Source organism: Aythya marila (assembly GCF_965140915.1).
Source record: "Aythya marila genome assembly, chromosome: 1".
In the NCBI taxonomy this organism is placed as follows: Eukaryota; Metazoa; Chordata; class Aves; order Anseriformes; family Anatidae; genus Aythya; species Aythya marila.
This window is the reverse complement of record NC_139042.1, coordinates 92,055,897-92,120,398: the sequence shown is the minus strand read 5'-3', so window position 1 is coordinate 92,120,398 and position 64,502 is coordinate 92,055,897. Positions and strand designations below refer to the sequence as shown.

The 64,502-nt window shown below is 42.9% G+C and overlaps 1 protein-coding gene across 7 annotated transcripts; it reads left to right on the top strand.

Moving 5' to 3' along the window:
* Positions 1–11,505: 11,505 nt before the first annotated feature.
* On the top strand, positions 11,506–55,797 carry PKNOX1 (PBX/knotted 1 homeobox 1). 7 transcript variants are annotated; one of them, XR_014317677.1, is made up of 13 exons: positions 11,506–11,618; positions 20,818–20,905; positions 25,455–25,556; positions 28,790–28,917; positions 30,091–30,262; positions 43,417–43,587; positions 45,067–45,166; positions 45,656–45,753; positions 48,149–48,277; positions 49,317–49,393; positions 51,072–51,244; positions 52,220–53,840; positions 54,833–55,797. XR_014317677.1 is itself a non-coding variant. In XM_082762542.1 (12 exons), exons 3-12 carry the CDS (start codon positions 25,506–25,508, stop codon positions 52,429–52,431), a joined length of 1,311 nt encoding a protein of 436 aa, XP_082618668.1. In that variant the 5' UTR covers positions 11,506–11,618; positions 20,818–20,905; positions 25,460–25,505; the 3' UTR covers positions 52,432–55,797. The 7 variants fall into 7 exon arrangements, 5 of the variants coding, with proteins under 5 accessions (XP_082618668.1, XP_082618667.1, XP_082618670.1 ...); XR_014317678.1 differs by having other exon boundaries at positions 52,220–54,991; positions 55,629–55,797; XM_082762542.1 differs by having other exon boundaries at positions 25,460–25,556; positions 52,220–55,797.
* The last annotated feature ends 8,705 nt before the right edge of the window (positions 55,798–64,502 follow it).

Genomic DNA, 64,502 nt, shown 5'->3' with positions numbered 1-64,502 from the left:
TCCGGGTTCGTTTGCGAGACCCCTGGCTGCCTGCGTAACCTTTGGCAAGTCGCATCAGCTCTTGGGTTCTCGGCGTCGTTTTATAGATGAGGAGTTAGTGGTCCCAGCTTTCTCTTTGTTCCTCATGTCTATTTACAGAGCAACTCGGACTGAAAACTCGTAAGAAAATAAAGTGGTTTTTTTTGTTTTTTTTTGTTTTTTTTCCTGCGTCTTCTATGTCGAGCACGCATATTGTTTAGAAACTCTGAGCTAATTCAGGTTCTCCCAGGAGACGTGGTGCTTGTTAAAACGTTGACAAAAATATGCTACAGATAGCCTACACAGAAATGCCAGCGATTCTGAAATTGCATTTCAGGCAATGGCAAGGCCGTTTAGATACAAAAAAAAAAAAAAAAAAAAGCTTTATGACTGTTCCAAATACAACTTCCAAATAGTGGAAGACTGTTAACAGACGGGAAAAATTGGGGAGGTATCCAAAACCAGCAATCCACCCTGGTGAGAAATCCAGCTGCTGGGAAGTGGAATGGTGCTGGAATTCATACCAGGTTGTTGTCTCTGGACACCAGTCAATGGCCTCCATCTTTTATATCGCCCTCCCATTAGCAATACGGATCCGGTGGTTTTAAACTCTTTTTCTCTTGGTGGCTGGGCAAGCAGAAGGAGCTTTTTCTCTCGGGTCCTGAGGAAGCTTTCCAAAGCTGTTGTCCAGAGGAGGGACACCACGGCTCTGCCCTGCTTCTGAAGGTGGCTGTGGGGCAGAGACAAACCCACGAGCCTGCCCTTCCTCCAGCTGGTTTCCTCCTGCTGGGCCTGCTCACCTTCACAGCCTCTCTCTGCTCTGAGCATCCTTAGGACTCTTCCCCCAGTGTGCTTTCTTTGGCACAACGCTGGGGAAGCAGCCTGTCCGAAAACCTCAAGACACCCCGTCCCCTCCCTGCAAATTTGAGGCGACTATAAGAAAAAAAAAAAAAAAAGAGAACTAAAGAAAAAAAAAATAATAGAGAGCTCTTTTCCTTGATGTTAGTAGTACGTTTACGATTGTGGGGTGGTTTTTGGTTGTTGTGTTTTTTTTGGTTTTTTTTTTTTGAGATTTTCCACATAGCCTTGAGGAACGGGGGAAGCGCTTTTCCTGGATGTTAAGACTTCAGGTAACAACTGCACGGCTCCAGCTGCCCAGTGTCCGCGGGCAAGCGTTCAGAGACCTGGCAGCACTTCAAGCGACCGAGTGCAAGCACCGTGCTCGCTCCGGGCGTCCCCCTTGCCCTTTGGCTCCCAGCAGCCGTGCTGCTGACCCCTCTGCTCCTCTTCCCCCTGCCGCGGCACGGGACGGGCCCCAGCAGCAGCGAGGAGGCGGCCGGCCGGAGGCTGACTTCGAAAGGCATCATTGCGTCTCCTCACGTCACGCCGGGTAAGTGATCTTTGCCGTCCGACGGGCCAGGATTTTCCTTTTTTTTTTTCTTCTTGGCCAGGGATGTAGGTGCCGTGCAAACTGACCGCAGAGATTCTGCTGTATCAGCAAGCAAATCTTCCCCTCCATCAGTGGCGAGGTAGCTTTTCAGCCCTGAAACGTAACGCACGCTAAGAAAGATCTCTGCTGGACGCCTTTCAAATCCCCTTTAAATGAACTGTTTGTAACCTTGTTAGGATTTTTTTTTTCCCTCATTTTTAATGTTTATATCATTCAAATGGAAATATTAAAACCAGCACTAGCAATAAAGACGGTTGCCAGTAAAATAAACAGTTTGGCCTCTGACTGCACAGAGGAAGCAGACCGACTCAAGGAAACATTTTCTAAAAGTCACTTTTCTAACCGTGAGGCTACCCAAATATAGCTATTTCTTATTTAAAACCTGCACTATTTTGTAGCTTAAACTAATCCACACATCTAACTTAATGTAGAAGAGCATGTTAATTGACACTCCTCTTCCTCAGCAACACTGAGTAAGGACGCTAGACTGATATATGAACTACAAAGCAAAAGTGAATAGGAAGCAATAGAGAGGTATTTCTGAGGCTCCAAAAAGAGTTTGCAAGCAATAAATAACAAACTAACATGAAATAACAGTTAGATGTATGTGGGATGCTGGTAACATTCTGGCTCTGGTTGAATCACGTGGAAAAATTAGGATAGGCTTCTCTAATGCCAGACTTTTGCCTTGTCTCTTTAAAACTCTTTTGGTGAAACTCATAGGGAGGTATGTCTTGCCCAGTTTGCATTTACTGTTGTAAAAGTATACGTATGTAGAAGACTCACTGGTAGGGGATCACATATGGGACTCTATCCTTGAAGTCACTAAGCCGGTGAGTGTATTTTACACCTATTTATGTTGAGCGTGCTCAGCAACTTGCATGAGGAATGCCATGTCCTGAAGGGCTGACTTCCTAATTTGTGGCTCTGTATATTATTTCCTTAATGAACACACACTTGTGTTTCTTTATTATCATTATTACTTTAAAGGTTTCAAAACTCCTCACAGCTCCCGTTCCTTTTTCCGTAAGCCCCGCTACCCCTTCTTCGACACTCTGACTTTCTAGATTTCAGATCTTGGCTACGGTGTTGAGGATCAGGTTGCCGGCTGGGGACATCTGGATAGGTTTGAGATCCGTGCATATCATAATCAAATCTCCTAGCTATACGTTTTGAGTCCATGTTTTCTTTCCTCCTCTCTATTTCTTGTTGTCTTGTGTCTTCTGTGTTTGTTTGAGTGAATCCAGTCTCACGCTATTATTATAGAAATGCTTTCCTCACGCACGGTATGATTTTTTATAGCTTTAAATTTGTTTTCTTTCTTTCTTTCCATCACATATTTAAATAGGTAGAATAAGTTAGGTAATACGTACACAGGGACTGCTCCACCACGGAACGGAGCTTTAAGTATCTCTGTTAACACATGCTGCAGCCAAAGAAGTTTACAGCATGCAGAGGGAAAAGGTTATTGTTAGTGTAACTGAATAAGTATTAGGGTTAATATATAATGTATAGGTCTATGTAATGGATAGTTTTTATTCATCATAAAATGTTCAAATGACTTGCAGATGTATGACTGCTGCAGCTGTTGCAGACCTTGTAATGGCATTAGGCTGTGACTCAGAGCGCAGCCCCTTTGCCAAGAGATTCTGGCAGCGGCCGCAGTTGTGATATTCCCATTGAAAAAAGTATTGTCAGCTGTGGAGACAGTGATACAAAACCAAACTGGTGTACGAGAAAGGGGCAAGGCTGGGTCTGGGTACGACGGGAAAGCGAGGACTCTAAACGTTTCTGTTGTTTTGACGTTTTATTGTACCAGCAGCGTCCCGCTGCTACGTGGGGAGCAGCTGGAATTTATAGTCGCTACAGGTTGTGGCTACAGGCAGCTTCTGTTACACTAATTGGGGGAAAACATAGAAAATACCAAACCTTTGATAATACGAAATGCTGTTCCTGGGTTTTAAAAAGAAAAGCTACTGTTCCTAGGAGTAGGTAGAATTGCATCTCACTGTGCGAATGCGGTCTGTTGCACCAGCTTTGCAGGACGAAAGCTAGACTGCTTTCTGTCTTTGGAGATTGTATGGTCAGGGAATACGCTTACTAGCTGTCAAAAGAATGCCATCGTCCTGTGGATGCACGCAGTACTGTGAAATAGTACTGAGAAAAAAAAAAAAAAAAAAAAAAAAAACATGTTTTGTGTTTGTTTTTGTGGGTCTGATTGAAATAAGAAGAATAAGGAAGACTAACCTCTGAAATAGGCACACATTTTATACATGGGATGTCATACTGAAATAAGTATACTGGTCTGATCCAGCTTTTTGGTTCCTGCACAACTGGAAAAGCAGAAGCACGATCACTTTTAGAAGGCAGTGCCAGGGTGCAGTGACAATACCCCAAAACTGGAACGAGAGAAGCAGGTCCTAGGGACAAAGCTGAACTCTAAGTCTCTGAAATGGTGAGGGAACATAACCTGTCCATTCAGAGCTTATTTTATTGCTGCCTTTTCTGATGCTTTAAACTACTGATGGAGTGTGTTGGTTAGATATGGAATGGACTGCGGTGCTGACTCCTGCTTTCCACCGACAGGTACAAAGTCATAAGCAGTAATGTTTCTGGCAGTTTTCAAAGGCCTCTGCAGTGCCGTATCTTTGAAGCTAAAGCCACCAAAATATATAGAATATTATAAAAGTGATGCAATGTGTATGAACTTCACTAACTACATTTCACAAAAGAAAATCCATCCCCTATGCCTTAAACGTTAGTAAAAGAGAATGAGTTGCTAATGCTTCTTCTCCAGGGCCTGAAATTCCCTGGAGAGGACAGAAAACACTAGGCAGCACGACTGTGTTGGGGCTAGGAGCTGAGAGCTAGCTCTCCCCTATCCAGGGTAACTCATTTGGTCCTCACCAAGGTCTTCTGGAGAACTTTGCTGGAGTCAGGTCATTGGAAAGCGGTGCATGGCAGCAGCAGGTTACTGGGCATGCCAAAAAATTCACCTTGCCTTAGGGGCTGGGGACTGTAACAGAGAACAGTTTGGAGGTTTTAAGTCTCTCACTGCAAATCTGCACCTGCTCTGGGGGATAAAAGTCGCTGCCCTGAAGCCTCCAGGTGAGACCCTGCATGGATCATGGAGGTGGGCCAGTGTCCTGGGGCAGCGCAGAGCTTTGGGAGCAGGCCTCTTGGGACATGCCCATGTGGCACAAAGCAGCTTGGCACTGTAGATGCCCAGCTCAGGTCTGAACAGGCCAGTATGTCTCAGGGGAAGGAGCAGAGCTTGGCGGGGGTACAGCATGGATCCCACAAGCAGCACTGCTGGGCTCACGTAGTGCTCGGTCTCCAGCTGACTCGCCTTGCTGCTCAGCCCACCCGCTGACCCGGGCACAGCATGGGCTTGGTATTACTCCTGCTGCTTCCAGAGCCAAAGCTATGTCATGCAGAGCCTGGGTAGGGATCTCTGTACCCTAATGCTCCACAAGCTGTTGATTTGTCCCTTCTTTCCTGGAACGCCTTCTTGCTAATAAACCTTGGTGAAAATGTCTGGGAAGTCTCCTGTACCTCCTCTTCCTTGTGAGGAGGGGCAGGCTTAGGGGTCTCAACTCCTGGCTGGCCAAAGGACATTATAGAAATGCAGTCTGTAAGGGGGTTCAGAAAAGGGAAGGGAGGAGTTAATGGTGGAGAAGACTGTCAGTAGCTATCGGATGTGATGGCCTGATTGCAGCTTAGGTTTCAAAAAGGTGCTGATCCCCAGGAGCAACAAAGAGACACAAGGGGAAGGCTGATCCCATTGTTTCCATGTTTCTTGCACTCTTTCACCAAGTGTTTACTGTTGGGACTCAAGGCACTTTGGCCCACATGGTTGTTGTGATGTGAAGTTGGCACGAAGCACTGCCCTGCAGTTGAGAATTAGTTGCCAACAAGGTCCCCCGGGTTGGTCACGCACCCATGTGTCAGCCTCGTACCCTGGTGACAACAGCCCTCTGTGTGGAGGAAGAGCCTGAAAGCTCTCCGTTAGTGGGAATGCTGCCCCAAACATCGACAGCCGGCTGATCCAGAGCCTGGTCCAGGTGTGTGACCCCTCCAGAGGGAGGATTTTGTCTCCATGTGGTGGTAGGACCGCGTGTCACACCTGGACTGGCGGTGTGGGCCTGCAGGTGGTGTAAGTCCCACAGCAGGGACCATGGCAGGGGGCTCGTCTGCTTTCAGCCCAGGCATGGCAAGGAGGATGGGGAGCATTTGTGGATCGCTTCTGCCCTTGGCATTTCCTATTTGCCTTTAGCTCAGTGCAGACGTGTGTGTGGAGCTCAGCTTTTCTTTCGCCTTGTGCTAGGAGCTAAGGTATCTGGCTAGACGGTCACATTAGGCAGCGAGGCACCTAATCCTCACCAAAGGCCGCCTAATCCTCTCAGCTTAATGGCCTTCTACTCCTTCAGATACTCCCGTCTTTCTTTTTTTTCTCTGTTTGCTAAGCAATTGCTTCCTTTCCTCTTCCACTTGTTGGGAGCAGGCTGGCCGGCCGGCCATTCTCCCTCCCCGCTACCAATGCCTCTCAGTTCTGCTGGCCTCCAAAATGCAGAAAGCCATAAAAGCAGCTGGAAGTAAATGAGTAATGGAGAGGAAAGCCGGGTCTCAATGGACTGGAGAAAGTGCTCTGTAGACCACTGTTTGAGAACCTCTCATTAATGCTTCCCGATTATTTTTTTCTGCATTTCAATTTGCCGAATCCAACTCCTGCTCCAGCCAGTGGGAATTGTTCCACTGACTTCTGTGAGAGTTGGATCTAGCCCCTGGTCTGGAAGGTAAAACTAGTCTCACTGGTCTTCTTTTATTTCAGCTGGTTTCACTCTCTGCTTCTCAACTCCCAGAATAATGTGAATGCATTCATAGTCCTCCATGGTGGGATTCATGTAACGTGTCCTTTTTACATTTTTCTTAAAAATAAAGCAAACAAGATGTGTATCAGCAATTCCACCCCATTCCACCTCTGTCCTTCTGCTTTTCTGCTCCTCAGTCCTTTTTTTTTTTTTTTTTTTTTGCCCTCCCTACCCCTTCCACAGTGACGTCAATGAGAATATATCTTCCTAAGCATAACACATATTTTGGAAGAAACTTTGCAGTCCAACGACAAGATGCTCTCAACTTTTGGCATCACTAAAAGCAGAGGGTTTGCCCTCAGAAGGTAATCTGTTCATAGTATCTCAAGTGGAAAAAAGGCACATGGAGTTGTGAAAGATGTTTGTTCCATCACCATGGAACCCCCGGTGCAACTCCCAGGGCAAGGCATCGCACGAGGGGAGGCAATAGCGTTTTCCTACATCACAGTTCAGTCTTCAGCTTTTAAGCATACTCTGTGCTTCAGTGATAAGCTTTTTTTTTCTCCTTAAAATAGAAGTTTGTTCAAATTAACATCTCTGGTAGCCAAAAGTGAGCGGTGAAGAGCGTGGCACTCCAGAACGTACAGAAGGGAGCTTTATCTTAGAGAGCTTTGGGGTTTTATCCTCCAGATCTCCTAAAATTCTTTCCAAGCAACGTGTTAGATATTGGTAATGCAGTGACTCAACCATATAAACAGATGGAGTGAGTAGTATGCAGCCAGTGATTCAGCTAATGTACAGCTCTGGAAATCGCAATCTGATTTAACGAGAGGAGAAATGTTGAATAAGATATAGGATTTATCATTTTTCCTTTCCTGAAGGAGGCTCTCAGTAGTTTGTCTTTTCTCCCGAACAAAAGAGAAGGGGGAAAACAATACAATAATCACTCATCAGAAAGGATGGCATCTTGATCCTGACGCAGAAACTCCTTCGAGCAGGGCTGCACTGCAGTGCCAGCTCTTGGTCCAAGCCCAAATCCTGCTGTGGGACATGAGCTCTTAATTTCTCCAGAGGGAGCGTTCCCAGCTGAGTTACACAGCTCTCCACGATCTAGCTGAAGCAAAGCTTGACATTTATTTAGACTGAGTTAACTCGTTAATTTCAGCTTTAAAATCTTAAAAGCCATATCCGTCATAAAACAAGTCGCACATTTTTCCCAGGCTCCTCCTGTACCACGTAAAGTTGCGGCCGCAGATGTGAACGTGCTGTGCATGCCAACCGGGCGCACAAAGGTTGCTTTTTGGAAAGCTCTCCAAGCAGCCAGAGGATTACATCGCATTGACGCGCCTGGTGGCAAACTTTCTCCCTAGGTGTGATAAAAGAAGAAACTGGTTTGCCATAGAGTCCTCCCATTGCTACGAGATCGTCACTTCAAAACTCACCTGATTTGTATGGAAATCTGGGGGAAAACCTGCTCTGCTTAGATTATTCCAATCTCCCTGCTGCAATTACAGCCTTTATTCAATAAATTAGGAGGGCAGATTACTGCCACCCGCATAGGAGCCCATCCCTTCTCTTCTATGTAAATGTTTCCTTTGAGAGCTTAATTATGAAAGAGTTGCAAAGCGCACCGTCTAGAGTAATGCTATGTATCTAAAATGAGAAATCTCCTCTTTCTGAATAGGTTTAATGCATATGAATGTTGTATTATGCACGCAGTTGTAACATTTAGAACTTGGAAATTACTAAAAGGTGCCACAGCAATCCTAACCTGCCTAGCAACTGTACGTAGGATCCAGTTTTGCCCTCTGATACGTTTATGCAGTCCTGCTATCAGTAAATTGCAACTGAAAGGGTGTTTCAGAGAAGAGATCTGGGAGCGTGCTTTTCTCATTTGGTGAGACGGGACCTTAATAGCTTAGTGTTTGCAAATATGTGGTCCAACTGTGGGGAATGCTCTTATCTATCTGGGACAGTTCTCAGTAACCAGCTAAGGCCCTGGCTCTGCAAACATATCTGTGCTTGCTTTAAGGAATGAGCTGCGCTTAATGAGCGTATTTAATATGCACAATGCGTAGAAGTAACAGCAGTTTGAGAATCTGAGTATTCTGTTATTTGCAGTTGCCAGCCTAAATATTACTGAACCTAATTTTTACGTGCTTGTAATTTGCAAATACAAAGCATTAAAATGGCATTTTATTCAGCCTTCCGTGCAGCTTGTGAGTTTTCACTAAAAAAAAAAAAAAAAGCAGTCTCACCATTGGACTGAAGTGAGTACACCTAGGCCAGTGGAAGTTCAGAGCACAAAACTACACAAATTATGCAACAATCCTCACAAAATGTGTAGTATAGAGGATTCCCTCCCGATAGCTGCCTTCGGTCTTGTGTATTGGACCCTCATCCTTCTGCAAAACTGATGAGGGACAACACACTATGTTTGGATGTTCAGAAATAAAGAAAGAAAAGGATACCTATCCTTTCCTCTGATCCATTTTTTTTCTTTCTCTCTTTTGTTGTTGTTTGCTTGGTTTTATTTGTCTTTGAATTACTCTTCTCAATTTCTTCTTCATTCCTTTCCCCTGCTCCTCTCCTTCCAGTTCTTTCCGTTTTCCAAATGTTGCATGCTTCCCTCAAAAGCCTTGCCATTTGTAGTGCCCTTCTTAAATCTGCATCTTCTGGAGTCATTTCAGCTGGTGTATTTTATAAAAGTAAGCTTCTTAGCTTTCAAGCCTGCAGAGGCTGTATCAGAAAGACCGCAAGATAAAATGAAAACCAGGCACCTCTCATCAGTGGCTGTGAACAGTGAATTCGGGGGGCTTAGAGATGGGTAGTGGGACGGTGCAAGTTAGATCAAGGGTCATTTTTGGGTTACTTGCTTATGGGAATGAGGTTTATGTGGCTATGTCATGTGGGTACAGGTGTATTTGGGGATGTATCCATGCCATTTAATAACATCTGAACCTAGCGATTTACCTAAGCACCGTCTTAAGAGATAGGATTAAAGCTGTGCGAATAATGGAGCTCCTGTAGCTTTAACAAAAATGAGTTATCGAGGAGAGATGAACAGGAATCATCATCCAGAATACTTGCTGGATGATGGGAAGTCTGCAGCAGGAGCTTTTAGGCAACAGAGTGCCCTGATGGAAAGAGCCCTTATGCACACCACAGCTTCGGATGAGATTTCGGTCAAAGCTTACATTTGCCTAGACCCTAAAGTTACCCAGTTGTGAGGCATGCAGGGAGGGACCTAGGCTTGCTTTGTGCTGGTGCTTGGGAAATCGCGTGAGTTAGGATCAAGGGAGTTAGAATGTGTATCTGTGCTATGGAAAGTGTAAGGGATTGAGAAGGAAAAAAAAAAGTGGAATAAGATTAATTACAAAGGAGACCACTAAATGAGATTACAGGGGTGAGGGGAAGAGAGCAGAGAGGAACTTCTACACTTGTTGTGTGTGAGGGAGGAGCTGGGGAAGAGAAAGTGGCAGGCAGGAAAAGAAGGGCAAGTGAAGGGAAGCAGGAGAAAGGAAAATGAAAGTTGGGAAAGGCAACAAGAAAGGCTTTGAAGATACCTGGGAGAAAGGATTAAATGGAAACTAAATTAGTCTGCATTTAATCTGTTCTTTCTCAGAAGGAATCAGTGAAGTCCTGTCCAAAGAAGCACGGGCAAAGCAGATGGAGAACAAAGGGTTTACAGGGTGAATCAAATCTGAGGAGAAGGCAGGTCCGGGCATGGGAACCAGTTAATGTGAGGCACTGTTTAGTGAATGTGTCACTAATGAATGTGTCAGGGATGGCGAGGGAGGAAAGTTGTGGTAGGAGAAGTCAGCTTGGCCACAGGAATCCTATGAGAGATGTTGCATGGCGCAAGACCAGGAGTAGAGAACGAGGCTTTTGTGAGTAAGAGAAAACTGAGGTGGCTTTTGCTTTTTATAATGTAGTTTCTTTACATGATTCACGTGAACTTTTGAGCACCTTGGATCAGCCTGGTTCATTTTCTTTCCCACTTTCCCTGTGTGACGTACGAGCTCCTTCTGTGTTCGCCAGCCTGACGCCGCATGGTTCGGCCTGTACCAGGAGAAAAACATCTCGAAACGAACTGTGAGGGCTCTGCATGGCCTCGGGGGAGGACGAAACACCCGTTTTGCCAGCGGACAAATGGTGGCAGTGTGCGCAGCGCTGGGATCCCTCGGGACCCAGAGCAACCCCGTCACCAGGCAGGGTCCTGCCACAGCCAGGGAGGCCTGAAGGCAGAGCAAGCTGGCAGAATACGTAAGGGGGTATTTCTATTGCCAGCCTGCTAGCCAGAAAGCTTGTCAGCCTGGCAGCCTGCTGGCCAGACCTCCTCCAGGCACATTGGAGGAGCAGTGCGGGCTGTGAGAGCCATGGGGCAGCGCCAGTTTGGAGGGGAACAGGGTGGAAGGGGAGGAGGTTTGAGGTAGGATTGGAGAAGGGGAGGAGGTTTGAGGTGGGAACAGGGAAGGGGAGTAGGTCTGAAGTGGGATTGGGGAAGGGGAATAGGTTTGAGGTGGAATTGGGGAAGGGGAGGAGGTTTGAGGTGGAATTGGGGACGAGGAATTGGGGAAGGGGAATAGGTTTGAAGTGGAATTGGGGAAGGGGAGGAGGTTTGAGGTGGAATTGGGGAAGGGGAGGAGGTTTGAGGTGGAATTGGGGACGAGGAATTGGGGAAGGGGAATAGGTTTGAAGTGGAATTGGGGAAGGAGACTGGGTTTTGGTTGGAACTGGGAAAGGGGATTTGGAGAAGGGAAATAGAGGAAGGGGAGTAAGTGGGCAGGGGAATAAGCGGGTAGCTGCTGTGGCAGTCCCAGCGTGAAGGGGAGCGAGCGGGTAGCTGCTGTGCTTTGTGGGCACCACTGCGCCTGTGTCGGTGCGGAACAGTCTCCTAAAATTTAATTTCCTCCTTCCTCTGACCACTCGCGCCTTGAAAGCGGGGTTGAGGCACCCCGGGGCCGTTGCGGCAGCCCGACACCCCCTGAGGCGAGGCGTCCCCCCCATACCCCCCCAGCGCTCAGCCCCTTGGTACCTCCCTCCCCCCCCCATAACGAGGAAGTGGTTTCACCTCCCCTAGCGGAGGGCGGGGGGGGAGGGCGTGGCATAAGACGCGACCACGCCCCCCTTCATGCATATTCACGAAGGGGCCCGGCGGCCCCGCCCCCGCGCAGGGCGGTGAGCAGCGCCGGGGCGTGGCGCGGCGGCGCGCTGGCGTGGGGCCTCGGCGCGGGCGGCCATTGGCCCGGCGCGGCTGTGCGCGGTGACGCGCGGCGCGGCGGTGCGGGTCCCGATTGCTGCAGCCGCTTGTCAGTGTGACGAAGATTGGCACCCAGGTAAGCGCTGTCACTCAAACCCGCGCCCAGCCACACACACACGCACACACGCGCGGCAACCGCGCCGCCGCCTGCGCGCCCGCCCGCCCGCACGGGCGCCGCTCGGGCTCCGGCTCCCGCTGCACGGCACCGGGAGGAGGAGGAGGAGGAGGAGGGGAGGGAGGGGTGGGAGGGGGGGGAGCAGCGGGAGCCGCGGCCGGGCACGGGCGGAGGGGAGGGAGGGGGGAGGGGGAGGGGAGGGGAGGGAGGGGGGGGGGCGCTCGCGCCGCGGCTCGCGCCGAGGTGGGGGGGGGGGAGGGGGGGGATGAGAGAGGGGAGGGGGGAGCGAGGAAATTTCTGGAACCGCCGCCCGCTGGCGGGGGCGCGCGAGGGAGCGCGCACGGGGGAAGAAGTGTAAGGGGGGGGGAGTCTTAAAGGAGCCCCGCGGGGAGCTCCTCGCCCCCCCCCACCGCCACCCGAGGGGGTTAAAGGAGGGTTCGTGGGGTGGAAGCCGCCGCCGGGATCGGGGGCCCCTCTCGCTGAGGCGGCCCCCGCGGGCGTTGGGTTTGAATTTTTGAAAAAGGAGGAACGGGGGTGCCGTTGGGTGCGGAGAGCCCCTCGGTGTGGCGCTGGGTTTAACCCGCCCCGAGCCAGCAACCCCCTCACCTCCAAAACCACCAATTCCCGATTTCTTTACACCCCAAACCACCAATTCCCAATTTCTTCATACCCCAAACCACCAATTCCCAATTCCTTTACACCCCAAAACCACCAGTTCTGAATTCCCTCCCCTCCAAACCCACCAATTCCCCATTTCTCCCCACACGTCCTGTCAGCTTATTACCAATACCATCTATACGTCTCTCCTCAGCGCCCTGCTTGCACCTTTCCTTGTCATTTTACGATTAAAACACCTCCACAAAAACCCTCCGACGCTGCTCATTGTCACCGACCCGCGTGATTTTGGGAAGTACATTTTTTTTTTTAGTCTGTGTATCCCCAGCCACATAAACGTCTCTGGCTTGTACCTGCCTCCCGTCTGGTCCCCGTGCAGTTAAACTGCCTCGCTGGGCTGGAGTTTTATCTCCTCGCCGTTTCCTGTGTGCTAAGAGGAAAAGAAAAGCCTTCAAGTGTTTTTATTTTGTGTGTGCTGCTGGTACAGTTTGGAAATAAGACATATTTCCAAACGTATGTATTTGGAGATTTCACTTTGGCATGTAAAACGTGTCGACGTGCCTTTTATATTAAAGACGTAACAGTTTATTCGTATGATTCCTCAATGTGGATAACATAGCAAAGACGTGGCTTGTCTCTTGAAGTATTCCTATCTAGAAGTAACGTGTTAAAACTTAAGTCCTTGCAGCCTTCCCTGAGCACAACTAAAAAGAGCAGAGTTGGGCGAATGAAGTGCACGCGGTCAAGCTAAATTCTCGAGTCTTACGCAGTGGATGTGCCCCCTGGAAGCTGCACTTTCTTTCTTTTTCAGAGTTTTGCTTTTGGCCTGTATTGTTCTCACACCTTAGCCCGTCCTGTAAGTGCAGCGCTGTAGGAAAGTCACAGCAATTCCGCTTGCTACTACAGCAAATTCAGAAGCGTGTGAGAAGCAGACGAGTTTCCCAGAACAGAGCGACTCTTTCTTTCGCTGTTACTAAGCCTTGCTCTGACAGCCAGGAGCCAGCGGCCCGCAAACCCTCTCCTGTGGTGTTTCCATCCCGCGAGGAGAGAGGTGTAGGCTGGCTTGGCTGACAGAGCATTGCTCCGTGCTCCAGGAGCCTGATGCTGCCTCGGCAAAACCGGCACACGTGAAAGTTCAAAACAAAGCAGATTAATATTTTAATTTCGGTGTAAGTGAGGCTGGATCCATTTGCGTCTGTGTGCGAAATTTAAAATTCCGCAAATGCTACTTCTGCCTTGCAGCAGCAGCAGCTGGTTGCTTCGGTCTCGCTTGTTGAGAGAGTTGGGAGGTTTACAAATGATAAGTCTCTCGGGGGGTTGTTTTACCACAGCTCGGTGCTGTACAAAATGTAAAACAACTTAGTGCTCTTCTAAGCAGAGGCTTCCGAGAGCAAGGAAAAAAGCTGCTGATAGAGTGCTTTCCTTTGCTTGCTCGCTGCCAGATGTTGCCAAAGCATTTTACCCAGCTCATTACAGCTCTGCCTGAGATAATCGAATGCTAAAATATTCACGCTGGTTAGCGGGTTCTTCACTCCGATCAGCCAGGCAGTTTCGTGTCACAACTGTGTGGTGGTGGTAGCACAAGTGGAGCTGGAAGCGGGGCAGAAAATAAAGACGCCAAGAATCTGGAAATGCCAATCTTTTTGTTGCTGGAGCATTGCCGTGCTTTTAGGAAGTTGGTAACGGGCAGCAACTTGGGTTCTGTGCCAGCAGCATGGGGATACTGGGTTGTGTATGTTATCGAAGGATGAAAAGGAAGTCAGTGTTAGAACTGGAAATAAAATTTGGGGCTGCTTGGCTTCACCTACTCACTTACCGGCCTTCATACAAACACACTCGTTTGTTTTTAATGCAGCAACTATTACAGGCCCATGGTCTCTCTCTTTTTTCTTTTTTTTTTTTTCCTCCCCTACATATATGCGTAAAGGAGCTCTTTGCTCTTTTTTTTTACTATTATTATTTTCTTTTTTTTTTTTTTTTTTTCCCCTACAGGAAAGCCATTTAAACATGTAAAACAGTCAAATGGAGGTTTTTGAAAATGAGAGGTAAATGACTGATAATCCCATACTGCCCCTGAGCCTGCTGTTCAGACAAATAGGGAGACTGCGGAGTACTGAATGGGGGAATTTTGTTTATTTATTTAGTTATTTACCGCTAAACTTCAATTTATACTTTGCTTGTGTGCTTTTCAAATTCTCTGCTTTTTCTCAAGTACAGAGGGAAAATCTGTTTTTTAAAAAAAAATCGGAAATCTGGCTATGGTTCACATCCTGCTTAGCTTTTTGCAAACTGCATAGCAAACAAAACAATGGGAAAAAGGGTATTATAACACTTTAGTACTGAAAAAAAATAAATTCCAAGTCTTTCATGTTCAAAAGAAACAGAGGTTTGTAAGACAGAAAGCGGAGCTTTGTGCATGCCTAGAGAATAGGGGAATGAAAACGTGTGCGCTGTGCTGTATGTTTAATAGCTAAAAAACGTCCAGGGCTGTCTCCGCTCACGTAATTCGCATCTTTTAGTCCCACCTGTGTGTGTTGTGGGCCATGACAACTTGGGGTTTTTATTGTTTTTAAAGGTGTTTTCAGTAGCTTATTTCTTAGTCATACTGAAATTTGCCATGATGTGTATATTTGAGCAGGGTTATTCCGGAAAGTTTAGGCTAAAATGACTCAGCAGTTTTGAAAAAGACATCAGGAGAAAGTAAATACGGTGACTGAAAGAGGAAGAAAAAGTGTGTGTTTGGCTCAGTTAAGAGCATCTCAGCACTTGGGCTCTGGTATTGAGCGCTGCAGGGGTGAGGGGAAGGAGTGTGAGCGTCGACAGGGTGCGTGTGGCTGCTCCTAGGGGAACTTCAACAAGGTATAAGCTCTGAAAAAATGGTTCAAGTATATTGCTTGGCAAGTGCTTATGAAATCCTCAGCATATTCTGTGTAAAGTGAGTGTTGTCCCGTCTGCTGCGCATCACCTGGCTGTGCAGTCGTCGTCTGGACCAAGTAGTTGAGCGTGATGCTTCCCGCAGCGGTAGGTGCTGGGTAAGTGCAATCCTGGGTGGTCTGCCTTCAGCTGCACCTCGGCCCCGGGGTGCTCAGGTGGCAGCGGAACTGATGAAGATTGGCATTCACGGGGAGATGGGGACAGAGATGGAAGCCTGGTGGGAAAGCAGTAAGCCCAGGAGCATGGAGAGGATGGTGCGAGCAAAGCTACAGATGGTGAGAGCGGAGAGAATGAGAGGGCGAGAGGTGGGAAAGAGGAGACCTGATGGGGAAGGAAGAAGGGGCAGGGGGGGAGAGGCAGGGAGCACGAGGGGCACTGGCAGCAGCCTCCAGCACGAGAGGCTGGAGCAGGGAGCATCTGCCTTGCAGGAGGCAGTCAGACTGATGGCCTCTGGTTCGCTGTGCTCCGCTGTTTGCTGAGGAGCAGGAAAGGGAGAATTGTTGTTTAAATAAATGCCACTTTGAAAAGAAAACAGCGATTTGCTCCGGGGCTTCGAGTCAGTGGTGAAGTGGGGTTGTTGAGCCAAACGTTGGAGTTGGAAAGGGAAAGGTGCTGGAAAAGTTGCTGAGCAATTGGAACCAGATCTGGCAGCTGCCGGGCTGGGATTTTGTTGCTTCAGATTCTCAGCTAGTCCAAGTTCATGCTTGGTTCATTGACAGGCTCACAAGTCCACTGAAAACTATTGGTTTTGAAATTGTCAAGGACATAAAAACAAAATCATTGACCACGGAGCGTCTCCGCGAAGTGTTTAAATGCCTGAAATGTGTAGAGGGGGGCTTGTTGCGTATTCAACATCTTAAGCCCATTTTAAAGGCAGTTATTAGCTAAATAAAACTCATCATCTTCCTTCGGTTGTACTTCAGTATCATTAGGGATTAGTCTGTTACAGAAGGAATCATTAGAAACTTTATTAGTTTTGTAAATAAGAATGTTGGAAAACTTACAGATGCCCATGAAGTGACATCCTCTATGAAAGTCCTGCTAACGTTGTAAAGCGTAATTAATAGCAATAAAGGCATAGTGAGATGGGTTCTTATTCTGGGTCTCCTTTATGAAAATAACTATAAACACAAAACACAATTTCAGTCGTAGCTTATTGGGTGCTGATGCAAGTCTTGATTAAAATCAGACTCCCGGTTCTTGGGTGTAATTCATTTAGTTTAATTCATACGGCTAAGTAGGAAAGTTGTACCAGAAGCAGTTCCAGCTGCCCAACTGCTGCTACGTGTCCTCTGGTCTTCAAGCATTTCGTGGTTGCCTTTCTAACGCGGTCCTCCCATCACTACAGCAGCAAGGCAGGCACTGCGCCCTGTTTGATGCGAGGTCTGAAATGTCACAGTGACAGCGTCTTGGGTAAATCTTGAGGGACAAAATAATTCTTCTCTGCCCTGTAATAAGTAGCTAGGTATGCGGCATCATGATGTGCGTGCCGGGATTCACAAACAAGGACCATAACGTCCTTCAGTCTGCAGCGTTAAGAATGCAGGGGGGAAAGAGCTAAAGGAATCGTCTTTTACCGTGTGGGTAGTGGGAATGAATGAGGGAGTGATGGGAAACGCTTTTGCTCCCTCCTCCTCTTAATCCCACAGGAGTCTTGGAGCAATTAGAGAAGGAAGGTTTCCTTTCCCCCACATTTGGCTTTCCTTTTACCAAAATTTCCTTCCAGTCCCCTTAATTCCTTACTACTTCTTTATGGAGCTAATAAAGCAGCATTGAATTACAGTGTGAAATGGGTAGGAGAAACTGAGATGCCGCAGGAAGTTTCTTGAATTTGAGTCTTAATGCTTGGAAGAATGAAGTTTTCATGACCATGAGGATTACTTTCTGCAATGCCAAGAGCTACCTGGAGCCGGGATGCTTAGGACGCTGAGACGACAGTCTTTTACGACCAGATTGGAGTAGGATTTCTCGTCTTTCTTGTAAAGAAGCACTATGGCAAACTGACGATTACATGAACCATGATTGTGTGCGCTTCCCCAAAAATGAGTTGGTGCAGACCCGAAGGACATGTGCAGAATTAAGGAGCTGAAGACCCAGCTGCCCTGAATTCTGCTTCCATTGCTGTGCCTTGAGAAATTTGTTACCTTACACATCCTTAATATCTACTTTATCAGTTACTGCATATGCAACTGTAGCTTGTACTACAGAAAAAAAAAAAAAGAGTGCTACTTTTTTATACAGTATGTTTCTGTATTTGGTACCTACAAATGGGAGGATTTCCAGAACCCCTTTAAAATTCAGGGAGCAGGGTTTGCTCAACTTGTGTGAACTGCTAAAGGGACACAAGTCTTTTCATGAGGTGGTTTGTCGTTTATCATGCTGAGTGGCAGTGTGTGGTGATGCTTGGAAGATAAAAGCCTTTGATGCAGATTCTTTGTACGCCTTGTTAAATTATCACATGGGATGATTGGAAAAAAGGAATGCAGTGGAGAATTAACGGGACAAGAAGGCAGTACATACAGTATTGGAGTGGTCCTGGTGAAGGAAGTCAGTGTTACACGGTACATACATTCAAAATCCTGCATGCACAGGGAGGTTAATGATAGGTTGCAGCTTGTATTTCTGAAGAAATTCACCTTAGCAGTGAATTTTAATTTATTTTTAATTTTCAGTTTCTTAAAGTATAAGGTGCATTCTTTTTAATTTAATCTCGTCTTCATTCAGATTAATACATAAATAACTTCATTGCATCACCAAACAATCAAGGGGAAAAAAATGACACAAAGTAAATCTCATTTTACTGCAGCAGAAAATTGGTTTGGGGGCTTTTTTAGGGCTCGTCTCCCAGGGAAATTGACAGAGGAGCTGTTGTGTAATAACTGGTTAGCTGTATCTGGGTAGTGCAACTCCCCGAGGCTGGTATTATATTCCTGAACAGGAGCGTCGTCTTTCTGAAAGTGCAGTATTTCTAAATAATGACCGCACTGCGAAACTACAAAAGACAGAGGAAATGAAAGCCACCTTGCTCCTGAATGCGGCCCACGTTCTCGTCAAGCGCAGTTTTAATAAACTTGCATGCAGCAACTTCACGTTGGTTTGGTTGTCTTAATTTTACTAACCATCTCTCTGTAGGCAGCTTGATGGAGATAAAGACCCATTGCAGCAGGGCTAGAATGAATTTCTGCCTGCAAGTTGTCATCTATACTCCACATTTTGCTTCATTATTAGTATTTGAGTCTATAAACATATCAATGTATCTCACCCTTAATGTATTTGTCTATATGACTATGCACAGGTCTTTGTTTCTTCCTGCCATGCAAAATGAGCATGGTTGAGCAGAGGCTTCGTTTGTGCTTGAGTGAACAAGGCCGTATTTTACCTCGGAACAAAAACCTTTAGCTGTGATACAGTTTTCAAGTGACAAAGCAAGCAGCCATCTGTTGTGGTGTTGTAGCTAACTGTCTTCTCCACCTTGATAACGGGACTTCAGAGCTCGTCTGCAAGAGGGGTAAGAGGAAGAAGACACGCTGGCAGTGGTAATTCCAAGCTTAGGCCCCACAGTGCCTTGATATTGTCCCCAGCCTTTAACACCACATCTGCTCCCTGTTCTTGCCTCCTCTGAGACAGATGGGAGGACAAAACAAGCAAGCTCGGATCTCAATCACTTTCTCCTCTGATATGTTTTAGGGTAGACTCTGTAGTCTCAATCTCTCTCAAGTGTCTTTTGGAAGAAAGCATCAAGACTGCAATGTTCTCTGGCTCCTCAGCCAAACCTCTTCCTCTGTAGCATCTTCCACCTGGGCCTGTGTTTCTTGAGTACTTCCTTCCTTCTGCCCTCGATTGCTCATACACGTGGTCGGGAGGCTTGCTGATACCAGCTGCAGGCTTTGCCAGGAAGGGCCAGTTTCTTCTTTGTACGTGCTCTATTTCTTGAGTGATGCAGTCTGGCAGCAGTGGTGCACGGGGTTCATTGCTGCGGTAGTTTCTGAGCGGAAGGAAGAGCAGGCTCTTCAGAATGACGACGTGAAGTGCTCCTTTAAGTCTGAGCAGAGACAAGGCGTGGATAATGCCCGTTTATCTGGCAGTGACCTACATTCAGAAGACTCTCTGGATAGTGAGACGTCCTGTATTTGAAAGTAGCCCTGTAAGTTGAGGTAGGTGAAAACGAGTATCAAAATGACAGAACGTGGATAGTGTGTGAAGAAGGGGTGCGGTGTCTTCTCATGGCAGAGTTGAGAAGCTCCAAAAATGAGAGAAGGCCATTCCTGGGGGACACAGGTCTTTGAGAGTTTTAGAGAAAGCGTTGAGAAGTAGCACCTCATCTGCCCTTCGAGGCTTCATGAGTGGGTACGCCAGCGTGGACTGAGACTCCTAGCCCAGTAGTTGATCTCCAACCAGTGACTAAATCACAGGCTGCCTTATAGCTCCCCTGAGTATCTTCCCAGCTCTTCCAGAGCGAGGTTTCATGTACTCGAGATGGCCTCTGTATTGGCTGGCCTTCAGCATTTTGTTTTTCTGTGAACTCGCCTGAAAAACCATTACTTGTACACTACGCACAGGTAAATTCCGGTTCTCAAATGTAAACACCAACTTCATCTCGCCTTCAAAAATGGCGTTATCTTTGTTACAGGTTTTATACAGATGGCAAAACTGGGAACATGAGAACTTTTTGTGAGAAAGGGAGATAGTCCAACTCAAGACCTCAGCTGTGTGTTTTAGCCATCATATTGTTTGGGTTGGCCTTTGTACAACGTTAGTGCCAGGAACCTCCCCTGAGATAGTTTTGCAGGCTTTCTTTAGTGCTTTTCAGCAGTTGTGTTTTGTAAATGCTTTCGCTATCCTTGCTGCTTTGCTTGCACAATTGTTACTAGTCTGTAAAGTAGCTTTAATGTGTCATGCAATGTGAAATAAAATAAATAAAAGTAATTTTAAGTGATATTTTTTGAAAGCTTTTTAAAGTGGTTGATTAATTCTGTAGCAGAACCTGCCTTCTCTGAACATACGGTACCAATGATGGCTCATGATCCTTCGTATGCTGCTACTGCTTACCTCGTAGCAGATTACTTGATTGTAGCCATCATTAGAATACATTCCACAGTCAAATCAAAGCATGATTATGAAGGAGACTTACACTGGGGGAAAGAGAAAAAAAAAAGTCTTTGACCTTTCTTGGCTTCATGCTGAATTTTTATGCAGAACTTCCTTTAAACCACTGATGAGTTGTTCCTATTTGCATTTTGTAGTTTTATTTTGGGATGTGTCTTGTCTAGTCTAAGCAGACAGACAGTGAACCAGAGAGTGAAGAATTCAAGTGAAGATTCAAGAACAAGTCAGCAGTCCAAACAGCTTTCTGTTACGAGCATCAGCAAAGACGAAGATAAAGACGAAGAACGAATGTAATACCATCAGGGGCTACTGTCCCCAGTACTGTGGGACAGTAGGGGTGATACAGGTTATTAAAAATGCAGAAAAACTGCAAAGAAAAATGCCTCTCAGTTTGCTTCTTCCTTCGGTGGAAGAAAAACGTAAACTTTTCTTTCATCATAATCAGTCTCAGAAAGAATGTTTCGTGTTGTTGTCTCCTCCTGAACCTTTCTCTGTTGGTTCCTAGGTTCCTGCCCTGCACCTGGTCCGTCAGTGGGATTCCCTCTGCCGGGATGAGATAATGGCGTCTTCAGCCCGCTGAAGGAAGGAGAGGGGTGAGCAGCTTTCTCCCAGCAGGCTTTTGAGCTCTTTTAGAAAGCGGTGTGCCATGGGAGCAGATACCACTCTGCATTTTGATGCCAAGCAAAGCCAGTTCTAGATGCTTTTTGTGCATCAAACAGGCTTGAGGTTTTGATTCTTTTTAACTTTGTTGAATTGATTATAAGGGGGTGTGTTACACAGCAAACGCCAGGGCTCAAGTTAAGAATGAGGGAACAAATAGCCATACTGATTCTGCCCGTCGCCCGTTTCTCTCTGAAGTACTTCAAAAGGACGTATATAGGGGAAAATTAAAAGGAACAATTACGTGTTAACAAGTCAGTTGGGTAGTTTCTTCACAACCTTCAGACAGTTAGTGGCTGGTTTATACCCTGAAGCATAACTATTTATATCTCTTACAAACATCTGTTGTAGCTTGTATATGTTAAAAATGATATTACTGAACTCCAACAGCGTACTTGCACCTTCTGTTAACGTTACTGGGTGGTCCCTGTGCTCTTAATTATGAAGGGGTAAGTAGAGCAAGTGAGGAGTGATGGACGTGAAGTAATCACTTTGAGTACGTGTTTCAGCTCACCTTTAATCTTTTTGCTTAGACACTCTTTAACTTGCACAGGCTGCACATTTCTAATTATGATCACCCCTCTCGATTTAGCTTCCTTTCTACTCTACGTTTTACCTCCGCGCTTGTTTTTATTTAAAGGCTTGAATTGTTTCCCTTTCAGTTTGTTTTGCGAAACAAAATGCTTTCACGAATTCCTTTTCCCCGCAGATGTCAGTGGTGTTTCTGGTTGCAGTTCATGTGTCAGCTTCCAGTTTACATGAAACGTTTCCTTGCGTTTTGTTTTCAAACTAAATAAAATGAGGTTAATTCTGTTCTGCGTGAAGCAGACTGGCAGACCCTCCCAGCCGCTGGCTATTTTTGTTGTCTGTAACTCTTTGAATGTAACACAACTGCACTGTTTTCCTTCTACTCTCAATTTCTTTCACGAAGAATAATTGGAATTTTTAAAGCTGAGCTGGCCAGGAGTCATGTGTGCTTAGGCCTGCTTCAGATACCTTAGGCCATATAGCGTTCGGCATAGCCGTGCTGGTTAAAGATGGTCCTGCTGTGAGTTGATAATCACCACACATGAACCAGAAATTACCACACTCGTAGGTCAGCCAAGAGCAGGGGTTGTGTGAGTGCACGGCAATGTGCCTAAGACAAAGTCAGCTGGTTTGCATCATAGCCACCTTTAACAGTGGGTCGAACTAGCCTGGCTGACTTTATGTAGAAGGGCTCAGCCGTCGTTCACGTGCTCGCTGAGCTCAGGGGTAGGGCTGTGGAAGCAATTAGCTCTGGCAGGGTGGCAGTGATAAACATCTGGGAGTGATACCAGCTTCATCTAGCATCGCTGCTTGCCGAACGAACATCTGCTGAGGCTGTGTATCTGCTAACTGGAACTGGGTGCCGGATCCTAAATTAGGTTATAAAAGCCAAATGTGTAAATACCTTTTCAGTTCTTTTTCTTGAAGTCTAACACAGTTTGTTTCTAACCACTACTGGATAATGAGGAGATGTTTCTCTTTAGTGAACTAAAGTAATTCCTCAGTTAATTGCCTCAATTTAAGTGTGTCATTAGCTCAATTTGTTCTTCTTGATTTGCAGTAGTTGTCTTCACTAAATCTCATCAGTTGCTATCTTGCCTAATAGCTTAATCTTCCTCTACTGTAATTATAAGTCAGAGGGGAAGCTCTTATGGGAAATGAAGAATATACCCACGTAGAATCCTTTCCAGCCATTCCACTGGGAGAGAGTGAGGCTGTTTGGAGAAATAGTCTGTGCATCTAGCTCAAAGCTGAGCACCTCTTTCTTCCATCCTTCGCGTGGACTGAAGTTGTTTCCAAACGCGGAATGTCTCTTCCTCCAGGAAATCTAGAAGGAGGGGTCAGTCCAGAAATTCTTGCCATTGTCTATTGTCTTCACCTCTTCGGATGCGTTATCTTTGTTGTTTCCCTCTTCGTGGTGTTCTTTGTGTCATTAATATTAGCTCTCCTCTTTGCTCAATCTAAGGCATCCTAGGCGTACACTTCTTCAACTGTTTTACCTCTTCTTGTTTCCTCATTTCTAAGAACTTACCTTTCTCCCACAGTCAGACAATTTCTTCAACGACATTTTGTGAGTGAAACCACTTCTAAAATAATCACCAAATTGTGTTTACTGTTTCCTTGTTGACTGATGAGTGTGCTCTGCTCAAATGCTCTGTTTTGATTTTGAGGGTAGTCTGGTGTGTGCTTCTGATATCTCAGTCAGAAATGAAACGTGTGCCTTTTGGGGAAGAAAAGCAGGATTTTGCACGTGCCTCTTTACTTTGTCAGTACAGTCAATCATTAATGCCCTAGTTGTAAGCTATCAATTCTGAGAAAATAAACACTTAAACGTAATGTAAAAGCTTTCAGGGCTGATGTTTTAGCCCTTATAATGTGTTCCCTTAAAGTTCTCTTGGAAAGATACCTAAGCCTAAATACCTGATTTAACTTTAACATGGAATGATTCATAGCTAGTAAAAAAAAAAAAAAAAAGTCTAAGGAGAAAGTGTGGTTTTGTAACACTTGTGTAAAAACTTAAAAGGTATTCTTCATGCTAGTGTCAGCGTGAGATTTGGGATTACGGGGATGGAGGATCTTGTTCTGTTGATGGTTTTTGTCTTTATTAATAAATATAAGCTAAGTGTTTGTCATGAGGCACAGACCAGTGAAGCCACATGACAGAAGAGATTTTGGATCCCTCCCCAGGGCTGTTTGTATAAAGAAACAGAATATTAACGTTTGGGCTAGAGTTAGTTCACTTCATGTGTGAATACTGTGTGTTTGGTGTATGTTACAACCACACACAAACGCCATGTGAGGCTTTTGGCTTGTCGAGGCACGACTTCAGGCAGGAAGTTTTGGGACTCTGCTGCTCGAACCAAAACACTTCAGAGAGCTTGGCTCCTACAGGGTGCTGGTTGCCACCAAACCGCAACCAGACAACACTTGCCTTAAAGCTATTAGAAAAGCCCTGCATGCAGTCTTTATTCTCTTCTGTCAGCTGCATTCTGAAGAAAAACATACTCCAGCGCAGGAGTTCCCAAAGCCCCGCATACCTTTTAGCTACAAGGCTGCAAGCTGCTTCAGGCGATACGTGCGTGTTGTCTGCAGACAGAAACTTGTTCAGCCATGCCATGACCCTGTGCCAGAACCGAGCTCGAAGAAGGGTATCTTGAAATTTGTCCTGTGTTTCCTAAACGAAACCTTTTACACGTGACTGCTATTATCCGCAGGAGATACAGCTTTCCAGAACTGTGAAAATTACTCTTCAAAATGGTCCTGTATAGTACTAGTACGCAATGGTTAAGGAATGATTTGAAAACAGTTTAGTCATTTGTAGTGATTGAACACATTACAAAGAAAATAGTTCTCAGTACAGATCTTAGGCTGGTCAGAATTCTAATACCTCATTCCTCAGTGCTGATAGAAACAGAAGAGAGCAGGAAACCTGGAACGAATACCTGGATGTAATCATTTTAAAGCATGAGCTCTGACTTTTTTTTTTAATACGACTATTTTCATAGTAGCTAAACATTAGGACTCCTACATGTCAAGAAAAATTGAGCTCCATGGTAATATTTAATGGTAACAGCTTAATGGATTGGGCAATTTGTATTGTAGTGCCTGCTAATCTGACAAGAAAATTGAAAGTAAAATAATAGTTTGATGGACTTTTTTTTAAGCTCATCTAGTTACCAGGCTCCAACTAATTCTTAGAGGGAATGACAGGCATACATTTATTTGTTTCATAAATCTCACTGAAATTAATATTTCCCAAAGTATTAAATGTCTATGAAAATGAGACTCGTGAATTCCTAAGTTGCTTTTCAAAGTATATAACTTCACAGGCCCAATTGTTTAAAAATAGTTAGGTATTGTTCCATCCTTTGCTGAGCCTTGCATGACTTGGATAGTAGATTGCTTATTTCAGAAGTGATTTGAATCTTAGCTTTCCAAAAGCAATTTGGGGCCCTAATTTTAGAACATAAGATTCATACTCATGAGTAAATTGGCATTCCTTAACACTTCCTACACTTGCTTCATCACTGCTGGTCTCAATACTTTTTTCACTTATGGGCCAACGTGGTGTTTGTTAGCCTTTACAGAACAAAGAAATAAATCTTTGCTCCTTTCTATATTTTATGTATTACCTTCAATAAGTTAGCATTTATTTTTGCAGTGCTTAACTAAAGTTCACCTGAACTTTATGAATGTAGCAGGACCTCATCCTCTGATTAAAAATCTAATGTTAAAATCTGAAATGACAGAATGAGTGTTTTAGTGATGAAGCTTGTTGTGATTTCCTGTGTGGCATTTCACTGAGAAAATACACATAACTTTCATTGTCAATAGACTCGCTGATTTTTTTATTTTGGTGTTATAACTCTTAATGTATTTTATATCTTTTGCAACTGGATTCAATGGTCACTTTTGTAACGGACTTTTTTCTTTTTCTTTTTTTCTTTTTTAAAGAATAGTTGTTCATACTTATGATGATTTGACATAATTAACATATTCTTAACCATGATGGCAACACAGACATTAAGTATAGACAACTATCAAGATGGACAACAGGTAAGTGTGTTTTTCTTTCTCCATGAACTAATACAGTTAGCAAGAGAAGGACGTGGTGACTTTAATGCCTGCTTTGGCATTATTTCAGTACCTGCTGTTACTTGTAAAAACAAGATCTTTACAGTGATGAGCTAATATTCTTTAATATTTGAACGCTTTTATTAAAAACTTTCAATTAAAAGTTGATCTTCGCGTGACTTCGCTTAACTTCTGGAAGAACGAATAGGTAAGGGGGTTTTCTTCTGATTCTGCTCTGGATTGTGTGTTGTAATGTTCTTATTTTTAGGAAAGTCAGGTGTGTATCCTTAATATTTTGAGTACACGATTCTTTGGTGTTCCTGTGTGTCTGCAATTACAATAGTCAGATGACATTTAGGCAGCCATAGGCATCTTGGTCTTGAGCAATGAAGTATAAATTTAGTTATCTAGAACTATCTATAGAACAATCTGGTTATCTAGAACTATCTATAAATTTAGTTATCTAGCATAGCTATTATTTGCTAGTTTGAGTTGTAGCAATGACAATGCAGACTGAAAACTGGTAAAATACTTCAGTTACTGTAAGAAGGTTATGAATAAGAATTGGTCTACCAGTCTTTTATTTCTGTTAACAGCAAGAATTAGGAAGCCTAGTAGGATATGTCTGGACATGATGTTTCTTTTTTTGTACAACAGGCTGTGTATTGCAACGATTTGAATTACTAAATTAAAATACTGTTAATTGGAGACAAGTCATGCCAGTGGCCTGTACTCTGAAGACCCATTTTTACGTTACTGTGTGTCAGCCCTAAGCAGTAAATACCAGTACTTCTGTCAGCAGATGGCAACAGTGGTGAACAGTCAGAAGAAAAACGGCAACTTTTTCCATCTCTTATAAAAGAAAAATGTTTATCTGAATGCAGTCTGAGATTATTGCTTTTTTTGTAGTTGTCTGCTGTTTTTATTGCAGTTATAATTTCTTTCTCTTCTCACCTGCCTTACATCTTTTACTTTATTCCCTCAGCAAATACATGCACTCTGTGTCACTTCAGTGAAAGTAGGATGTGGTTTTATATAGAACAGATTGGGAGAGATCATTTTCCTTCCATTTGTTTTGTGCTTTCAACTCTGTGACCAATATAGGCAGGTAATTTTGGTGCCTGCTTCTTTTGTAATGTAGAAATGGCCCACAGAAAATAGCTCACAGTTTGAAGTGAGTTCTTTCTTTCCTCTTCCTGGCAAGGTAGAGCCCTAACTAAACAGTCTCCACCTTCAAAGTCTGCAGATGTGTGGCTCAACATTTATAATCACATGTAGGAGTCACCCCCTCTTTTGCTCCTCCTTCTTGTCATTAGCCAAGAAATATGTTCATTAAATTGCATCATTTTTGCCAGCATTCTGGCTTAAAAATCATCTCTGCCTGCTGAGGAAGCTTTTTACGAGGTAGGATGCTGCACTGGGTTGGACACTGTGTCGTTTGCTCAGGTTCCTATTTTGCATGAACATGCCCCTGACAGGTAATAAAGCACACGCCTTTCAGTTCTCTCAGGCCCTCGCTGGGGCGGTGTAAATGCCTTTTGCTTCCCTTCTGTGGAAATAGATGAAGTCGTGTCAGAGTCAGATTCTCTGATAGTTCCTGGAGGGCAGCTCCCCTCCCTCTCAGAGGGTTCCTGTGACGTGTACGTATATCAAAGGGGGAAAGAGGGCAGAGGATTGCAGTCTTGAGTCCATTTTTAAAGCTGTCAAATCTGACTGCATGGTGATACCTAGAGTAGCATCTATCTCTGCTCCAGACAAAACTTGTTAGGGCTACAGCGGAAAAGATCACAGCGACCTCTTGTTTTGTACAGAAGCTGCCGGTGCTCAAAAGGGAAAAAACCGAGGCATTGGGTTGTGGCGGGACGACTATGACTCCCCTTTAAGACACCACTTACTCTGAAAGACATTTAACTGGGGGTGGTGGGGAAAACCACTTCCAACACCTGGGAAGAGCCTCCAAGGCATTGCCAGCCACCCGGTGCAAAGCAGGATGGGCTGGGTAGGAGCTGCGGCTGTACGTTGTTTGTCCAGTGGTGGCAGATTGTGGTGCTGTGCTCCGAAATACACCTGGTGAGGCAATCGGGGCTTTGCAAACTAACAGTTGAACGTGTGGATGCTAACAGAGGGGGAGGGTGGAGGCAAGGGGCAGGAAAAAGCCATAGGGAAGCAGAAAAGCTGTCCCCTGGAAGACAGGTGTTCAACTGCAGCCACGCCGCTAATGGAACAGCAGCCTGGAATTCAGCAGTTGCTGACCCCACAGGTGGGATCAATAATGGTAATGTGAGGAGGTATTTCACACAGTCACGGGGACTATGGAGTTATTCAGTCTTTTAAATAGTTCCATAGGTCTTTCTACTTTTTTCTACCTTTTTGCAGTTTTTTCTTGCTCCACTCACTTGCTGACCGTCAATCCAGACAGGTTTTTTTCCATGTCATGGAAATTTATTGCTTTAGACTGACAGCTTTTACATGAGGTGACTAAATTTGTGTATGAATATGTGAATTGCATTTAGATAAACTGACAGATAGTATCTTTAAAAATACTTCTGAATGGCAGGTACTTAGCCCCCCCCTCAAAATTTGCCGAAATGTTTTTGTTAAATGGATTTGTAGCAGCAGTTTCTACTGTTTTTCCAGAAGCTTGATGTTCCTAAAATAACTTACTATCTCAATATATAAATTTGGTGAAAGTTATGCTCCTGATAACTGAGAGATGGGTAGGACAATATTTTAGCTTTCTAAGAAAACATGCATTTTAATTGGTAAGAAAAACTTCAGGATCTCTTTTCTCCTGTATCCTGATACAAAGTACAAAAAGAAAAAAGAACTCTCAGCATAGAAGCTTTTCTTTCCTGTTGTTTCCATCCTAAAGGCTTTTTATGTGGACATCCTTGTAAGATTTTTTGGAGCACTGGAGTCTAGCCTGCTTCAAAAATCACCACTTCGAAAACAAATGCTTTAACAATTTACTAATATCTGTATTTCCAGTTTCGAGCTGAGTGCTGAAACTTGAAATGACCTTTACACCACCCATCAAAAAGTCTCAAGGATTAAAAGAGTTTTCTTGTTACTGCTGCGGCTTTTTGTGTAATTGCCAAGTCATACCAACCTTCTGGCAATTTAGTAGCCCTTTGCATTGCTATTTCCTTAGAAAACAGTACACTTATTTTATGTCAAGCATACAGAACTACAAATAATTTATCCTTTTTCTACAGATGCAAGTAGTAACAGAGTTAAAAACTGAACAAGATCCCAACTGCTCTGAAACTGATGCAGAAGGGGTGAGTCCTGCCCCTGTAGAATCTCAAACGCCAATGGATGCAGACAAGCAGGCCATTTACAGGTAGTAATGGACTCATGCTCTGTCTTTTGAAGGTTAAAGAGAGGTTTGGTTTTTCGTTCTTTCGTGGTTTTGTTTTTTTTTGTTTGTTTGTTTGTTTGTTTTAATAGTATAGGCAGCTTAAAATCAGATGATATCTTGGCTATCTGTCTCAGTAGTAGTATCCAGCGAAAGAAGGAGATCACATTAACTTCACTGTTATTATTTATCCAAAAAAAACTTCCCTTTATTGTGGAATTCTTTCTATTTCAGCATAGTTTTAGCGATATTCTAAAGCTGGCTGCTTTTAAAGAGCAAGTGCAATATAGCGAGCTATTCAGACCGTTGAGTTTGTTATGATGTGGTTTTTGTTTTTAATGTGGGATTTTATTGTAATTAGGTCAATCTTTACTCCCTTTTCTTTAGGGATTACAATCTATTGTCCAGAAATTAACTCAAACTGAATTAAATGTTGATGTGTAAACATAATAATTTGAGATTTTTTCCAGTGTTAAGTGCTGTGCTGAGCAATACAATCAGTTCTGATGAATTTAAGTATTCTTTCATTTTTCTTCCATTTTAAATGCTTTATACACACAATTATTACCAGTTTGCAGGTTAAAAAGTAGTAAGACATACCCACTCATCTGCAGATTTGTGCTGACAAAAGCATCTTCTGCTCTGAGCCATTCTAACCTATTTCATAGGAGGCCTCTAAGTACAGCATACATGCTGTTGCCAGTTCTGTGAAGTTGTGATGTGTAAATAAGACCCACGTTGAAGAATAAATGATTTATTTATTCATTTTGGACTTTAAATAAGCTTAAATCGCTATTCATCCTACTTGTAAGTCTTAATCCCCATTTCTACTGTGCTGCATTTGATGTATCTCAATTTGCCACTCAGTTACAGTAAATGAAACAGCATGGCACAGCTCTTTAGATTGTGATGGTTCTGTTTGTTTAAACAGACTTACTTGACTGCTTTACTTGCCTCTAGGTTGTGTGATAAGTCAAAACGGAAAAACAAACTCTCATCGCGTTCTGCTGTAGCCAGTAATGTCATGTGCTTTCTCCTCCAAGATTTGTCTCTGTTTCTTGTATGAGTGGCTGTTACCTTAAGCAAGCTAGATAGCTCTCTTTTTAGTAGTGTACGTAAGCAAAAATACTTATTCATCTATTTTAACTTTCATTCTAGGCACCCACTATTTCCCTTGTTAGCACTATTATTTGAAAAATGTGAACAATCTACCCAAGGCTCAGAAGGTACAACTTCTGCAAGTTTTGATGTAGATATTGAAAATTTTGTAAGGAAACAGGAGAAAGAAGGAAAACCCTTTTTCTGTGAAGATCCAGAAACTGATAATCTGGTAAGTGTAAACTGTTCATTTTAGTTCTGAAAGAATCATCATGTTTGTCTCTTTTTCCTAATTTCATGTCACAACTGGTGCTTATACTTTCCGCTCAGTTGTTTCTTCCTATAAAGGTTATTTTTTTATTATGTTAAAGCTGAGAAAGAGTTCCCATCCCCTTTTTTTTTTCTCCTTTATCTGTAAACTTTTATTAGATCTTTCACAGTTGTTTCCCATATGGGTTTCTAAACTGGCTGATCAACGTACTAGGGATGAACAGAAACATCTGCTTTCTGTAGCCAGGTTGACTCTGCAAATCAGTTTTAAGTTGTTGAGCATAGCACATATGTTTATCAAAAGCATACCATGGGTGTAAGTTTCTTCAACTTTTTCTTAATCAGGATTCATACAGTTAATGTGGGAGAAGAGCTGTTCATAAGATGAGCTTAAAAGCTCTTTGGCATGTAAGAAAAATGTCTGTGTGTTGTTGTCTTCATTCAGATTTCTGAAACTCCTTCCTGGGGTGAAGTCATTTCCCTGGTCCCTTAGTCTCCCTCTTGAATCGTATTCTCTAGAGAACACCTCTCTTGGCTTGCTGGTTTCTAAACTGTCTACTTGCCTCCTTCGCTTTAGAGTTATGCTGCAAATCAATTTTATCATGTTCAAGAGTTGCTAGAATTATAGGGGTCAAGTGTTTGTCTACAGGGCTTTGTTTTGTTTTGGAAAACCTGTTCCTTTAAGGTGACTGTAATAAAACAAGTCTTTGTCTTTGAGTCTACTTCATAGGAGAAAAAGCTACTTAAAATGTTGAAGTTCACAAACAAATCTAAATGGACAGTAATTGTAAACAACAATTAGAAAAAGTAAGGTTTTAAAGCCTTTATTTAGAAATACTTATGTGCACAATTAATATCCTGTGTGGGAGGCTAAGATAACATACCTGGAGAAAACCTCTAAACAGAACCAAGGCTTAAGAGATGCTGTTTAGAAGTGGCAGTCATGCTACCATGAACAGTGTGTAAGGAGGGGTGCATAGGGTTGCAAAATAGGGTTGATTTTTTGGCTGTTTTTGCAGGCAGACTAGATAGTCACTTTGTATAACCTGATTTTGTTCCAAGCATTTTGTGATTTATAGACTGATATTCAGTGCACTTAAGTTCTGGGAAGATAATATTTAAGTATCATCATTGAAAGTAAAGCTGCAAGAATCTGTTTAGAGCGATGTGAGAGAAAAGAAAGCAGAAGGCAGCAGGTTGCAGAATGAGGCAAGCTTTTATGACAAGCTAAAAAGGTATAGAAAGTTACCTTTCTCAGCTGTTTGTTACAGCCTTTTCACTGTAAGTTTTACGGTGCCTGGGATGGAAATAGCTTCATGCATCGTGTTAATGATCTCAATCTATGTAAACGTAAAGTCACCTTAGTTTAAATATTCTTCAAGGATGCATGAATTTAACACAACTCACTTTGCACTAGTCCATCTTCAAGAGTGTTTTTACAAAGCTCTCTTATAGTCTGGGTTGTGGAGCTGTTTGTTTTACAGAGGCTTTTATTTTCAGTTCGGAAACATTCTGGGGCTCACTGAAGTTCAAATATACACTTCAGATGGGAAAGCAGGTAAAGGAGGGTGCATAACATGATACATAACGATACTCTCAGTATTAGTGTAAAGATTTTCAGTTTATAAATGAAGAACTGAAGAACAGGCATTGGCCACTTCAACCAGAATTAAAACTAGAACAGAATTGAAACCCCAAAATCTCAGTTTCATGGCTTAATCATTAGATCTTTGAAGCAGGTCATTTGAGAAATATTTACTGATAAAGACAGTGATTTAGTTATCTAGTTAGAAGGAATTATTGACTATACACATACTAAAACAGTTTCATGGATAAACCCAGTCGCAGAATGACTGTTGCCTCTGTAGGAAATAAAAACAGAATCTGAAAGAAGAAAAAGTAAGGCAAAGGGAAAAAAATGCTCTCTTTTTTTTTAGTTACTGCTCTGTTGTGAGAAGCAGTGGTATGGGGTGCTTTTTTTTTTTTTTTTTTTTTTTTTTTTTTAATAATTTGAAATCTCAGTGGTGTAATACGTCTGAAATACTGGTAGCAAGATGTAATGATTGTCTTATAGGTAAGCAGAAAATAAGTACTTGAGAATGGTTATAATGAGATTGTCCGTGAGGAGTATGGCTCTTCCATTGTGGCGGAGAAATCTTTCGTGGCTATGGGGCACTGGTACCATCATTTCAGATCCCCTTTGAACAGGAAAGCATTCATACAAATTAATGATAATAATGAAGTGCATTATTGATGCATAAATACTTTAAAGGGCCATTACTTCCTCAGGAGGACTAAATCCGAGGTAAAAACTGCAGTTGATAACAGATACTATTTTGCCCATGTACAAAATCCTGTGGGACTGTTGGTTGTTACAGAATGAATTGCACATGAACTTCTCTAAATAATGTACCAGTTTCGGCATCTTGTTAATTGACCAGTTACATGATAAGCTGACTACCAGGAATGTGTATAATTTTAGAATTGCTTCTTTATCTCATTTACTCTGTAGCATGTTCATTGTTTTTCATCGCTGCTATCAGTGGCATCTCTTGAGTGCTGTGCATTGGCTGTGAATTTAAAAACACCAATAGAAATTTCCACATCTTTTTCTCCAAAAAAAACTTTTGGGAGTATATTTGCCTTCACTACTTCGCTCAAAATGAAAATGAGAATTAGTTCTGTTTTGCATTAAGTGGGTCTGCTAATTTGCGAAGCCTCTTTTTTTTTTTTTTTTTTATAACTCAAAGTTCAACACATGTGCTGTTTTCATTTAGCCCTCTAATTCCAGTTTCTTTTGAGAATGATAAAGTCACAGAACAGTTTGCGTTGGAAGGGACCTTAATGATCATCTAATTCCAATGCCCCTGCCGTGTGCAGGGACACCTCCCCCCAGCCCAGGCTGCCCACAGCCCCATCCAGCCTGGCCTTGAGCACCCCCAGGGATGGGGCACCCACAGCTTTTCTGGGCAGCCTGTGCCAGCGCCTCACCGCCCTCACAGTGAAGAATTTCTTTCTTATACCTAATCTAAACCTACCCTCCTTTAAATTAAAGCCATTACTCCTTGTGCTATTACTGTGCTCCCTGACAGAGCCCCTCCCCAGCCTTCCTGCCGGCCCCTTTAGGTACTGGCAGGCTGCTGTAAGGTCTCCCCTGAGCCTTCTCCAGGCTGAACAACCCCAGCTCCCTCACCCTTTCATAGGAGAGGTGCTCCAACCCTCTGAGCATCTTTGTGGCCCTCCTCTGGACTTGCTCTAATACTTCAATTTCCTTCTTGTGCTGGGCCCCAGAGCTGAACGCAGTGCCCCAGGTGGGGTCTGAGGAGAGTAGAGCAGAGGGGCAGAATCCCCTCCCTCACTGCTGGCCACGCTGCTTTTGATGCAGCCCAGGATGCGGTTGGCTTTCTGGGCTGCAAGCACACGTTGCTGGCTCACATCGAGCTTCTTGCCAACCAACACCCCCAGGGCCTTCTCCTCAGGGCTCCCCTCAATCCATTGCTCTGGGATTGCCTTGGCCCAGCTGCAGGGCCTTGCACTTGGCCTTGTTGAACCTCATGAGGTTCGCACAGGCCCACCTCTCAAGCCTGTCCTGGTCCCTCTGGATGGCATCCCTTCCCTCCCGCATGTCAACTGCACCGCTCAGCTTGGTGTCACTGGCAGACTTGGTAAGGATGCACTCAATGCCACTCTCTGTGTTGCCTACAAAGATCTTAAGCAGCGCCAGTCCCAATACCAACCCTTGAGGAATGCCACCCATCATTGTCACTCATGTTGACCACAGCTCTCTGAGTGTGACCATCCAGCCCATGACAGACTGATCCACCGAGTGGTCAGTCTGTCAAAGCCATGTCTCTGCAATTTAGAGACAAGGCTGTCATGGGATGGTGTCAAATGCTTTGCCCAAGTCCAGGTAGGTGGTGGCAGTTGCTCTTCCCCTGTCCACCACTGCTGTAACCCCATCGTAGAAGGCCACCAGATTTGTCAGACAAATCTGAGAAGAATATCTGAAATCTAATAGTTGGAATCTAGTGGGTGTAGCTCAGTGGATGAAGAGAGAGCAATGCTTGTGGTTGTGGTTTATTTTGACCTCAGTGATTCTTTCCCTCTCTTCAGCACTGGTGAGACACATTTGGGCATGGTTCTGGGCTCCTCACTACTAGTCGTAGAGATACTGGGGTGAGTCAAGCGAAGGACCGTGTTGGTAATTAAAGGACTAAAACATCTCTCATACGGGAGAGGCTGAGAGAGCTGGGATTGTGCAGTCTGGAATAGAGAAGAGTCAGAGAGGATGATGGGGAAGTAAAGAAAACAGTCTGGCTTTTTTCAGTGGTGCCCAATGAAAGTGCAAGAGGAAGCGGATTTAAATTGAAATACGGGAAATTCCATTAAGGCGTAAGGAAAAAAAATATTGTAAGGGAGGTTGAATACTAGAGCAGGTTGCCCCGAGGGGACGTCTCCATCCTTGGAGACAGTCAAAACCTAACTGGACATGAACTACAGTGTTCAAATACTCCTTCCTCCTGATTGACCTGTTTATGATTTTAGGGCTGGCAAAGTCCCTTGGTTTATGTAGTATTTACTGTTGCCAAAGGGCTGCATGAATCTGGTTGACTTTGCTTTAAGTGGCTGAGGAAGAATTTGTTTGTGCCTTGGGCTCCATGGCCACTGAGGCCAGTACTGTCGGAAACCAGAACCAAGTTGCAAAATCGATTTACCTTTGGCTTTGAATTCCTGATGTGTGGTGACATTGTTAGCTGTGACTTGCAGTTAGTAGGTACATTCTTCAAACTCTTCAGCTTGAATTATTGGTGGGTGCACGGAGAAGACTGTAGCTGGGTTTAGTGGCAGTCTTTTTCTCCCTTGTGTCACATAAATTAATGTAGATGGAAAATTTTGTAGTAAAAAGGGATTCTAATATGGTACACCTTAGTTACATCTTCTGGTTTTGCTGTCCTTTTTACCTCCAATGTTAAATAAACCATTCACTTGAAAGAATAATCTAGCAGAGACTGATAATAGGAGCAAGCCAGAAAGGTGGAGCAAGGAGGCCAGATGACTACTGGTTTTCCACCTGTGCTCTTATCTGGCTACAGCAGTCAAACAAATAAGGTATAAATGCTTGCTTGGAAGCAATCTTTCAACCTGGAGCCAGAGCTGAACTGAGATGATGTCGTGGTTTAACCCGGCCGGCAGCTAAACACCACGCAGCCGTTCGCTCCCCCTCCCCCTCCCTCTCTGGGACGGGGGAGAGAAATGGAAAGTGAAGCCCGTGAGTTGAGATAAAGACAGTTTAATAAGACAGGAAAATAATAATAACAATAATAATACAATGATGATAATAGTACTACTAATAATAATATGTACAAACAAGTGATGCACAGTGCAATTGCTCACCACCCGCTGACCGATGCCCAGCCTAACCCCGAGCAGTCCGGCCCCCTCCCCCCGGCTAGCCACCCCTATATATTGTTTAGCATGATGTCAGATGGTATGGAATACCCCTTTGGCTAGTTTGGGTCACCTGTCCTGGGTCTGTCCCCTCCCAGCTCTTACTGCATCCCCAGCCTGCCTGTTGGCAGGACAGAGCAAGAAGCTGAGATGTCCTTGGCTTGGTGTAAGCACTGCTCTGCAACAATTAAAACATCGGGGTGTTATCAGCACTCTTCTCATCCTAAGCCAAAACACAGCATTCTACCAGATACTAGGAAGAAAATTAACTCTGTTCTAACTGAAACCAGGACAGATGAATTGACAATTTTATAGTGCTATAAAGACTCATGCTCAAGTCCTGTTAGAACAAGAGTCACAGGCCTGACTCAAGTAAGAAAATTGGACAAGTATTCAGCCAGTTCCGTTTTTTCCTTTTGCTGTTTTTAGGCAATGGCATGCAGAACTAAACTGTTCCACGTAGTTTTTTTTTGTGATAGAAGTTTAAACCAACATCTCCAAAGCAGCAAAATGTGATTCCAGTGCCTGCCAGCCTTAACTGGCCCCATGCTGCCTGTATACCTGATACCAGAAGTTTTGAAGTGACATAAATACTAATTGTGGGGGCTCTTATGATCCTTGCAACAATTTATGTTGCACACACACTTGAAATGCCTTGAATATTCCGAAGGAAAAGCTTGCTTTTCATCCAGAGGACTGCAGAATGTTAATCTAGAAGGTATTAGATCAATTTGACCAGAAAGCAACTTCGTTAAGAGCAGTGTTAGGTTGTTCTACCTTCAGCAGTTCTTAGTAAGCTAAGGTCTAGATTACTTCTCGTTAGTTTGGCATTCTGGTTTCCATTCTCCATTAATTAGTGGTTTCCAGCATTTGTAGTAGCACAAAGGATGTCAGCACTGAGAAATACGGGTAACGTCCACACAAACTTTCATTGTAAGGATTTTCTTGTCCCATTTATTGCTAGGTCTGGCCTCTAAACCATATTTCAATCTTTTTGATTCGCTATGTGAAGGGCTTCTGTTCTTCATATTAATGCTCTAACTTGTGGTTAGCACTGATGTGGTCGGGCAATCGGACTAGATGACCTTTGAAGGTCCCTGCCAACTGAAGGGACTATTCTTTCTAGTTAACCACTTTAAGACGTTTCGTTAGTGATCTTGGAACAGCATGGCAAAGGGTTATGGTTAACACAGAAGTAGTAATAGGCTTTGAAACACTAGGCCTTTTATTTTTGCAATGTCATGCGCAAGGTTTTGTCAGACACGTTGTCAAAACAGAGCTGGCAGTGAAAGGGATGGCAGCACTTCCATTAATATTGATGGCTCCTGGATTGGGTCAGACCTTGTGCAGATGCCTAATGGCCAATTTAAAAGAGCAAGAATTTCTCAGAAGAATTTGGGAAGAGGGAGGGAAATGGCACTTTCTCATGGAATTTTTTTTCATTAAATGAATCTTTAAGGTACTCTGTGAAATGAACTGGATTAAGCTTTTTTGTGTGTGTTTGACTTTGCATGGTTATTTCTATGTTCCTGTTCTTTTTCTGTATGTGCATTTATGTGATAGAACCAGACCCAATTTGAGTTCAAAACCTGCAATGCTTTAAAAAAAAAACAACCTCAAAACTGTGTTAAGGCTTCTCTGAAGCGTGAAGTGCCCATCCTCTCACCCTTCATCCTAGAGGTGTATGAGATGCTTCTCTTCCTTCCAAGGAAGAGTGCATCCCAGGAAAATGCAAAGTTGGGTTTTAAGATCTACTGAAAGAAACACAAGAATCTGTCAGCTCCTGAACAGATTTTATCAGCTTGGATCTAGGAAGTCTTGATGTTCTAGCAATGTCTTTAACATAGGTTCATCTACCAGTCAGAAGAGGTAGTTGTCTTTGGACTGACACTCTCCCAGGAGTTCCAGTCCATCTCTTGTGGATGTGGCCTACCTTGACTTCAGCAAGGCTTTTGACACCGTCTCCCACAGCATGCTCCTCAAGAAACTGGCTGCTCTTGGCTTGGACTGGAGCACGCTTCGTTGGGTTAGAAACTGGCTGGATAGCCGGGCCCAAAGAGTCGTGGTGAATGGAGCCAAGTCCAGTTGGAGGCCAGTCACTAGTGGCGTCCCCCAGGGCTCGGTGCTGGGGCCAGTCCTCTTTAATATCTTCATCGATGATCTGGACGAGGGCATTGAGTGCACCCTCAGTAAGTTTGCAGATGACACCAAGCTATGCGCATGTGTCGATCTGCTTGAGGGTAGGAAAGCTCTGCAGGAGGATCTGGATAGGCTGCACCGATGGGCTGAGGTCAACTGCATGAAGTTCAACAAGGCCAAGTGCCGGGTCCTGCATCTGGGGCGCAATAACCCCAAGCAGAGCTACAGGCTGGGAGAGGAATGGTTGGAAAGCTGCCAGGCAGAGAAGGACCTGGGAGTGATGGTGGATAGTCGGCTGAATATGAGCCAGCAGTGTGCTCAGGTGGCCAAGAAGGCCAACGGCATCCTGGCTTGTATCAGGAACAGTGTGACCAGCAGGGCTAGGGAGGTGATCGTCCCCCTGTACTCAGCTCTGGTGAGGCCGCAGCTCGAGTACTGTGTTCAGTTTTGGGCCCCTCGCTACAAGAAGGACATCGAGGTGCTTGAGCGGGTGCAGAGAAGGGCGACGAAGCTGGTGAGGGGCCTGGAGAACAAGTCCTACGAGGAGCGGCTGAGGGAGCTGGGCTTGTTCAGCCTGGAGAAGAGGAGGCTCAGGGGCGACCTTATCGCTCTCTATAGGTACCTCAAGGGAGGCTGTAGCGAGGTGGGGGTTGGCCTGTTCTCCCACGTGCCTGGTGACAGGACAAGGGGGAATGGGCTTAAGTTGTGCCAGGGGAGGTTTAGGTTGGATGTTAGGAAGAACTTCTTTACTGAAAGGGTTGTGAGGCACTGGAACAGGCTGCCCAGGGAAGTGGTGGAGTCACCATCCCTGGAAGTCTTTAAAAGACGTTTAGATGTAGAGCTTAGGGATATGGTTTAGTGGGGACTGCTAGCGTTAGGTCAGAGGTTGGACTCGATGATCTTGAGGTCTCTTCCAACCTAGAAATTCTGTGATTCTGTGATTCTTTTGAAAACGTAAGGAAAGTGGCTTTTCTTTGGTGGTTTGTGTGTTTGCTCTCCAAGAACTATTGGCCCCAAGTAGAACTTGGAAACTTCTCACTTCCACTTTCATTGGCTCTACACAGGTCAGACTACTCAGGGAGGTAAAAGAGACAAGTACAAGGTTATGGTTTCATGCAATAAATATTTAGCTCTTCTATCAGTCTATGGCACATGATATTGTTGAAACCAGAATTATCCTCTATATGAAAATATCTTTTAGACAGACTTTACATTTTCAGCGGTTCTGTTTTTCTTTATGACTCTTGGTCACTCGTTCTGACCATTTCTTCAGCGGTCTTCTCTGAATTTGATAAGTGCCAATTATCTGCATGAAGTGCTGCAGACCTCCTATTTTCAAATCCTAGTCCCAGCAGGAAAGAAGCAGAAGGTGATGGTCATGTTTGTATCTAACTTGCTAGACTGGAATCCCACACTCTCTTTCTCAGAGCTTTAACTTCCTCATCATCATTGGACTGTTGCTGTGTTGCACCTTAGTCCTCAGGTCAAGTGCCAGCATCAGAAGAGATGTTTGCTATTAAGAATATCAGATCTTGATGGTCTGTGTTTCTAGACAGATGTTCCCAAATGCACCTGCTTCTCGCTGAAAGAGTGCTCAAAGGTATCTTTGTATTCTGGAGTGTCATCTCTTGAAGCTCCTGACACTTGGCATCTCCATCTCATATTGACAGATAGAAAAGATCTTTGATTTGCTAACAGGACAACGAACCATTGTTCTCCTTTAATCCTCTTCCATTTTTGCAATGAACATGGGTGGGTTCCTCCGTATCTAAGAAGTTGTAGAGCACGAATATTTGCAGATAATTTTTAGAGCTTTTTACAGTTATGTTTTAAGACATTCAGAACTTAACACTTTTTTGTTGCTTGCTGTTAACCCAGCCATTGCAGAAACATCACAGTGCTTCAGGAGGGTTCCTATCTCTTGAGTAACTTCTGTTCAGAGTAAACTCTTCCCATATATGAGTGTTAATCTTGTTTCATTTTGTTTTTTTTGTTTAATTTCACCACATTCGTAGGACCATAGGATGATTCATGATGGATTAGGACCTCAAGAACTCAGGAGGTCTGTAGTCCAACCTCTTGGACAAAACAGGGTCAGCTGTGAGGTCAGAGTAGGTTACATAAAGCTTTAATCAGCCAAGAAATTATACAACATATGATGTGTTACATATGTTCTCACTTTTGTATTTGAACAGGACACTGTCCTTTTTGAAGACCCCTGAGTTTTTTTGTTTCGTTTGGGGTAAGGATTTTTGGTTCAGTAGCCTGTTCTTAAAGACTACGCTATTGCATTTTCAGTTGTGTCAGGAAAAGTTGTAGTAGTGATGAAACCAATGGATGTCACTTTAGTATTCTCTCTGTGAGGGCACAAGCCATGTTTTTGAGTTTCTTCATCAAACATTACTTTGGTAAGGCTTCACAGACCCCTGGCCACATAGCTGGGGACTCAAAACAGACAAGAGGTTATCAAAACAAAACAAATGAATACCAAATGCCACCTGTCCCAGACTTTGTGTTCTTCCCCTGAAGACCTAAATCCTGTATAAGGATTTGCTTGGGAAGGCAGATAAATTAGGAATGGGCATATGGATGTATTTTAATTGCTTGTGAAATGAGAACAGTTACTGAATGAGAAGGTTGTTTGTCAGTATACATGGGATCTTTCAGATATGTTGTCTACATATGTATTTGCCATATGCCTCTGCTGTATCCCTTGAAATCCATAAAATGTTGTGGGTGTATGTTGTACTTGAACAAGGGTGAGTTGAGGATAATGACTAATGTAGTGCGTATTCTGTGCCCCTTTGTACCATGTGCTTAAGGCACTGAAAAGACAGGACAAAGGCACAATCCAAACCATTTTAGAACTAAAGATGTTCCAGATAGGTTATATTTATATGTGAGTATGCTCTTGATAGCAGTTTTACCAAGAACTGTGAATTTTTCAGTAATTTTTTCTTTCTCTGCTTAGTAGCTTACCACTGCCTTTATTTACAACAATATTGACAATATCCCTGTATCTAATGTTTACTTAGGTATTTCTGCATTTCTCTGAAATGGTGTTCCTTTTTTTTTTTTTTTTTTTTTTTTTTCTCTAAGCTGAAAAGGCTGAATCAAGTGGCTTTTACAATTCCTTAGTGCTGTAGCAGATTCTGCTCGGTAGCACTACACAACAAACGCGTGTTTTTTGTAGAATTTGAAGCTATGCATTCTTCTTAGAAAATGAGAATGAAATATTGCTGCTGCTGTGATGTGTCTGGAGGCATTCCTTTGTTAGCTTTGTTCAGCGTGGGTGGTTCTATCAGAAGTTTTCAGCGGTTCTTTTTTCGTTTAAGGAAAACGTGAACTTGAGGCAGCAAATGTAAGTTTTCCCCACCCGTGCTGCAAGACACAATGAGCCGTATGGCCAGAGCTAATGTCGTTGTAAATAAGTCCTGGTGACAGGCATGGTGTATTTACAAATTTCTGTTTGCCTTTCTAACCACAGTAGCACAGCTTCCTCTAAGAGTGGTGTGGTTCAGCCTGTGTCTGCAGAAACCTGGCTGTTGTTGCTTAATCCTTGGTTTATGGTTAGGTTTGACTTGAATTCAGTTCTCACATCAGATATCAACCATCTGTTTGAAACTCTATTTAAGTTCTAATCTTTTTTTTCCCCTGTAAACAAGTCCCAATACATAAATACAGATATGGGTGATGATTTAAGAAAAGAAAAAAAAATCTTACTAAGCAGAAGTAATTCATCACTAATACTCTCAAATATTACATTGCCTTGGTTTCAGTCCAGCAAAGGGAAGATGAGATGGGCTAAAATAAAATCTGTTTCTGGCTAACGTGTGTTCTCTGTGTTGTTCCGCCCTGTGTAAATAATTTTATAATTCAAGATTTTGGTCTCTGAAACTATTTGGCTACTGGAGCATTACAGGAAAATCATTAGCAATGCTGAAAGGAGCAGAATGTATTTAAACGTAGATGACCCCTGTTTTGGGTTAAAATCTAGATAATTTGGATAGTTTAACTCGATTGTGCTTAAACACAGTTTTAAAGGCAACCACTGTTGAGGGCTGCTCTAGAAGACTGCTGGGCCTCAGACTGGGCCACCGCACGCGGGATTTCAAAGGGCTTTGGTGTCAAAGGTCGTAAGGGTTACTGGATTTTAATTGCAAGGGTTACTGGATTTTAATTTGAATTAACTGCCTCAAGTCTACAGCTCATTTTTTTTCCTGCAGCTGGGCTTTTAAAGTTATATTTATTTATAGCCCTTAGAAGGGATAAGATTTCCTGTTTTGTTATCATTTCAGGTTTTTTTCTCTAGTTTATTTTAACATACCATTTTCTTAATTGGGTGACCATCACGCAGCTGGAATACCTCTTACTGAAAAAAACAGGGAAAAAGTCTGTCATAATAAAAGCTAAAGTCCTCATGAAGGAGAGGGGAGCATACCCGAAAGTTTGCCTGCCTTGATCTCCTTCAGGTGCTTTGTATAAAGGCTACTTCAGCTCCCAGTTGGCTTCTTTAGCTAGAAATAAGTGGATGACTTAGTAAGCTATCATTTCTGGTCATTGCATTCAGTGCTCTGGCCGGGTAAATGACCCTTTACATATGACAGATTTTTTCTAAATAATGCTAAAATCAAGCTCTGCACTATGTTTCAAGATTATAGCCTATTCAGATCCATAAAACTGAAGGACATTTTTCTTGGAGATCTAGCGTAGCAAGTAAGTGTTGGAGATGGCACATTGCATTAAAAAAAAAAAAAAGGCAATTATTTTGCTGATATGTTATGTGTGTATTTGAATGTCCTGTATTTCCTACTGCATCATCAAAATCCAGACCATCTGGATTTGGCTTTAGCTTTTGATCTTCTGCCATGACCCGTACAATCACCTAAGCTATTTTTATGCGGTATGAAATACTATTAGCTCTCCAAGCTTACATGTCTTTTTCTCGCAGTAAGCATAAGTATTCTCGTCACGTATGTACCTCCTCTACTTCAGTCTTTGTTTAAACATGGATTTGTTCGTTGGTTTTAGTGCTCTTTCATATATTGCAGAAGCAGTCTCTTCACTTGAAAGTTCTCAAGAGATTCTACCCCAGGGTTGTCGTTCATAGTTGACATACATTTGCAGAGGAACTTCAGAGCTCTAGGATTGAAAAAATACTTCATTACTTTAAGCTTTGCTGAACAAGATGACAAATGTTTAGATCACTTTATTAATTGGGCTCTGTCTTTCTAATCTGGCACATGTGACACAGGCAAAGATTATAGTGTAGTTATGTGTTGTATCTCCTGTATCATGGTTTACTTAAGCAATGTAATGATACGGGTTTTGCATGCAAACAGATTCCTTTCACTTTCCAGGAGAAGAGCTTGACAACTCTAGTCAGCGCTCAGTAATTAATAGCTCTGCTTTAATTCGGTGGTCTTTGTTACTGGAAAGTAGTGTTTGCTTAAATTTTACATTGAAATATTTTTGAAATTAAGTTATTTTCATTTCGTTTGTACCTTTTTTTTCCAATTCACTCCCTAGATGGTAAAAGCAATCCAAGTTCTACGTATCCATCTGCTTGAGCTAGAAAAGGTTAATGAACTCTGCAAGGATTTCTGTAGTCGCTACATTGCCTGCCTGAAGACAAAAATGAATAGTGAAACTCTATTAAGTGGAGAACCTGGAAGTCCTTATTCACCTGTGCAATCTCAGGTATGTTTCAAGTACTATTAAGTATGGTTTTTCTTAGATTTCCTTAGGAAGTTATATTTATATTACTATTAGTTTGCAAACAAATTCTGCATTTTCTCTCACTTTTTAAAAATCTGTTATTAAGATTAGAAGTAGTTCTGTTTGTTTTTGTGTGCACCTGTGTGCCACTGCCTGATGAACAAATGTGTTAAAATATACCAGAAATTAGCCACTTTTTAAGTCATTCTTCCTTTTATGATTTGCCCTCACTACAGGAAGATGAGATACTCAGAATTGCCTGGATTTGCAGTTTGGTTGGGAAGAGATGCAGGGAAACAGAATGGACAGAGAGGGCAGAAAAAAACACCTTAGTAGGAAGATCTCCCTAGTCTTGTCTGCTTCACTAAAGTATTGAGATGGCTGATACTTTTATAAACAGCCTGTATTCGGAAATTAATAGATAAATACAAAGCTAATCCACCAGATATTCAGACGTATGTCTTTGCATATCACCTGTGATAACTTCGTAGTTATGAACAGTACCCATATATGTACTTGTGAGTATCAGTTTATATACCACAGACATACCAAAATGCAATAACCAATTGTATTTTGTAGTACTTTGAAAAGCAACAGTTGTTACATTGTGGTTGATGTTTCTGCTCCTATGTGCTGGAAAATGTGAGCCCTGCCATCCCACTATGTACTGGACACAGTCACAAGGGACGGTCCTTCTCAGATTTATGAACGTGTTTGGTGCTATGTATTCTGAAAAGTCTTGATGACTCTTAAACTTCACTGTCTGGGCTCCTTACTAAAGTTTTTGTACCTGGAAGTGTGGAAAGGAGAGCCTGCAGTCTGACAAAAATTTTTTAAAAGATGTTTTTGATATGGCTGTTACAGCCTTGCTTCTGTAGAGACGGGAGGGACTAAATTTTGCATTTGGTAACAATGGAGATCTTGCGTACATGTTAAGGAATGTGCAGTTAGCATGGTCAGGGTTGAGAAAGACCTATCCTGAGCAGAATAAAACAGATTGGCTACTTTGAATGCATAATACATTATTTTGGAATTGGAAGGAATTAAGGTAATAATTAAAAAGGTAAATTCTAAAGCTTTGATGCTTGTAATAAGAGCATCAAAGGTCCATTTCATCTGTCCTTTATCCCTCATGCCTTTGGAAACTTTTTCTCTTAGTATTTATATACCTCAGGATCATTTCTCTCCTAAAATTTCTCCAGATAGTTTAACGTCTTTTCTAACCGTTGCTTTCATGAGGGTTTTCAAAGATAATGATTGGTGATAATGAGAAAGTTAATGTAGGTAATGATGAACCTCTAATGAAGTCTTTTTCTCTTTGAAGCTAATCCTGTGTTTAAGCTCCAAATGTATTTTTTAGAGCCAAAATTACACAAGCATGCTTTATCTCCTTAAAAAAAAAAAAAAAAAAAAAAGGAAAGAAAGAAAAAGATCAACCAACTAATTGTTTTATTTTTCTAGCAAATTCCAAGTGCCATTGCAGGCACACTCAGTCCCCAAGGGATTATGGTGCCAGCATCAGCATTGCAGCAGGGAAATGTAACTATGGCAACAGTGGCAGGTATGGCACAGTAAAGAAAAACTGGCACCTTGCTCTTCATTTTGTTTTCTTTTATAGTTGTTACAAAAAAAAATACACAAATACTTCATAAAATGTGTTTGAATTCTAATACCTGAGAAGTTGTTGTTTTAATACAACTGAGTGCCTTAACAGTTTTTGAGTGTTGGTTTAATTTCTGTGTATGCCAGGTATGTACATGTGAGTGGAGGCAGCAGTTTAAGTACCATACTAAGAGATCTTTCTTTACAACACTACTTTAGTTAAATAATATCAGAGACTGGAGTGTTTTACTCTTTCATTTTGTTTTGTGGATTCTTGTGAATAGAAAAGAATATGAGATGTGCTCTGCTACACTAACATAACTACTAGAATAGAATAACTGATGTGTTGTCGGACCTGTGGCATTGTCTATAGTGATGATGTGTTTCTGTGTTGAAAGAGACTATCTGAAGAGCTTTCACTTACCTGTATATTTCTATTTTTTTTAAGGGGGGACAGTGTATCAGCCAGTCACTGTGGTCACTCCACAAGGTCAAGTAGTGACACAAGCACTGTCGCCTGGGACTATTCGGATTCAGAATTCTCAGGTGTGTTTCACAGGCTTCAGAGAATAGTTTCATGGGTCCACGTACATGTCATTGTTTTCAAGAATTTTGATTTAAATTTGATGCATTGTCAGCGTAATCTATGTGCTCATGCATAGTAACTAATGTAAAATTAACAGAAGCACTGCTATAGGATTTACAAATTTTCTAATATGGCATAACGTCCCAGACAGATCTTCTCTGCAACATCAAGTCATCATAGTTACAACAGGTTAAATATTTTTATTTTTTTTTAACTGATGGAAGAAAATTACTTGTACATGGATTAAACAAAACCAACCACTACCAAAAAACAAACAAACAAACAAACCCTCTGAATTAAATAGTAGACAATTTTCCCATGATTATAGCTTTCCTCACTGTTGAACTAGGTTTTTGGCAGGATAGATTTAAATACTGCTTTATGATGTTTTGCTATTGTTGTCATCAGAAATTTGACATTTTAACAAGATGGCAACCACCAGTACTGTGAAACTATGTATTCCAGAATTTATGCTGAGAAGTGTTTTGCCATAAAACTTCCAAAATATTGAGTTCAGGCTATAGGGCACCACTTCATTAGCCTCTCTATATTACACCCTGAAAGATAAGGGCCAGCTCTCCTTCATTTTTTTAGGGATACTCTTAAGAGTTGGGTTAGGAGAGATCAAAGGAATAACTGAGGAAAAGAAAACATGAAAACTAGAGCATTTTGAGTTGAGAAAAACCTTGCTAGCTTTCTCTTGGAGCAGAAGGTGTTAAATCAAATCTTCCAGGCATGTGGAGATGATTAAAAATGTGAATGAGGAGCTATCCTCTCCACAGCATGAAGTCTGTTGGTAATCACGGACTTGGTGTTGTCTTTTCTTCCCTCTTCTGACCTTACAACTAAAAAAATATGTTTAAAATACTCCTATCTTGTTTTTATTGGTAGTAGCAAGTATGTATTTACCCATTTTTTTGCCCTAGAATACATGCAGTTCTGTCCTCAGATACCTTTCAGAAATATGTCTGAAATTACTTTCCTAGACTGAAGTGTTTGTGAAGAAAAATGCCTCTATTTCCAACTCAGCATCTTTTTTTTTTTTTTTTTTTTTTTTCCCCCGGAGGTTTAAAAAAAAGTCCACAAATAATAAAAACAAACAAAGTGTAGGTTTGCACTTCTGTATGGATCTGTGGCTTCTCTCAGTGTTAGCTAGAATCTCCAAACCCACCTATATGTAACTTTGGGCCTGTATGCCTTCTCACCCCCAGGAAATACCTCCTGAAGTTCTTTTTCAGTGTTCCACGGTGCTGTGGATGTAGACAAGAAATAACAGGAGAGGCTTATTTGAAAGTTCATTATAAAGCCTCCATATGCAGACAGATTATTTAGAAAGTAAAACATTACTTTGCAAATAAAACTATGTTCCAAATATGTATTTGTGGTAATTGGATAACTTAAGTTTTAAATGTCATTTCTGAGCTAGGTTTGTTTCATACAGGATGTAGACATAATGACCGGCCTGAAGAAATTGCTCCCTGTTGTTTGGAAAACCTGATTTAGAATGATATGAGTTATAATTGTCTGAAATAGAATATAAATTGCATATGAGGTTTGTGTTTCTCATTATCTCTGCCTAAGCACTTAAGAACATATCCCCTAATGTTCAGATAACCAACAGGCAAACATTTTGATGTATCAACAGAAAGCGAAAAAGAAAGCAAAACTACGAAACTTCACAGCACTCCTACTGTTTTCTTAAAATGAATTAAGAGTTCTAAAGTAGCTGGAACCTGTTCCCCTTGTTAGTCTTTGACACTTATCTTCTTGCTCCTTGAGAATTAGATTCATTTATTTAGCAGGACCTTAAGCACCTTTGTTTGCAACTCAAGTGTTATAATTAATTTTACTTTAAGCCCTTAGCTTAAGTCGTAAATCTTTATTATTTTACAGCCTCTATAGTTGCTTATGCTTGCACAGTGGGTATATTCAGCATTACATTTTTCATGTGTTCTTCATTTGTACAAATGACTTGGTAGGGTGAAAAGTCAATTGAAACCCTAACGTAGCACAAATCAGTACAGAGGATCATTAACCTGACATCTAGCACGTGGGTGGGCTTTATTCTTAATTACAGCAAATCATTGGCTCTTGCCACAAGATCACGTACACACCCTGATAACCGTTGCAATTCTTAAAACAGGAAAGTTACAGAAAATGTGAGAACTATAGAAACCTGATACATCATTTTCCCTTGATAAAGACATTTTGGAACTTTTAAAACTTTTTTATAATAAGTATGTCTACAGTCCAATTTCTTTTCATTCCTTATCTAAATGACTTATTCCCATATTGATACACAATACTGCTATTACTATGCTAACTTTCTTCTTTCTTTTAAAATTGTATATGCAGCTTCAGTTGCAATTAAACCAAGATCTAGGCATCTTGCATCAAGATGATGGCTCATCAAAAAATAAAAGAGGAGTTCTTCCCAAGCACGCTACAAATGTGATGAGATCTTGGCTTTTTCAGCACATAGGGGTAAGGACTGAACATGGTCGTGGGTTTTTATGTAACTCTTTTTATGCGGCCTCTTATGATATTGCTTCATAAGGAAGGTGAATTTATTGGTGTTGTTTGCATAATCCCAGTTCAATTTTTCCTGAAGTCATTTGCAGTAGTTCCACAGAGCCTAATGTCAGTTGATTTTATTATTATTTTAATCAGTATGTTACATTTGTACCCTGTGAGCTCAAATGTTTGTAAAAGGGATCTTTCTTCATTTCATTGTGTTGAGAACTTACTGCTCTCAACACCCTGGTCCATAGTACAAGGAAAAATAGTTCCATCTGTGGCTGTGGTTTTATGTTTTTGCTTGTTTGTTTTGTTGCTGCTGCTGCTGGTTTCTGTTTCTGGAGGAGAATTTTGAGTTTTCTGGCTGTCTCTCTTTTTCAAGAACCCTCCTAATATGTACCAAGTGTGTTACTATCTACTTGTGCATACAGTAGAATGTCTTTTTTTTTTTTTGTATAAATATTTATTCTCAAAGGATAAACAGCTCTCAAGTTATATTCCAGTGTTTTGTAGGTTGATATTTTCAGTCTTTAAAACTATTTCAAACAGAAAAATTGAAACAGGGAAAGTTCATGCACATTTCTTACATTACGTACACTATTTTCGCCCATTGAGTTAATGGAAGCTTATTTTAACTAGAAAGGCTTGTCGGTACTCTCATATGACATTGCCTTTAGACTGCATAACTAATTGGATCATATCACATGCTTGGTGCCCAGAGATCACATTGTTGAATAAAGGTTGGCATCCATGAGAATCTTTTTCTTCCGATTTAGACATCAACAGTTTGATGGTATGATATATTCTTTCAAGGGTAAAAACAGTTTTGTGTAGCAAAGCCCATTTCGTTAAATGATTTTTATCTATAAAAGTTTGTGAGGTTTCTTAAGGTTGTTGACAATGAATGAGATAGCTTTAGTCAGTTGTAATAAAGGAGTCCTTATTTTTGATGGTGAAATAAAACAGAAGGTTGTGCTTTTTTTTCCCCTCTTTCTGTCCTGTTTAGCATCCATATCCAACAGAGGATGAGAAGAAACAGATTGCAGCACAAACAAATCTGACACTACTCCAGGTTAACAACTGGTAAGAGCAAAAACTCTTCCTTAATGTCAGTTGTTGTCTCCACATCCTTGCAAGACAGAAATACTTACGAGTGTGACTTAGGCATCGGGGTTTGAATTTGTTGTTCTGCACTACGTATATGTAACGACTAATAGGTATATAAAAATACAGGAATTATGTATTGATACACAGGCACCTTATTTTTTTATAAGGTAAAATAGTGCTTGTGCCACTTAAGTTATGTAAGGACTTGAGAAAACTTTGCAACATTAAGAATTACATTCTGTTCTACCGCTGAAAGAGATGGAAGTACTCTCACATCTCCTCTGCAAGTAACAAATTTCAATTTTAAAGGGATTTGGTGACTTGAGGCTCTGAAAAGTGTTCATGGTAATTATGGCTGCATATTTTAAAGCTATTACTGTCAACAGATCTTCATTCTGCTCTTCTATCAAATGATGCTATCCCCTAAACAGTGGTGACCAAATGGAAAGTGTCAACTGCTATCTCAACTACTCTGTTTCATGGCTCAATATGTTTTAGTCTGTCTGAAGTGCACTAGAGATTTAAGATAACATGCCTGCCCTTGCAGAAGAGGAGTGAGGGTGCCAACATGCATCCTATTCTGCCTACGGCGTTGGTTCCTAAAATCATTGCAGGAAAGTCCAGGAGGGATCTTCCTCAGGTTTCAAAGCTGATGCTGGCTGCATGGCTGCAGAGGGGTTCAGTGGGGAAATACACATGCTAGTGGCAGTGCAGTGGCTCCAGGAGTGGATCAGTGTAATTGTGTCTGCATGGCATAGTAGCAACAGAGCTCTGGGCTAAAGTCTCCGCAAAGCATTGAGCTCGCTAGGTGGACCTGCCAGCTGCGCTCGGCTTCCTCCCACTGCAGGTAGAGATGGGTCCTGGATGTGTTTTGTCAGACTTAGCAGGAAATGCTGTCCTCAGTCACAGCTCCTTCTTGCCACAGCTACCTACAGCGAAATTAATTTGCTTAACTGCTAGTGGCCAAGTGAAATGCGGATTAAATACCGTCTTGTTCACTAGCAGAAAGGAGAAAGAGTGATAATTAGCATGCTGGAGTGAACAAGTGGAAATCGGGGAATGAAAAGGAATTGGATAAGATCTGAAAAATGTGTTTAGTATTGTCTCCTGGATCAGAAACCAGGCCTGGGAAAGCTAGTGAGCCTATAAAATAATTAAGTCTGGAGCTTAGGGAAGTAAATGAAACCAGACCAAACAAACTAGGTTAGAATGGGGATAGATTTTAGGTGAACCCTAATGAGAGTATCATTAGTAGAGTATCAGCTTTCTGAATTGTGCTGTCAGCAACTTTTCTGGTGCTTAGCTTTTAATAAGATCTTGAAACTTATGTCTGTCATGCTGTCTGGAGAGTTTCCGTAGCTGAGGTCTGGGGGAAAATGCTGCTAGCAGCAAAATGACAGAAGTACTTGCTTAGCTAGTTTGCCAATATCGAATGATGCCAGTGCTCTAGGAGTTCTAGTTTTACATGCTAAAAAAGAATGTCAAGTGGAGCTGGGAGGGAGAATTGACACTCTGCAGTTTTCATACTTCTGTTTTGTGTTGTTGTTTTTTTTTTATTTCCATTTTTTTCTACTTCATACTTTGTGAATCCAAGAGAGAGAGAACATTCACTGCCTTCAGGTTATAAGTACTTCTTACTTGTGATTGTGTTTAGGTTTATCAATGCTAGAAGGCGAATTCTTCAGCCAATGCTGGATTCCAGTTGTTCTGAAACTCCAAAAACAAAGAAGAAAACAGCTCAGAACAGACCGGTTCAGAGGTTCTGGCCTGACTCCATTGCCTCAGGAGTTGCTCAGCAGCAATCTAATGAGCTCACAATGTCAGACGGTAAGGAGAACTGGCAAGAACACGGATAATAGAGCTAATTCCTCTCTACCAGGGAAACGAAGGGGTTGATACATCTGGTGGGAGAGCTTGATATTTCAGCATGACTACGTTTTTAATCTGGAAAAGCATAACAGAAGGCGTGATCTTTTTTTCCATCCTTTGTTTTTTTCTGGGTTTGGGGTGTATTTTATTAGAATCTATGTTGTGAGACTGTTGCTTTTATTTCAAAAGTTATGAAATGACAGAGTGAAGGTTAGATGCTCACATAAGTTCTCTCAGTAAGTGTTAGGTACATTGCTAGCATTCTGTTTGACTAGCAGGACTTCTCTTTCAGCTTCATGACTCCCCATACAGCTTGCATTCCTTTCGCTATTGCTAGAGGGGCTGAGCATCTGCAGTTCTATATATGCCTCATGTGTTTCAAGTTGAGCATTGGGAAGCAGAAACATACAATAGTTTCCAAAGAATTTGACTGAAGTAACTTCCCTAGCATCAGATCAAACAAATACTTCTCTTTCTTAAATTGAATCTAACTGCTTTAATCTCAGGACCATCCTTTCTCTCCTGCAGCCTGCTGCTTTATTCGTCACAATCTTGTAGCAGCCTTTCCCACAGCCTTTGCTGAATCTGACAACAGCTTTATCCATTTAAGTCACCTTGGATCTCTATGAACACTCCCACTTTTCTGCAATTAATTAATCTGTAATGCTCTGCAGAAATGCTCTTGTGATGACTAGATTGGAGAATTCCTGTAATGAGTGTCCAGAACACAGCTACCTTTAAGATTCTTGGCCAACTTAATTCTGGCATTTCCTAACATTTAAGTGTAAAACAATCTGTTTAGCTTTTATTCTAATTTCGTTCTTCAGCTTTCCTTCCTGTCAATTAGAAACAAAATCTGTTACATATACATATGTATAGCTTAAACTGAGAAACCAAGAAAGATGCTAAACTTCTACGATTGTGCTTCTGCAGGTGCTGTTGTAACAATTACAGCTCCAGTCAACATGAATGTAGACAGTCTCCAGTCCTTGTCTTCTGATGGTGCTACTTTGGCTGTTCAGCAAGTTATGATGGCAGGGCAGAGTGAGGATGAGTCTGTAGACAGCGGTGAAGATGATGGAGGAGATCTCTCAACGACAAATATCAGTGGGCTGGTTTTGGATAACAGCGATTCTCTGCAGTAGGAAGCAAGAGAGTGTGACAAAACGTTTAGGAAAAAGAATGGACTGACTGACTGTTTTTATAGTTTGCACAGCAAACATTTTACACAAGTTTTATTTCTAATATGTTTTATATGTAGATATAGAAGGGTGCACTTTTTTGTATTTCATAGTAAGCTTAAAGAGTGTTTTTGCAGGTGCAGCAACTTCTTTCAAATGTGTTTTTTCATTTCTTTTAATTTTCTTATTTCAGAAAATTATATCTAGTAATATAAAGAACCATGTTAGCACCCCTTTATTCTCTGAATTGGAAGTGCTGCAGTTTCTAAAGAATTATGCAGTTTCAATTAGTGCTGTTATTTAACACAGCTCTTGATGGGCAGGTGATGTAAATTTAAAGCATGTGACACTAGTGTGTGGAAATTGATCATTAAGTTTGATGCATATATTTGAAAGATGCTTCTGCACCTTAAAAACTGCTAGTCTGAGGTGGACAGCGACACACACAAAAAGAAAATGGTGATGTGTGATTTGGTAGCGAATGTATGGCAACTTAAATAAGTTTAGTTTCTCTCATAGTCCGTGAGCCTGTTTATCATTTGCTATAAAAACTCCTATTTTTACCTTGCCGGGGTTATTGGATAAAAAATATTTTTATAAATTCATTAGGAATTGGGATGACGACTGTATTACGCAGGAGGGAAAAAAAAAAAAAAAAAAAAGAATTTCCAGAGGGGAAAAATAAATGTTTAGTATTCCTATTTGGAAGGTCTGAAAACTGACCAAATTTAATAAACAAACCTATACTAGCGTTCTATGATTCTCAGCTATCCCACAGTGATATAGTATATTTGATAATAGCATAAGAAGGGGCCCACTGTTTGATGGGATTTTGATATTGTCAAACATTGATTTATATTATGTGTAAACTAATATTCAAATTACATTAACTCTGTATCTAGACTTGTATCTGAAGATATTTGCTAAATGAGTATTCAGGTAAGTAAATTGAAATGCCTACGACACTTCCGGTTATTAGAGAAATTTAAGAGTTTATAGTTTGTACATCTGATTCTGAAAAGCGAAAAGATATGTACTATACAGTCATGAATTCTGCTGTCACTATTTCATTGCATTTGAAATATTTTCCCCCAATACAAAAAGACATATAATTTATGGATTTCTGCAAAAAAAAAAAAAAAAAATCAAATCTGAAGGTCACTACAAGAGTATACAGCAGGCTTTATTAGAGTAGAAAATCCTATTGTCATTTAAAATCTAAGAGCTAATGATGAAAACACTTTTTGTGGTAATAGTCCTTTTATTTTTTCCCCCAAAGTTTGGAGTCTTTCTGTTCATCCATGAACGCTCACTCTTGGAACTTCATATTTCCCGTTGTTAAATAGAAATAACAGATGCCAAGAGTCTTCACGGTATGATCAGTGTCCTCTTTTCCCCTGTCCCTTTGTCCCTCTGTCAGATTAGATCAAAGCCAGAAATCTCTTGTTTAGATCAAATCTAGTTGCATTTCTAACATGACAGGGAAAAGGATGTTAGCTTATGGAAGCTTTAGACATTGTATTTGAGCAGAACTCTCTAGCAGATGCAAATTTTTAATTGAATACTTAAATTTCTGTTTCACAAAATACTCAGGCATATGCTTAGGTCCCATTGATTTCAGTGGGATTTTCAAGCATGTACTTTTTTATATGCTTAAATGCTTGAAAGGAGGTCTTTGAAGACTGTTACAGGTCATGTTTAAGTTGGTATGAAGAAAAACTTCAGAAAGAAATGTCTATAACACTGGTACACGTACAAGGAGAATGATACTAGTTTTAAGTGACTGGTAGCTGTTTTGACAAATTGGGCTTTACTCATCACTAGTGATGTTTCTGCAATAGCTTTTGTTTATTCATGACTGAGGATTTTGCTTCCTAGTTCAAAGACTGTAATGATCTGTTCCTGCTGGAGTGATAATTTCTAAAGAATTTTGTTCTTCTAAGTTCTCTACTTTGCCACTAATGTGACATGTTTGTAAAGAGCATAACTTGCAAATGACTCATGTAAGATTTAATTAGGAAGACTTTGACAAAGCTTAACTATCCCAAAAGCTATTGTCAAACCCAATTCAACCCAAAAATACCTTTAAAAGAAAGCTATCATGTGCAGATCATGCTCCTCTGGAAACATTCAACCCACTGCTCCTACAAAGGATACCTAAGATGATGAGAACTGAGAGACAGATTTTTTATATATACATATATATATATATATATATTTTTTTTTTTTTTTTACAACTCTACAAGTACTTCATCACCCTCACAATTTCCACTGTGTAATTGGCTATGCTTTTTGATTTCCCTGGGGGGATTATTCAGCTACCCTTCTCCACATGTAATGGTGTGCTAATTTTTGTATCTTGTAGGCAGCCGAGTAATGACTTCTCGGTATGTGCAGGGCTGTGGTCAAATCTGTGCTTTTCCAAATCAGCCTATGCTAGAAGAACAAGTCATTTCTCAGTGCCTTTTCCCTCCTTGACCAGTTACCAGTGCACAACAGCAGCACTTTCCTCACCGGCTTGAAGGTAGGCAAGGAAATGGCTCAGCGGCAGATCTAGGAGGGCAGCAAGCAGCCAGCACCAAAGGGAAGCACGAACTAAACTGGGGTTCGTAGATCATTTGTCTCACATTTGTCACCTTGTCTTTAGCTGGTTGGTAAATTCCTGGAAAGTGAAGCTGATGGAAGCCCCTATGAAAGGGAGAATATGGAGTAGTTCTACGGTCAAATTAGAAACACAGATGTGGTCAAGTCAATTATTAAAATAGGAAAAGTTACCAGTGTAATCCAAGAGATTACTTAACATGAGGAACTCAAACCCTGTCTTTTAATTTGGTGAGAGTAGGGGTATGAGCTGCCTAGACATGCAGCTGTCTTTTCACAATTGAGAAGAAAACGTGCTTCCTTTTTTGCTGTGTAAGAAAGACTGCTGGTTTAAACAAAGCATCACTATTCTGTGGTAGTTGGAAAAAAATGTTTACATTAGGCAGTTATGTACAAAGTCTTCATAGAGAACCTAACATTAAACCCATGTATAATTGCCCCTTACCCCCAATTAAAGTTGTATTGGTAGGCAAGAGAAGAGCTAATTTGGTTTTTAAATTACTGCAATTCTTATGCAAACATAATTATTGAAACTTTTACTTTTTCCCAATGTAATCTAGATCATTAACCCAAAACAGAGTTTTCAGTCCACTTTTCCCAAGACTTCTGTGACAAGCAAGCTGATTTCCCATTATTTTGTATCTTTGGAAACAACTTTATTTAGTAAATCAACTCCAAATTGGTCAGTATGTATTTTTAAATGACTGTTCAAAAAAAAAAAATTAAAAATGTTAGAAGACATAATTGATAGGCATGGCTCTGGCTCTGCAGAGACTTTCCTAGATCCGGATATTGGGTCAAAGTGGAGTCCAGCTGACCTCAGGGAAACTCTGTAAGGGCTGCACGTTGGGCTGCATTTACCTGCAAAAGCATTGCTTCCCTCTTCTGGTCCCTGATCATGAGTGGGAACCTCTTGGAGAGCCCTTCAGCTTGCTTCTGCCTGCATGCCTAGGTTTTCTTGCAGAGAAAACCAGCCTGTGGGTGAAGGGATTAGAAGGGAAGAACTTCATGTGGTTCTGCTGGGTGCAGTGCATCGTTTTGATGTGGAAACATGGCCAGAAGACAGACCCACACTGAAGGATGAGAGTTCCCAGTTCCTCTGTTCTAAAAGTAGCTTCAGGTTTATGGATCTTCTTCTGGAGCAGGGCCACGAAGACGTACTGCATGAATAATAGAGCTGTTTGTTTCTCTAATCACGTGGGGAAAGAGGATTGGAAAGCAGTTCAGCTTCCTGACTTCATGAACTTGACAGCCCCAAAGGGTGAAACAGTCTTTCCAAGGGATGAGAGCTTCATAAAACTATTACACTTGTAGCAGCAGTTAAAAAGAAAATAATGTATTTTGGAAAACCGAAACACATGCATTTAACTGTAATTAAAGTTGATTTAAGATTTATTTTCTGAAGCTGAGTTGTCCTGAGGGGGAAAAAAAAATAATAAGCATTTGTCTATGCAAGACATGAATGTCAAAAACGTTGTGTGAATCTCCCATTTTTAGGTGCTATATCGTTGTTGTCTTTCTGGCTTCTGTTACTTCGACTGATCTTTTAAACCTTTCAGCCTTATATTCAGCTTGGTTTTCAGAGTTGAATAGGCAAGAAATGTAGTTTTGGAATCCTGTTGGAAATGTAACTGAACTTGGTTCTCCCATGAAAACCTTGCATGCGAAACAATTACCTGAAATGTTTTGGTTTCCTAAGAATAAATTGAAACTGTCACCACCTCCTAAAACCAGAGCACGTCCATGACAATGCAAGTTTAATTGTAACGTCAGATCATCAGCCGTGGGCCGAGTACTCTCAGCTCTTTACTGTCCAGGGTAGCTGGAGAGCAAAGCTGGCTGGTTTTGCCAAGCTCCCCCTCGGTGCGGATTCCACACGTGCCCCTCCTGGGCTTGCTGAGCTCTTTCAGTCGGTTCTGGGTTGTTTAATTTTAAGTCCTGAAGTAACTCGATCACCCAATGTAACGTGTAGTGAAATTGGCACTAATGTGCTCTCAAGTGATTGCCCAAATCATGTTATTTGTTCGTTCATGTCACCTGGAAATATAAAAATTTTCTTTTTTTTTTTTTTTTTTTCTGTGACTCGGTTATTTAGGATCTGCTGAGTGATCACAGCTGTTTTTTGCCAGCAAAAAGCAATGTGCGAGAAAGCAGTGAAATGCCTTACCAACTTTGTAGACTACTATAAAGATCCTTACCTTGTGTTAATCGAATCCAGCGTTTTCAGATCATGACAGAAGTGGCCCATAAATCTGCCAGTGGGTTGGCAACGTTTGGTCTACACGATGGACAATCTTTAAAATGTAAACCTGTAACTTTTTTTAGCCCTCAGTTGTTAAGAGACTTTTGAAGCAACCAAACTCTCGAAGGATAAAATTAAAAATCAGAATGTGCTTCGTGGATGACTTATTTTTACACTACTGTTCTCTGTGAACTGGAAAAGCACATTTTTAAAGCGAAGCATTCGCATTACTTTAGCAGTATTGTTTGGCTGAAAGACACGGTTTTGAGAAATCTTGAGCTGAGTTTCAAACTATTTAACCAGTTTTTGGCCGGGGCAGTCAGTCTTGGGCCTTCTTGTTTGTTTGGGTTTTCCTGATTATGCAAATGAAGAAAAATGTTTACTAGTCCTTAACAGTATGGGGATTTTTATTATGCTTTTGTAACGCAGGAGCAGCTTTGATGAAAGACAGAATTAGCAGGTAAATAGTCCATAATGTGTGTGACTTTGGGATTTCTTTTTGTTGTTGTTTCAAAACTGTTAATTAAAATGGCATGGACATCAAACTTCCAATAATGGTGCCAAGCATATATGGTATATATATACTTATGTGAAGAGAATTCTCTGGTACGAGCCCCATCTGCTGACTTCTTCAGCAGGGTAGACTGTAACACGTTCCTGAAATCATGTCCTGCTAGGTCAGGAATTGTCAGGAAGGGAGCAGCAGCCGAATGTCAGATAAGATAGCACCTCAACTAGCACGAAACTCAAACTCACTTGATGTGCACGTCTTACTCGGCACAGATGCAGACAGACAGCCTGCCTTGCGTGGCTGTGCCTTGCTTGGCAGGCGCGTCCCCTTGGGTGACAGCAGGATGGAGGTCACAGCAGGGTGTGGGCACCCTCACAAATTCCTGGGGATCTCATGGGCCACGTCAAAACTGCTCAGGTGACCAGGTCAGGGCCTCCATCTGCTCCATGAGCAACTGCACAACAGCTGTCTTCCTGCACTGATGAGCATGTGATTCTAGGCATAATTGACTGTTTTCAAGGAAAATGGTCTTTTTACACCTATCTACTTACTCCAGAATACGTCCCTGAGGTGTTTGGGATTATATTTTGTTCCTGAGGTGTTAATCTGTGATTAACTGCATAGTACGGGTGCCTGCGAGTAGCATAACTCCCCATGATATGATTGGAAAGAGTTTTAACTCCACTCCTCCCAGGGAGCAAATTTCTCTGTATAGAGAATAAACAAAACCAAAAAAGAGGAGATGCTTGTACCTGAGTTACAGCCAGAAGAGCATGTTCCTGGTCTCTTGGTCTCAAATTCCCCTGCCAGATGAAGGCACGACAGGGATTGGAAGCGTAATCATGAGTAGCTGACTAGCGTGTTGGCTTTCGTGGGGCACCTGTTTACAAAATGCTAATCCTTTATTATCCAACTTAGGGCTGCTTCTAAATGCCCCTCTTTGTAGAAAACCAGAGCAGTACCTTCAATGCCAAAAAGAAGAAAAATAAACTCCATACGTGCACTGCAAAATGAGGATGCTGCAAAAAGTACCAGGGAAGGTTGGCACACCAGGCACTATTTATTCAACATCCAGATTGAAATTTGTGCATTGCCTCAGTGCACAAGGTATGCAGCATTACACCTGTGCTCTATTAAATAAAAATAATTTAAAAAATTAACAAAACATCAACAAAAACCCACAATTTTACTACCCTACTAAATTCTAAGGGCAATGTGCTCTTCCCAGGTCAGGCATGGCTCATCTTCCTGCTGCAACTGAGATGCAATCTAAAGTTTATGGAAGAAATCTGGGGGGGGGGGGGGGGGGGAGAACTCATGGATATTTATCTCTCTGTTGGTCTTCCGACTTCTGTGTCACCACCAGCACAAGGCAGAAGGTTCAGTCTGATGGCCTTCTCCTGGCCAGTATTCCTAGCATGCTTTTTTTTTTGCTAAATCTATCACTGTACCCTAAATACAGACTGATGCATATACTAAATGTAAATGTTGTAATAAAATTGAATTCAGAGACAATTTTTGTTAAGATCCACACCTTTTTAAGACTAGATTTTCTATAGTAATGAAAACTATACAGATCATAAATAAGAAATCACAGATTCACTGATATGCTGTTTTTTCTGTGCCTTCTTCCACCTGCAGCCTTTCACTGTGAGCTGCTAACTTCAGAGACTCTCCTCAACGCTTTAGTGTCCATCAAGTTATGTTATACATTTCTGCATAGCTCAGTTTGGGAGTTTGTTTCATCATTAAGATTCAGGCCACTTTTGATTTCAGGCAAGGGGACTTAATTATGTGTGTGATTCCGTAAACAACATTGATTAGTGTTCTGGTAGCTTTTTCAAAGACATGGATGAGTACATATGTTTCCATGAGTAAGATCCAAATTGAGGCCAGAAAGAAAATTTCTAGAGGGTATTCTGTTACTGGAGTCTCACTGAATTTTTGTACTGGAACAAGAGTGCTTGACCACAAATCTGGTAGCCTTCTATGACGGGATTACAGCAGTGGTGGATAGGGGAAGAGCAACTGACACCATCTACCTGGACTTGGGCAAAGCATTTGATACTGTCCCCACAATATCCTTGTCTCTAAATTGCAGAGATATGGGTTTGACAGACTGACCACTCGGTGAATGAGGAATGGGCTGGATGGTCACACTCAAAGAGCAACAGCTCAGTGGATTGAAGAGAGCCCTGAGGAGAAGGCCCTGGGGGTGTTGGTTGACAAGAAGCTCGATGTGAGCCAGCAGCGTGTGCTTGCAGCCCAGAAAGCCAACCGCATCCTGGGCTGCATCAAAAGCAGCGTGGCCAGCAGAGCAAGGGAGGGGATTCTGCCCCTCTGCTCTGCTCTCCTGAGACCCCACATGGGGCACTGCGTTCAGCTCTGGGGCCCTCAGCACAAGAAGGACATGGATGTATTAGAACAAGTCCGGAGGAGGGCCACAAAGTTGATCGAGGTGCTGGAGCACCTCTCCCGTGAAGCCAGGCTGAGGGAGCTGGGGTTGTTCAGCCTGGAGAAGAGAAGGCTCTGGGGAGACCTTACAGAAGCCTTCCAGTGCCTAAAGGGGCCTGCAGAAAAGCTGGGGATAGACTCTGTCATGGAGCGTAGTGATAGGACATTTTTTTAATGATGTTTGCTTTTCCCCCATTAAAAGTCTTAGGTGTAGAAATATGCATATTTTAATACTCTGCATCACAAACTATGCACTGGTTAGGGAAACATGGTTTACATGATTTACAAAATAGTAAATCATGCAAATCTTTAAAGAAATTACATTAAAGAAAAATGATCAGAAAAAAATCCATTTCCATTTTGAATTTCAGAAGTAAAATACATGCTGTTTTGAGTGCATATTGGTTTTGCCCTGAAACTCCTGCCTGCTAAATCCCTCTGCACATGTATCCCCTGACCTGCTGCTCTGCAGTTTCGGCCAACATAATCCCCGTGTCGGCTCCTCTGGTTTTACAGAGGCAGCTGGGGGAGCGGAGCAGCAGGGATGCCAGCCTGTGCGATACCCACACAGACAGCAGCTTGTCCTGACCTGCTGCCCGAAAAGGTGGAAGGACCTGGGCAAATACCTTAGCTTCTTGGCACTGGGTGGTGTGGTGCCAAAAGGACACCTCCTAATCAGCTTTCATGCATGAATATTGTTTTTGTCTAATGTTTTACAGCTTCTTGAGGCAGGAATTGAGAGGGCATGCTGAAAGGACTTAAGCCCAAAACACGGTGCTATTCAAATCGTTGTAACGCGGTGAAGAAAGGCCTCATTGGTTTCACAAACACCTAAGCAGCAGTGATGATCTTTTACAAAGTTACGGGATGCCAAAGGGCACAAACAACCCCTCAGAGTTGATTGCATTACGTGCAACATCAATTCTTTCCAGGAGTTGCAGTTTTCAGGGCTAATTTTGCCACAGCTGTTTGAAGAGGGGCTGCTCTTTGTTCCTGTGCCGCCCCAGGTGTTTACGCAGACAGGCACAAGAGCCGTGTTATCCAGTCCTTGCCGTCAGCCTCTGCTTTGAAAAGGTTATCAGTCTCGCACGAGGGGCAGATAAGATGCGAGGCAAAGACCAAGCCAAGCTCAGCAGACTGCCACCCGCCCCAGGAGGAGAAATTCGTGCCTGCGGAGACCGCTTGTGACGCTGCACTTGTGGACTGACCCCGATCTCTGTAAACCTTTGGCAAACGAGAAAGACAGCCAGCTAACCCCGTGGCCTGAAAAAGTCACAACTTAAAAACATGTCCAGGGTGTGAATTCATTTGGGTATTTCTAAATACTGGCATAGCACAGGGTTAAAGCCTGCCACGCACGACATTCCCCGCGCTCCTGGCCTCAGCAGCAGACTAGGCCACGCTCGCAATGGGTGAGCCCAGAGCTTGGCCTCGCTGCCATGTTCACATTGCTGCCTGCTCCACCAGGCGATGCTGAGCTTCATCTTTACTCAGAGAGACCTTCCAGCCAACAGAGAAGAGCTGGGGAGGGGAAGGGGCGCTGGGTGAAACACCATTCCCCGTGACAGAGCACACTGTGACCACGGGAAGGATGTGCATGAATCCAGAGGTTCATCCTCACCAGCTGGTGTTGGGACGGGGCTGTTTGCTGCCCGCGGCTCTAACATTTTGCTCTGTCACTTCCACATGTGTGTGTGCTGCGCTACCCTCTGCTGGAGGAGGGTTTGGAGCAAGGAGGACTCTACAGTATGTCCGCCTCTCTTGTTCAGGGCTCCTCAGTACAGGAAAGACATGGACATAGCAGAAAGAATCCTGTCACGGGCCCCCATTAAGGTAATCAAGGGGCAGGAGCACCTCTCCTGTGAGGAGAGTGTGAGAGAGCCGGGGCTGTTCAGCCTGTAGAAGGGAAGGCTCAGGGGGATCTCATCAGTGTCCATAAATACCCAAAGGGAGGGTTCAAGGACGGAGCCAGGCCCTTTTCAGTGGTGCCCAGTGCCAGTACAAGAGGCAGCGGGCACAAAGTGAAGCCCAGGAGGCTCCCTCTGAGCAGCAGGCAGCACTTCTGTGCTGTGCGGGTGAGGAGCCCTGGCACAGGCTGCCCAGAGAGCTGTGGGGGCTCCTCCTTGGGGATCTCCGCCTAGGCCTGGCCCTGGGCAGCCTGCTCTGGGTGGCCCTGCTTGGGCAGGGCCTGGAGCAGGTTTGCCTCCGGGGGTCCCTGCCAGCCTCAGCCATGCTGTGGAGACACAGGCACACCCCAGCTTTCTGTTTTTATCTTTCAGGGGTTAGCTGTCTGTGGGGTCTTCTCTTACTCCTTGGAGAGAGTTATTTCTGTCACCCTTCCCACAGCTCAGCTGTGATGAAATCAGTAGGGGAAGAGGTATGTGCTGACTGCATGATTCATGGTGTCTGGCAAAGTTCAGCACATCGCCTTCTAACTTCTCTCACAATGCCTGCCTCAGAAACCCACAGGAAAGCAAGAGCTGTTGTTTCCTAACCCGCAAGGTTAGGAAACAGGGGTGGGGAGGTGTTCCAGGTGTACCTGGGGCAGAGGTGGCTGGAGGGAGGCTTGTCTCGACACAGTAACAGCAGCTAATACTTAAGGCATTAGGTATACGTGTGTTTATCAACAAAGCTTTCACAAAGTTTGTTAGTGAAACAGTTTTTATTCAACCCTCAAAGAAACACAACTGACATTTGTTAACGGCTCAGCCTGATGAGGCTGTGTTTGATTACAGTTTTCCTGCATATATATAGATATATGTACATAAACATATCTAAACAGATGCTCTGAAGCATTCAGAGAACACTTTTCTGCTGTTTCCAGCAGTGGGAAGGAGAGAGTGTGAGTGAGGAGGGCACAATTTGGGGTATTTGTGCTGAACCAGGACAGAGACAGGACTGGTGATGGGCTCAGACCCAGGGAGCTGCTTCACAGAGGTGGCCACAAAGGATTGCTCCATGGCTGCTGACGTCCTCAGTGTGATTCTTCATGTATTTGCTCTGGAGGCTGGAAGTTTGCCACCTCCTAAGGACACTGCCACGCACCAACCCTCCTAATCCCCACAACCTCACTCTGGTGTGAGGAAGAGGAGGAACACCTGGGAGAAGGGAATGTCAACAAATCTCCTGATTGTGGTCCCACCACTTTGAATTTGATGGAGTTACAGAAAGGGAAAAGCTGGATCCTGCAAGGAAGTTTATCCAGCATGTTGACTCAAGACACACTATATAAACAAACACACACAAAAAAAGCACAATCATCTCACAAATAAATAAATAGCTGCAATTTGTTTCAGTTGCATGCTGGCTGCAGTCACCCCAGCCACTCTGCCAGCCACCGTGGAGCAGACCAAGCCGCAAGGAAACGTTGCCAAGTACAGGCACTGCACCCTGGTTTATACAGGATGGCATCTCCCCACAGCCGATGGCAGGGACACACTCAATGCCAGCCCCTCCAGGGCTGTTTGATGCATTGAACGCCTTCCAGCAGGGATGCCCCGAGGAGCAGAAAGCTGCCTGCTCCCCAGGAGGCTTCCCCATCCCTCTGCCCTCGGCTGGCAGAGCGTGGGCATCTCACACCTCTACCCCATCACCACACTGCAGCTGTCCCCCCTCAGGAGGGCAGCTGCAGAGCTGGGCACCCCGGGAGACCACGGTGCCAGCAGGCACTGCCACCTCCTCCTTGTCATAGCAGACACAGAGGGGACAGCCATCGGCCACCGGGCTGCCCACAGCCTGGCAGGTGGGGGGCACTGAGGGGCAGTGCGGGGCGCAGGTGATGTCCCCGCTGGGCTGGCAGGTGCACAGCTTGCGGGCAAAGTCGATGTAGAAGGAGAGGCCGGCGGGGACACGGTTGTCAGTGAAGCCTTGCATCTCGCAGTCATCCTCCAGGTATGGGGGGCAGGCGCAGGGAGGGCCACAGGGTGGGCAGCAGCCCTCATGGGTGGGCTCAGAGCAGGGTGAGCAGGTGCTGGGGTCACAGATGGGTGTCGGGGCAGCGCCACAGAGCAGGAGGCAGCCCAGCCACAGGCAGAGTGTACCAGCAGGAGTCATGCTGCTGGGGAGAAAAAATAAATTAAAAAATAAAAAAATCAGTGCAGGCATCACACTAGGCATGGGCACACCAAGCCCCTGATGTTCAGGTAATTAACACCCCAATGGCTACTTTTTCCTGGGAGATATTTGGTCTTGGACATATGAGGAAACACTGCCATAACAGTGGACTGT

What these genes read in the sequence shown, in the direction of transcription:
- PKNOX1 (XM_082762542.1), top strand. Translation starts at nt 25,506, where the DNA reads ATGATGGCAACACAGACATTAAGTATAGACAACTATCAAGATGGACAA. An exon ending in ATTCACCTGTGCAATCTCAG is followed by an intron (nt 43,588 to 45,066) that starts GTATGTTTCAAG and finishes TTATTTTTCTAG; the next exon opens with CAAATTCCAAGTGCCATTGC. An exon ending in TTCGGATTCAGAATTCTCAG is followed by an intron (nt 45,754 to 48,148) that starts GTGTGTTTCACA and finishes TTGTATATGCAG; the next exon opens with CTTCAGTTGCAATTAAACCA.